Raw genomic sequence first — 69739 nt, 5'->3', positions numbered from 1 at the left:
AGAAATTCTTTTACTCATCCTGTCGTGTTAAGTATCCACCTGTCTTGTGTGACTCAGAGACTTTGGGTAAAATAAGAGTCAGGCTATCTTTGTATTTAAAGAAAAAAATGAGGCAGCTGCAACTTCTTTTTGTGAGACCCACCATCAGCAGCGCATGAATGAGTGGGAAATGAAGAGACCTTTCTGGCTGCAGCAGCCTGGGGCAGGCCGCTCTGTCACCGGGGCAGCAGGAGCTGCCTGAGGATCCCCAGGGCCAGGGCTCTTGTACTGGCCTGGGGAGAGGGGGTGGCCCAGAGGGGCTGCCGACCTCTCCGAATAGCCTGGAGAGGAGGACACAGGGTGCCACTGACTGCCTTGTCCTTGTGCCACAGATGCCCCCCATCTCTGGGGCTGGCCCTGCTCTGCCCCCCAGCAGCTGCTGTGCCCTCCCGAGGGGCTGGGGCTCTGGAGTGAGTTCCCAGAGCTCTGCAGCACCCTGGGGCAGGCACTGCTGTGGGGCCATCTCTGGGATGGAGAGAGGCCAGGGGAGCTGGGAGAGAGCTGGGATGGAGCCGGGCTGGGCTGGAAAGTGCCCAGGAGTAAAAATCCTCAGTGTCTGGCTTGTCCTGTGTGACCACGCAGGGTGAGGAGTCACACCAGAGCGATTGTGGTGCAGAGCCAGGGCTTGGGGAAGGGCTCAAAGCCGTGGAGGTGCAGGAGAGAGAAGGCTGGTCTGTGCCCTTGGTGGCATGGACACACTGGGAAGATGGCCCAGGGCCTTTTCTTACCCCCCAGTCTGGCTCACCGACCATGTCCAGTGCCTGTATCAGGGGAATGTCCAGCCTTTCCCCAGCTCTCTCCTGGCCCAGACCCCAGCAGACTCTCGAGCAGGGGTGTCTGTGAATCCCTGTGTGGGATGTGGCTGGGACTGGGCAAGAATTGGGTACTGAGGAGCTTCAAAATATGATGATGTTGTAGTAACACTGACGTAAACCAGGAAAACGGAATATAAAATGTAATTGAAGCAACCAAGGAAACCTGCTGCTGCTCAAATCCTCTGTACTGCCCCAACCCTATTTCATTATTTACCTAAGATTAAAAAGAGGAATAGTAATTAGACGTGATTTATTTACAATTCAATTAAGGAACATACCAGCAGACAATGTAGTATTGTTGATAAGCAGGGTATTCCTGTCAAGAGAGCGATGAACTGTAGGCCTGGTCAGCAAACCCAGAAAACCACTTGGAACTGCCAAGATCAGAGGAGAAGTGGATAAAAGGTAATTCCGGCAGGGGGAGATCACGACCACTGACTCATTGACCACCTAGGTGGTTTCAAAACCAAAAGTACAAGTTAACCAATGTTCAGAACAAGATACCAGAGTGAAACACAACTGTCTTGTCTATACTATTGATGAGCAGCCAACTACTTCACTCCATCAATATTACCATCAGGATGGGCTCAGTGTGAGCTCTCCCTGGATTGCAGGCGGACAGCACGGCAGGTGACTCTCCCCTTGAGCAGTGACGCCTCTCAAGGTTAGAGATTCCTTATCTGAGACTGAGAGATCCTTCCTTACTCAAGGCGGAGAGATCCCTTAACCACGATGGATCCTCAGTAAGTGACTGATAGCATGCTGAATTAATACTCTGACACACTGCGAATCCATATAGCTACCCACATATTATTCATGTTGTAAGAATAATTCCATTAGACATGAACCAGCCACCAAATCTGAGACTAAGATCGGACCCAGCCAGACCTAGGCTTCAAAAAGGAGTTTAGAAAGCAAGGAGGTCCACACTGAACCTTGTTACTCAACGGAAATATCATAGAACCATAAAATCATAGAATTGTCTAGGTTGGAAGGGACCTTTAAGATCATTGAGTCCAACATTCAAACTAACACTGCCAAAACCACCACTAAACCACTAAACTATATCCCTAAGCACAATGTCTACCTGTCTTTTAAATACCTGCAGGGACGGTGATTCCACCACTTCCCTGGGCATCGTGTTCCACAGAATGACAACCCTTTCTGTGAAGACATTTTTCCTAATATCCAAACTAAACCTCCTCTGTCATAACTTGCAGCCATTTCCTCTTGTCTTCTCGCTTATTACTTGGGAGAAGAGTTTGACTCCCCCTTGCTACAACCTCCTGTGGGAAAATAATGGAAGACTGGCGAGGAGGATTGTAAACATGATCAAGTGACTCCCATCTGGGCTGCTGGACAACACATACATCACACTAATTGTTGTTCAGCCTTGAGTGCTCACAAGTAGAACATCCACACTTAGATAACGTAAGCCTGGGATGGACTCAGGGACACCTTATCTGGCATACCTGAGATCACTGCCTTGTTGTTGAAGCAGCTCAAAGCACAGTGGAAAACTACCACTACTTGAACCCTTGAAAAGCAGGTGAGAACAGCAAGTCGGAGCTCACACGCTCCTGCTAACAAGGACTTTCTCCTGCTCTGCGGTGCCTGCATGCCCTGCTCTCGTCCCTCTGCCCGGGTGTTACTTCGGAGATTCCCCGATTTGCGTGGTATTGAGATTAAATTGGTTCTTTGTCTTTCACACGTGGTTTTGTGGTTGTTCCTGTGTCCAGCCCAAGTCGTCTCACACACCTCCTTTCAGGTAGTTTTAGAGACTGATTATGTCTCCCCTCAGCCACCTTTTCTCCAGGCTAAACAACCCCAGTTCCTTCAGACACTCCTCATAACACTTGTTCTCCAGACCCCTCACCAGCTTCGTTGCCCTTCTCTGGACACGCCTCAGCACCTCGATGTCTTTCTTGTAGCAAGGGGCCCAAAACTGAACAAAGTACTTGAGATGGGGCCTCACCAGTGCCGAATACAGGGGCACAATCACTGCCCTCATCCTGTTGGCCACACTATTCCTGATACAGGCCAGGATGCTTTTGGCCCTCCTGGCCACCTGGGCACACTGCTGGCTCATATTCAGCCGGCTGTCAACCAACACCCCCTGCACCCCCCAGGTCCTTTTCTGCTGGGCAGCTTTCCAGCCACTCGTCCCCAAGCCTGTAGTGCTGCATGAGGTTGTTGTGACCCAAGGGCAGGACCCGGCACTTGGTCTTGTTGAACCTCATACCATTGGCCTCAGCCCATGGATCCAGCCTGTCCAGATCCCACTTTAGAGCCATCCTACCCTCAGGCAGACCAATACTCCCGCCTAACTTCCTGTCGTCTGCAAACTCACTGAGGGTGCTTCCATCATTTTCATTCAGAGTAGACCTTGGGAGGTCTGTAGTCACACTTCCTACACAAAGCAGCGTCAGGTATTCAGCCAGACCTGCTGGCTCAGGGCTTGATCCAGTTGAGTATTGAAAACCCCCAAGAATGGAGGACTGCATGACTTCTCAGGGTGACCAGCGCTTGTTCCAATGCTTGGGTGGCCGCATGGTGAAGAGGATGAGCCCCCCCTGCTGTGGTTCCCTTCAGCCTCCTCCATGCTGAACAAACCCAGCTTCCTCAGACTTCCCTCACAAGGAAAGTGATCCAGCCCCACCCATCCCCAAGCATTTTTAGGGCCCTTCCCCAGACCTGCTCCACTTGCCCACACCTTTTCAGTACTGGGGGTGCCAAAGCTAGACAAGGTATTCTGGATGTGGCCTAACGAATGCCATGTAGAGGGGGAGAGTCCCTTCCCTCAATCTCCTGGCCGTGCTCCTGCTCCTACAGACCAAGGTGCTCTTGGCCTTCCTGGCTGCCAGGGCATATGGCTGCCTCCTGTCCAGCCTGCTGCCCAACGAGACCTTTCCCACAGGGCTGCTCCCCAGCCAGGCAGCCCTCAGCCTTTGCCTTTGCCACGGTTTGTCCACTGATGGGGCAGAAGCTGGCATCTGTCCTTGTGGGATTTCATGATGTTCCTGTCAATATGTGCTCCTCCTTGTGTTTGCTCTTGACTTCCCTTGCAACCAACAACTCCAGGTTTTGAGGTTTGCCTTCTCAAAAAACACACCCGTGACACAAAGGCAATAAATATCAATCCCTTTTCTGTGGCCTGTCCCTGCTTTCACCTCCTTTTGGCTGCTTTGTGTCCCCTGTCAGTGCCCTGTCCCTTCGCTGGCCCAGCCCTGCTGCCCTAAATGTGGTCCCATGTCCCCCCTGCACAGAAACCCCATGGGGCAGTTGTGTTCGGGGTGGGGAGATGTCCCCTGACACAGTTGTGGTGTCAGCCTTCAATGCTCTCTGATGTGCCCATCAGCTTTGGCTGCCTCGCCCAGTGCCTGGTCCCTGTGCGGCCCCGCTGGTGCCCCATGCAGGGATTCGCACTCAGCCCTGCTCAGGGATCTGCTGGGTTCTGGGCAAGAAGAGAGGTTGGCCAGGGCCAGCCAGCACTGGAAATGGCCCATGTGAGAGGATGGGGCTGACAAGCGCTCTTGGGCCCCTTCCCAGCCTGTCTATGCCACCAGGAGCACGGACCAGCTCCTCTCTCCTGCGCTGACATGTCTTGACTCCCTTCTTGAGACCTGGCTCTGTAGCACACACCCACAGGTGGGAGTCCTCACCCTGCATGGTCACACAGCTTTGCTGACCACCAGCGCGTTCCTCTCCTGGGCACTTTCCAGCCCAGCCCCTCCCCACCACTCCCCATCTCCCCTGCCCTCTCCCCAGCCCAGCAGAGCAGCCCAGTCTGGGCTGGCCAGGGGCTATGAAGGAAGACTCATCAACTCCATTACACCTCTTTATTGCAGGTACTCAAACTGAATGCTGCCCAAGGTTTGCTAATCACAGCAAATCTCTTCTTTGCACACATTTGACATTTCTGCCTGTGGTTGATTGACCCCAGGTGGTGACTAAACATGCACCAGACATTCTATCACTCCCCCATAGCTGGATGGGAGAGACAATCAGATGAACAAAGGTAACAAAATTTGGGTTGAGATCCAGGCAGTTTAAAAAGTGAAGGAAAAACCAGGACAAAAACTCCAACACAAGTGGTGTAAAGGCGATCACCGGCCACCTCTCACCTCCCACTGACTGATGCCCAGCCAGGCTCCCCTTGGAAAGACACCCTCTCCCCCGTCTTATCTCTGAGCATGACGTCATGTCTTGTGGAATACCCCTTTGGTCAGTTGGGGTCAGCTGTCCCGGCTGTGTCCCCTCCCTGCCCCTTGCCCAAGCCCAGCCCACTGCGAGAGGCAGCGTGAGAAACAGAAAAGGCCTTGGTGTTGTGCAAGCCCTGCTCAGTAACAGCTAAATCATCCGCATGTTATCAAGGCAGTTTAGGTCACAAATCTAAAGCACAGCACCGTACAGGCTGCTGGGAAGAAAATTAGCTGCATCCCAACCCCAGCCAGTACAAAGATGTTTCTAATGGTCTGAGGGAAGATGAAAGAGTGATTTCTCATAGTGTTTCCGGAGCACGACAAATCGAAGGGAGCAGATGCTACATCAGAGGGCAGGGCTGCCATCCAGAGGGACCTAGCTAGGCTGGAGCGATGGGCTGATAGGGACATTACGACAGCCAACAAGGACAAATCCAAGGTCCTGCCCCTCGATTTGGGTAGCCCGCTGCAATGACAGAGGCTACGGACTGCCTGGCTGGCTTTCAGCTCTGATACAAGGCCCTGGATTGTAGGTATCCTGGGCTGTATAAGCAGGAGCACGGCCAGGGGAAATCTTTATCCCTCTCTGCTCAGCACTTGTCAGACCACATTCAGAATGTTTCCCAGGTTTTAACTTCTTACGATTCAAGAGAGGCATCGATAAACTGGAATCAGTTTATCTGGAACCAGGAAGATTTACAGAAAGCCTCTGGGTGAGACAGACAGGCTTTCTGTCCCTGGAGAAGAGGGATGACTGCAATAACTCATGCATGACCATGATTATCAAGGAAAAAACACCCAAAGCATACCACCTGTCTAAGATACACTGGAGATGACTTGTGCATTTCACTGCTTCTGAAGTACCACCAGTAGGATGAGTTTATTCAACGAGTCTTTCAGCTCCTTGTTCCTCATGCTGTAGATGAGGGGGTTCACTGCTGGAGACACTACTGAGTATGCAACAGTAACCACCACATCCAGAGTTGGGGAGGAGATGGAGGGGGGCTTCAGGTAGGCAAGCATTAAAGTGCTGATGAACAGGAAGACCACAGCCAGGTGAGGGAGGCACGTGGAAAAGGCTTTGTGCCATCCCTGCTCCGAGGGGATCCTCAGCACCACCCTGAAGATCTGCACGTAGGACAGCATGATGAAAACAAAACAAGCAAAGATTAAAAACGCACTAACAGCAATTAGACCAGCTTCCCTGAGGTTTAAGTCTGAGCAGGAGAGCTTGAGGAGCAGGGGAATCTCACAGAAGAACTGGTCCACAGCATTACCTCGGCAGAGAGGTATGGAAAATGTGGTAACAGTGTGCAGAACAGAATTGAGAAAGCCACTGCCCCAGGCAGCTGCTGCCATGTGGACACAAGCTGTGCTGCCCAGGAGGGTCTCGTAGTGCAGAGGTTTGCAGATGGCAACATAGCGGTCATAGGCCATGATGGTGAGAAGGGAATATTCTGCTCCAATCAAGAAGACCAGCAGAAAGACTTGTGCAGCACATCCTGAGTAGGAAATGTCCCTGGTGTCCCAGAGGGAATTGGCCATGGCTTTGGGGACAGTGACAGAGATGGAGCCCAGGTCGAGGAGGGAGAGGTTGAGGAGGAAGAAGTACATGGGGGTGCGGAGGCGGTGGTCGCAGGCAATGGCAGTGATGATGAGGCCGTTGCCCAGGAGGGCAGCCAGGTAGATGCCCAGGAAGAGCCAGAAGTGCAAGAGCTGCAGCTCCCGTGTGTCTGCGAATGCCAGGAGGAGGAACTGGGTGATGGAGCTGCTGTTGGACATTTTCTCCAGATGGACTCAGGGGCCTGTGCAAGGAGGAAAAGACAGTGACAAGTGAGGACAGACTTGTCTGAGCAAAAGCAAAGACATTTCTCATAGGCTCTTCCCCTGCCACACCCCCCCCCCCCCCCCCCCCCCGTTTCCTGCCTGGCAGGACCGTTGTGCAGCTCCCTGGATGCAGTTGTGGTTTGTGCTGGCTGACCGTGCTGAGAAGAGCCTGTGGGCTCCCAAGGAGTCCATCATTCTCTAATTTAGGGTCTACCTGGGAGCAGTGTGGGTGCAGGGGCCAGATACGATAGTCAGAATTCCTCAGACAAAATCCCTTGAAATATTGAAGGGCTCGTCAGCACCTGCACCCCCAGTACTAAAGGAAGTTGGTTGCACACAAAGGTTTAGGCTTTTGTTTGTTGTTTTGGACAGCCCTTCCCCATCCCCTCCTTTCTTCCCTGGGGAATATCCTCTATGTCAGCAATCCTGAGCATCTCTGCTGCACTCAGGCTAAGCAGCAGAAGGATTTGCTGGGGCTTAATGCAGAGGAAGGCAAGCGGGTCTGTCCATTTGCCTTGCTCCCAGCTGCCCTGTGCTTGCTCCTTCTTGAGCTGGAGAGGCATTGCCCTCCGATGTTACCCTGAGAAGAAATCGGGCCCTGCTGACAGCAGAGGGATCCGCTGCAGATCACTAAGGGTCTCACCATGCACAAGCTCCTTCCCTTGCAGGTGAAGACTCCCCTGTTTTTTCCATCTTGCAAGATTCCCCTCCAGAGATGTCTAGGCTGTGCTCCGGAGCTGTGAGCATCCCTGATCCCCACAGCACCCTTCTGACAGGCAGAAGGACCCTTCCCTGCCAGGGATCACTCCTTCTACCTGCAGCTTCTCCCTGCAGTGCCGTGGGGAGCTGCCTGGGCAGGCCGAGTGCTGACCTGACAAGCGACAGAGTCCCTGACCCATCCCATCCCCCTGGGGTGCAGGGACCCTGCTCAGAAGGACAGCCCTGAGCACCCCAGGAGCGCACCCAGCTTCACACCTCTTGTGGTCTGAAATGAATGACAGATGCTCTCTGACCTCTCTCCCTTCAGAGAAGGGAGAGCGTCTTCCTTCAGGCAGAGGAGGAAGAGAGAGAAAGGAACTTGTGAGTTTGAAAGAAAACTAAATGACTTTAATGAAAATAAATATAAAATAATAAGAAGAAAATAATGAAATAGATAGAATATATACAAATACATATCAGACTCCCAGGATGATGATCATGTCACAGGTAGGCACTAGGAATGTCCCAGACCGGACTCAGTGATCGACGGGAGCTGGATTCTGGATCTGGATGCAGGAACGCACAGAGCGGAAACAAAAGCAGACAAACAAACAGAGTCCTCCTCGGATGTCGGCCATTGAAGAAAGAGACTGACTTCTTTGATCCCTCAGCTTTTACCCTAAACACGAGGCAGATGGGATGGAACACCCTGTTGGTCAGTTTGGGGTCACCTGTCCTGTCCACTCCTCCCCACAGGTGGGACCCCTCTATGCTCTTCTGCTTCCGACCCTCCAATGGGGCAAATACCAAAGTGAGCCGCCCTTGGGTGTTATAGCAATAGGTATAAGCAGGAGCCTCTCCGCATGCCATGCCCGGGCATCAGCTATAACCACAGGTCTTATCACTCTAAGAGCAAATAGTGTCTGCACAACATGCTGTTAATTTCAGAGAGTTCAGTTAGTTAAAGATGCTTAGCTGCAAAGTCAAATTACTGAACAGAAAATTGGGTCTGTTCTACCTCAGACCAGGACAACACCCCTGCAGCTGTTCCTGGGAGAAGGGAGACATGATGCCCTGTTGCTCTGATGGTGTGGCACTGAATCAGTGACCTGGGGCAGGTTCTCCTCCTGCGCACTGGTGAAGCTGTGAGAGTCCTGAAAAAACCCATAGGCTGTGAGATGTGCCTGTTTAGGAGATCCCCCCGGCAACTGCGTCTGCATTGCCCTCAGCTACAGACTTACCCTGTTAAGGGCTCTGAAGACTTCTCTCACAATGAACTGTGTGTTGTCTCCCCCCTTCACAGAGCTCTCTCGTCTCCTCGTGGTGTCTGCAGGCAGTGCCCCCAGCCCTGCTGCGCTTTGCAGAGGAGCTGCTCCTGGGCAGAGCTGTCTCTCTGCAGTGCCACCCGGTTGCCACGAGCTCTCTCCATCCCAGGAGCCCGGCCCAGCTCAGCAGCAGAGGCCCAGCCCAAGGGAGAGCTGGAGAGTTCCCTGGGGCTCCCCAGGAACCTACTTTGAAAGAGACTGAAGGAATCACTGCATTCCTGCTAATCTGCCAGCTCTGCAGAGATGCTTCTTGCCAGTGGTGTCTTTCCTCCTCTCGGAGTCAGAGTTAGCTATGAGAATGCTTGCTCCTCGTCCCACCGTTAGACAGGACACACGGACAGGGAAGAACCCATGCTTAGGGAAGGGATTGAACTGAGTCAATGGAGGCATCTCATCCTGGCATTGTAGCCCTGGGGGTCAAAGAGGAGTCATCTCCCTCCCATACATTGCACAAACCCACAGGAGGAGGGATTCATCTTGCCTCAGTTTAGGTGTGCACAAAACAGGCACCCGCATGCGAGCTGCTTGTCTCAGCATCCATGCAAATGAGATGGAGAGCAGGAATCCATGCACAAAGGCCTGGTGACACTGGAGGTGCCCGAGCTGGTAAACAATATGTGCGGGTCACTTCCAGCTCTCGTGGAGCAATGTTTAGAGACAGGACAGCATGCGGGGGCATCCTCTTGGGGCCTTGTGCCAAATTCCTTTGGCCAATTGAATTGGCATGAGATGTCCGTATTTAGGACCACAAAACCTGACTCCACTCGCAATCTTCAGTGCTGCCAGTGGAGGCCATCAGCTGTCCAAATGGAGTCACGCGCCATAAGGGGACCAAAGCCTCTCTCTTTTTGTTGTCTCCATCAGCTGCATTTACTACATCCCCAGCGATTGTAAAGTTGTCTCATATACATCTCTACACATCACAAAGCTCCTGTCAGCACCAACGTGCAGTGTCATGGTGCCTTTGAACAGCAACCCAGCCCTCCACAGGGTCAAGCAGTAGAGAGCAGAGACCAGAGCTCTCAGGTCACTGGAGGATGGGCATGGAAGAAATCTTCCCCGCGTACCCTCACAGAGGGTCAGCCGGAACTCTGCAGCTGATCACAAAGAGACAAAATTCTCTGGGGTCTCCTGGCAAAAGCACACTCCCTGTGGAGTCGTGGAGGGGATTTGGGACTGTGTAGAACCTGTTCTGGGCTGGTTCACAAGGACCATGCACATTATCCGGGAGGCTGAGAAGGAGACAGACAGCTGGTTACAAGCACAGTCTGAAGAGGACCTACAGCCCACGGCCAAACAGCCAAAACCTCCCTCTCTGGCACACACAGAAGGGAGGGGCACCAGTGACACAGGGGAATGGAAGCTTGTTACTGCAAAGACCAGCAGGAGGAAGAGACTTCCCCCAAAACTTGAGGTGCTTCACTGCTCTGCAGAGTGAAAAGGAAAAACCCACTGCATCAGGAGAGGCGCTGGAGCTGAGTAAGGCCACCCGATCTGCTCCCCGTGTAACAACCAGTGCAACTCAGAAAAGGCGACGGGTGATAGCAGTAGGTGACTCTCTTCTGAGAGGCACGGAGGCACCCATTCGCTGACCTGAGGCACTCTCTGGAGAGGTGTGCTGCTTAGCGGGGGCTCGTATCAGGGATGGCGCCGAGAGCAGTCCTCTGGCTGTTATCTGCTGCTGCTGTTTCACGTGGGCACCAGTGATGCATCCGGGAGCAGCCTGAAGATGATGAAGAAAGACTATAGAGCTGTGTGAGCAGCGGTCAGGGACTCTGGGGCACAGGTGGTTGTTTCATCCATCCTCCCAGTCAAAGAGAAGGGTTTGAAAGGTCCAGTCAAAGCTGGCCAGTCAATAAATGGCTACAGGACTGGTGCCACAGCCAGGGGTTTGGCTGCTGGAAGCAATTGTACACCAGGGTAATTACGATGTAGTTGCCATCACAGAAACATGGTGGGATGACTCGCACAGCTATAGTGCTGCCGTGGATGGCTATAGACTCTTCAGGAAGGATAGGCAAGCGAGGAGAGGCTGGGGGGTGGCCCTGTATGTCAGGGAGTGTTATGAATGTCTTGAACTAAATGATGGTGATAATGCGATTGAGTGTTTACGGGTAAGGATCAGGGGGAGGGCTAACAAGGCAGATATTGTAGTAGGAGTCTCTTATAGACCGCCCAACCAGGATGAGGAGGCAGATGAAATATTCTATAAATGGCTGGGAGAAGTCTCAAGATCGCGAGCTCTAGTCCTCGTGGGAGACTTCAATTTGCCGGACATCTGCTGGGAATACAATACAGCAGGGAGGGAAGAGTCTAGAAAGTTCCTGGAAGGTACTGGGCATAACTTCTTAACACAACTAGTGAAAGAGCCAACTAGGGAAGGTGCCCTGCTGGATCTGTTGTTTGTAAACAGGGAATGTCTTGTGGGGGATGTGATGGTCGGAGGCCGTCTTGGCAACAGCGACCACGAAATGATAGAGTTCTCAATTCTGGGAGAAGCAAGGAAGGGGGTCAGCAGAACTGCCACCTTGGACTTCCGGAAAGCGGACTTTGGGCTCTTCAGGAGCCTGGTTGACAAAGTCCCCTGGGAGGCAGTCCCCCAGGGCAAAGGAGCCCAGGAAGCCTGGATGTCTTTCAAGACGGAAGTCCTAAAGGCGCAGGAGCAGGCTGTCCCCGTGTGCCGGAAGACAAGCCGTCGGGGAAAAAGACCAGCCTGGCTAAGCAGGGAGCAAGTGTTGCAGCTTAGGGAAAAAAAGAGGATATACGGCCTTTGGAAGGAAGGGCAGGCCACTCAGGAGGACTACAAAGAGGTAGTGAAGCAATGTAGGGAAAAAATCAGAAGGGCCAAAGCTCAGCTAGAACTAAACCTGGCTTCTGTTGTCAAGGACAACAAAAAAAGTTTCTATAAATATATTAGCAATAAAAAGAGGACCAAGGATAATATCTGTCCTCTAGTAGATGGGGCCGGTAACGTAGTAACCAAGGATGAGGAAAAGGCTGAGGTACTTAATGCCGTCTTTGCCTCAGTCTTCAGCAGTAGGACTAGTTGTTCCTTGAGTTCCCCGACCCCTGAGCTAGAATACAGGGATGGGGAGCAGAATGAAGCCCCTGTAATCCAAAGAGAAATGGTGAGGGACCTGCTTCAGCACCTGGAGGTGCACAAATCTATGGGGCCGGATGGGATCCATCCAAGGGTACTGAAGGAGCTGGCGGAAGTGCTCACCGGCCCACTGTGCATCATTTATGAACAGTCCTGGATAACCGGGGAGGTCCCAGCTGACTGGAGGTTGGCAAATGTGACACCCATCCATAAGAAGGGCCGGAAGGAGGATCCAGGGAACTACAGGCCAGTCAGTCTGACATCGGTGCCTGGGAAGGTCATGGAGCAGATCATCCTCGGTGCCATCACACGGCACATGCAAGAGAACAGAGTGATCAGGCCCAGTCAGCATGGGTTTGTGAAAGGCAGGTCATGCCTGTCAAACCTGATCTCCTTCTATGACAAGGTGACCCACTTAGTGGACGAGGGAAAAGCTGTGGATGTTATCTACCTGGATTTTTGCAAGGCTTTTGACACCGTTTCCCATAGCATTCTCCTGGAGAAACTGGCTGCTCATGGCCTGGACAGGTGTACTCTTCGCTGGGTAAAAAACTGGCTGGATGGCCAAACCCAGAGAGTGGTGGTAAATGGAGTTAAATCCAGTTGGTGTCCAGTCACGAGTGGTGTCCCCCAGGGATCGGTGCTGGGGCCCGTTCTCTTTAATATCTTTATCAATGATCTGGATGAGGGGATCGAATGCACCCTCAGTAAGTTCGCAGACGACACTAAACTAGGGGGGCGTGTTGATCTGCTTGAGGGTAGATTGGCTCTGCAGAGGGATCTGGACAGGCTGGACAGATGGGCTGAGGCCAATGGTATGAGGTTCAACAAGGCCAAGTGTCGGGTCCTGCACTTGGGTCACAACAACCCCATGCAGCGCTACAGACTGGGGGCGGAGTGGCTCGAAAGCTGCCTGGCAGAAAAGGACCTGGGGGTGCTGGTGGACAGCCGGCTGAGTATGAGCCAGCAGTGTGCCCAGGCAGCCAAGAAGGCCAACACCATCCTGGCCTGCATCAGGAATAGTGTGGTGAGCCGGACTAGGGAAGTAATCACCCCCCTGTACTCGGCACTGGTGAGGCCTCACCTCGAGTACTGTGTTCAGTTTTGGGCCCCTCACTACAAGAAGGACATTGAGGTGTTGGAGCGTGTCCAGAGAAGGGCTACAAAGCTGGTGAAGGGTCTGGAGGACAAACCTTATGAGGAACGACTGAGGGATCTGGGGTTGTTTAGCCTGGAGAAGAGGAGGCTGAGGGGAGACCTTATCACCCTCTACAACTACCTGAAAGGAGGTTTTAGAGAGATGGGAGATGACCTCTTCTCCCTGGTGACAAGTGATAGGACAAGAGGAAACGGGTTCAAGTTATGTCAGGGCAGATTTAGATTGGATATTAGGAAGCATTTTTTCACTGAAAGGTTTACTAAAGATTGGAATAGGCTGCCCAGAGAGGTGGTGGATTCACCATCCCTGGAGGTGTTTAAGAAAAGGGTAGATGAGGTGCTTAGGGACATGGTTTAGAAGGGGTGGTGTTTTTATCAGGGTAGGTTAACGGTTGGACTTGATGATCTTAAAGGTCCCTTCCAACCTCACTAATTCTATGATTCTATGATTCTATGATTCATTGCCCTTCTCTAGACACCCTCCAGTACCTCAATGTCCCTCCTGTAGTGAGGGGACAGAAACTGAACACACTACTCAAGGTGAGGCCTCAGCAGTGCCGAGAACAGGGGAACAATCACTTCCCCAGTGCTGCTGGCCACACTATTTATGATACAAGCCTGGATGCTGTTGGCCTTCTTGGCTACCTGAGCACGCTGCTGGCTCATACACAGCCGGCTGTAGATCCATACCCCCAAGTCCTTTTCGGCCAGGCAGCTTTCCAACCACACTTTGCAAGAACTGTAGCGTTGCATGGGGTTGTTGTGACCTAAGTGCAGGACCCAGCACTTCTCCAGCATCTGATTCCCATGACCTGCCTTCCTGGCCTGTGATGGGGGGTTCCCAGGAGAAGAATGCGGGCTGGGGCTTGAGGAAGGCACATAGGCCCATCACGGGACTCTGAAATCACCTGTGAAGGTAGGAGTGCTGAGTCCATGGGGCAGGGAACCACCCCCCTCCCACAGCAGGGAGAAGACCCAGGGTCCCAGGCTGCCTGTCCCCGTGCTCCTCTCCTGCCCCAATACCAAATGGTGCCATTTGGTGCTCACTACATCCCAGGTAAGAACCACTTTCCCGTTGTGCCTCCAAAGCACCGTCTGCCCCGAGGGCTGGCACCGTCTGCCCTTCGCCTCTCCCAGCCTCATGGGGGGCCACACCAGTTTGCCCTAATCTGCCCTTCTCGGGGGTTACACAATGGGTGGGAATAGGGATCTCCTTTACAGAGACACCCCAGGTGTCCACACTCCCTCAGTCACTCTGCTCACTGCCGTGGTACAGCCAGAGAGGACTCAGGCGTCTGGGCACTGGCAGGCGAGAGGGGACACGGACACGGACACACACACATGCAGAGCATAGTTTTGCTGAAGGGGTTTATTGATCATTAGAAGGGAATGGCCCGGGGCTCCCAGGGGATCAGGTTGGGTCATCCAGGATGATCATCTCCTCATGCTGCTGGAGGGGAACAGGGCAAGGGTGTCACCACCAGTTCCAGTCCTGAAAGACAGAGCCCCAAATGAGACCCCCAGTGTCAACTGGGACATGAGAGTGTCCTTGTCTGCCACTGTCTCTCTCTGCACAGCCCTGGGGAAGGAGGTGAGAACTGGAGCCCTCAACAGACCAAGGACTGGACTTGGCTCTCCTGAGACCATATGGCACCCAGAGTCCCTCGCCCAGTGTGTCTCTACCCTGCAATGCCCCTAAATCTCCCAGAACCCTGCACAGCCCTCATGGTGATCCTTGGGGTGTGTATGGCACCAGAGACCCTGCCTGGCCTGCATGGTGACCCTCTGGGTCTGTAGAGCCCCACTGCGTTCAAGGAAAGGTATGGAGGCAGCTCTGTCCCAGTCACCCTGGGACATGGATCATGGACAGACCCCTCTCTTTCCCTCTCCCATACCCAAGTTCTGCCCAACCCAGAGGGCTCAGGGATCCCACGGGGCTCAGCATCCTTTGTGGGGCTGGAGACACCCTGATGCTGCTCACCTAGACATCAACACCGACAGCCACACGTTTCTGGCGCGCAAGGTCCACCGCCAGCTCAGCCACAGGAGGCTGGGGAGAAAGGGAGAGTTAGGGACACCCTTGGGTGCACTGGGGTGTACTGGGAGACAGGGGAAAGTGATGGGGTCCTTGGGGGAGGTGCTTTTGGGGAGGAATGGGGTACATGAGTTTGTAAGGTGGTGCACAGAGAGCAGTGGGGGTCCTGGGGAAGGGGCCCTCTTGGGTGCCTGTGCATGTACTGGAGTATCCTGGGGTATCCTGGGGTGTAATGGGTTGTAATGGGAGGGACGGGAATGCAATGGGGACCCTGGGGAAGGGGGCTTCCCTGGGAAAAGATTGGGGTGCAGAGGCATTTTCTGGGGTGTCAGTGGGGTGTACAGGGGTATACTGGGATGCCCTGGATCATCGTGGTCATGGGAGGGGAGGGTTAGGGGCCAGTAGAATTTGTGGTACCCACCTCAGACCTCTTTCCTATCTGGGATTTGAGTACCTTCTCCTGTAGAGAGACCATGAGACCTCACTGGTCACTGAGATGTTCTCGGTCCCAGCAAGGGATGGGAGGACCAAATTGCCCTCCCATTACCAAAGTCCATCCCACCACTTACATCCAGGCTAACACTTCCACTTCCTTCCAAGCGTGCCTAGGGAAAGAGAGAAAAGGGGTGGTCTGGATTGGACCTTGGTGGGGCTGTGGGTGGGACAGTGGTTTCCCCACTCCCCCCAGGCCCATAGCTTCCCCCTGCTCTGAGAGGGGAAATCCTTTCTGCTCCTTCCAGTTCCATTTCTCCCAAGTTTCACCTGGGATAGCTGTTCACAGAGGGACCAGGGGTAGGGATGGAAATAAGGATAGTGTGGAGAATTCAGGGCCTCCCAAGGAGATGGGGATGGGGAGGACCCAAAGATGGGGCACTGGGGTGAATTAGTGGACCCCAAGGGACTGGGCTGGGGGTGTTGAATGGACAGGACCGTGTGGGATGTGAGTGAGGGGTAAAGGACCTGAAATGGAGGGGATATGCAGACTTCAAGCGAGGTGGTTGGTGGGGGCAGAAGGAGAGGACTGCTGAGGACCAAAACAAGGGGATTGGGATGGTATTTGGGAGTGGGGTTTGAAGGAAGGTGATTGGGGGACACTACCACAGTGGACAGGATTAAAGGCAAAAGACTGAGGGGAAAGACTGAAAGCAAGGCATTGGGAATGATAAATGAAAGAGTATTTGGGGACTCTAGAAAGTACACTGAGGAGATCTAAGGAGGTGATGTCTGAGGGTCACAAAAGGATGGGATGCGGAGGCCCAAAAGGGGGAGATGTGGGGGCACCAAGATGAGAAAGTGGCAGGTGCCATTAGAGTAGTTTGCAGTGGACTGTCCCAGGGAGGGGACAGGTCCGACCACTCATTGAGGAACTCAGGCTCTGGGCACCAGAAGGTTAATTGCAGGGGAAGCGGAGACAACAGACGGAATTATGGGAGGCAGAAAGCTGCATTGCTTTGGGCTGGAGGTGCATGGGAGCCTGGAGGAGCTCCTTGCGTGGGAAAGGGAGAGGCCAAGCTCACCACTACAAGGTCATTCTGCAGGACAGCAGATGTCCTGCCGCCAGGACCCATCCTCAGCCTCGAGCCCCTCCCTGTGGCATTGGGGACTCACCTCAGCATCGTCCGGGGTGCACAGCAGGATGGTGAAGAGGAGGGCAACGCTGAGCACTGCAACCTTCATCTTCCTCTGCGGAGTGGTGAGTGCTGGGTGAAGCTGGAGAAGGTGAGGGGCAGATTTATCCCTGCCCAGACTCCTCCTTGCCCCTCCCAGCCCCGAGAGCCCCCAGGGCAAAGCCAGGCTTGGCAGAGACACCAGCCCTGGCAACAAGCGCAGCCCTGGTACAGAGTGACCCCCACCTCCGGCACCGATCCAGCCACCTTCCCCGGCATCACTCCAGCTTCCCGCTTGGGGCAGCTGCAGAAGGAACTGCTCAGGCATCAGCGGGTGGTGAGGGCAGTGCGCCCCTGACAGCTGCACACCCTACGGAGGACAACTGGGGGCATGGGCAATGGGGACAGCTGGGTGACTGGCATCTTCAGTCCCTGGAGGCAATGGGGAGCACTGGTGAATGCTGGGCCCCCGGAGACGAGGGTTGAGCTTGGGGGAAGTGCTGAGGTGGTGTCAGTGCCCGGCTCCAGCCCACTCCATTCCTCTTGCACCGCAGGCCCCAAACTTGTACGGTTCCCAGCCGCGACCTCCCCAGAGCACAGAACAGAGGGGTAAATCCCGTGTCCTCCAGACAGCATGGGTCTCACTCTGCAGAGCAGCCCCCACACAGTGGGTCCCAGTGGCCCTGTCCCAAACAAGGCTCTGGCTACAGCCCTGTCCCTGGCTGGGACTTGGCCACAGCTCTTGGCCCTTTTCCTCCCAGAGTGTCCCTTCCATGCCCTCGTCCTTGGCCCAGGCCTTTGCCATCACTGAGCAGGATGTGGCTTTTCTGAGGCACACGATGAAGGAGGCCCTTGTGCCTGGGCAGCCACCCGTAGCTAATTGTGGGGACAGAGCTCTCCTGGCAAGAGGAGGGATGTTTTTCCCCACAGCATCACTGATAAGGTCTGTTTGCCCAGCGCCCATGGCACCAGGAGCCCCTTCAGCAAGCTTGGTGCTTCACAAGAGGGCCCAACTGGGGGGAGTCAGGGGGGGATAAAGCATCCTGGATGCCGGGGCTCCCTCCAGCCCTGGCAGTGGGCAGAGCCCGCAGAGGAGGGCAGTGCCAGGGGCACCGGGGAGAAGCACATCCTGGGAACCCCCACATGCCTGGGGCTCCCTCGCTGCCCTGGGGACAGGCTGGAGCCCAGAGGTGGGGGCAGTCCCGGGGGAGCAGCCTGACACCCGGGGTGTCGCTGTCCTTCGGGAAAGCCTGGCGGCAGGGGAGTCCTGCAGGAGTGGGGCTTAGAGCAGCCTGGGGGCTGGAGCTGTCTCCCCAGGGGCACTGCGTCCCTTTCCCTCTCCCCCCTGCCTGCCCTGCAGCTTTCCCCAGCTTTCCAGGGGGGTTTCCTTCACAGCACCCCTGGCCCACACATCACCATCCCGGGGGCCCTGCACAGCACCCTCTGGCCAGTGTGGGGCAGGGGCAGTGTGCGGTTGTACACAAGTGGTTCAGCTCTCCCCTCTCAGTGGGGAGGGCCGCTGGGTGAAGCTGCTGGCCTGGCTCGCATAAGCCAAGCAAGACCTTCTCCAGCAGTGCAGTGTCTATGCACCGTTCTTTCCAGTTGTGACCCGCACGGGATCGGCCATCACTGCTCCCTTCAAGGATGCAACTGCCCAAACAGCAGAGGGAATAGCTGGTGCCTCTGTCAGCAGGGACATCCTCCTAATGAAGATGGGCGTATTTTGGATCAACAAGTTCAGGCACCCCTGCTGTGCCTCCTGTAGATACACACAACTGGAAGGAGAGAGAGACAAAAGGACAGATATTTATGGATTTCTGCATCCCAAGAAGACCGGCATTTTTACTGATTCTTCCATGACTTTCTATGTCATTTTTTAGGCTTATGGGTACGGTTCTATCTTTACGGGACAGTAAGTATCAATAAGAGATCCATTGTGGATCAGCTGTGAAAAGATTTCAGGGAACTGACTTCAATATTTGCTTTGGAAATTGCCCAAAGAGCAGGCAGTCACCTGGAAGGTTTTCATTTTGACTGCTTCTGCTTTGTGTGTTACTTATTAGATAGCCAAGTGACTGAGTGTTGATTTATTTATCATCTTTAAATATGCTGTGATGTTCTTTCTGTTTTGAAGTTATGTTGAAAAGAAGTGCTGAACTGTGCGCACTGTCATAATTGAGGAATATTGACTTAGGAGAGGTCAGGGCTGCCTTTGAGGTCAATGCAAATGAGGGGCAAACGCATTTGATGGGCACTTAACCTTAAAGGTGCTGTTCAGGAAGATCCCATCTGCTGGTTTAAGGACATCTCAAAGGACGCACATCAGTGGGGCAGACAGAGGGTGAAGCCCCTGTTTCCCACACAGTTAGGTTTTGCTTCCCATCCCCCCATATCCTCCAGTTCCCAGTGTCCCTTAGTGCCTGGGGAGGGTGGGGGGAAGGACAGGACTCAGCAGGGGGTCTCTGTCCTGCTGTCCTGCTTTGGGCTGGGATGGAATTAACAAGAGATATGACCCCAGCGTGTTAGAGGGAGCTTTTAATTGTTATATCTGTGTAACGGCTGCTGGTCACGATATTGACCTATCTGTACTCGACGTTCGTTTATCTGCTCTGTGCCATGATCCCTTTTGTGTTGTGGATGTTAAAGGCTGGTTTTGGCTTTTGCCCTTTGCTGTGCTCTGTAGCGCTTGGTGGTGTTTTCTCTGGGAGATTTACTGTAAAAGGACTGTCCTGAAGTTTAATGTGGTATGTGAGCTCTGCACTGATGCCATTTCTCTACTTTGGGAACCATCTCATGGAGACAATTAACAATTACACTTTCACCTTTGTCCTCCAAGAGGTTTTTGGGGGAGGACACACAGCATGGCACCCTCACCATCTTCTGCGTGGCAGATGTTTTCTCCCTCATTACAATAGGTGTCTTCAATATCTTGAACACCCTTGGGTAGCCAAAATGCTGCTGGTGGTACTTCTCAAGCATACTCTCTCCCCTTTTTCTAAGGTTAACCAAGTACTTAGGAATATCCCGCAGGCCTCGAGGCAGTGTGGTTATGGGTGGCAAGAATGGTGGTCACCTTTGATGGTCTGGGACTTCAACCCAAAACAAAGGGTGCCCTGGCCCTGGCTGTGCCCAAGAGCCACAGCTTGTCGCGCCGTGCTGGGGCCTGGCCTGCGCCTACTGAGCTCTATTCAGCACTGCTCAGCACCTCAAGGGGAAGAGAGGTGCTCTGGATCTCAAGATGTGCAAGCAGACACTGTGGCTGAACCAGAGACGCAGCCCTCAGCCAGATCAGTCTCCCCTCTAGCCGAGAAGGAACAACGGAAGCCGAGGCCAACTTGCGAGGTGTGCAAATGGATTTCAGCCATCATCCAGGAGAGCAAATTGTCAGCTGGTTGCTCCGATGCTGGGACACTGGGGCCACTAGTCAGAATGAGAAGGTAAGGATGCCCGGCAGCTCGGAGTGTCCTTGCCAGGGATAAGGCCATTGTGCACATGCCAGCAACTTGTCTATAGTGAGCTGGACAGACGCGGAGGCACCAGCTGTGGAGGGACTGCCCAGCCAGCTGCAGGAATCGAAAGAGACTCTCGCTTGCTCCCTACAGGCCTGCGTCTCAGCTGTGGAGAAACTGTCCCAACAATTGCCCCAGCACTGAAAAAAGGATGTCTTCCTCTCTCATACCGACCGACATCTCAGCTATTAAGAGTCAGCCTTTTTCTGCTCAAGGGAGAGGGTACTGGTGGCACACACCCTGTGCCACCCTGTGGTTCTATCTGCGTGACCAGGGGAAGGACATGAGGAAGTGGGATGGTGAACCTACACAGAGACTGGAAGTTTTTGTAGAAGAAGTGAAAAAAAAAAAACAAAAACAAAAAAGCCAAAAGGCAATCCATTTGCTATTTATTTATTTATTTTTATTGGCAATAGCCACATGCCATGACAGTCCACAGGCGACAATATTGCACCAGCTGAAACTCCCTGGTCCCCTCTGTAAGCTGATTCAGCAAATGGAGAGCCAAGGAGTGATCAGCAAGACTTGCTCACCCTTTAATAGTCCCAAATGGCCACTGCAAAGATCTAACCAAGAGTGGAGGCTAACCATGGACTTTTGTGGCCTGAACAAAGTCACACCACCACTGAGTGCTGCCACACCAGACATGATAGAATTCCAGTAGGAACTGGAGTCAAAGGCAGCCAAGGGGTATGCAACAATTGATACCACTGAGTTTCTTTCTTGGTCTCTTTGGCAGCAGAGTGCAGGCCAGAGTTTGCTTTCACCTGGAGGAGTACCCCGTACGCCTGGAATCGACTGCCCCAGGGGTGGAAACACAGCCCCACCATCTGCCATGGACTGATCCAGACTGCACTACTGCGCTCCCCAGAGGAGCAGGGGCTGGAGCCCCTTCTCAGGACAGACTGCTTGCCAAGAAGCTACAGCCATGCGGGAAGCTCAGGAGGCTTTTTCTGGCACTTCACTCGGCATTTGTTTTGACATATGCGGTGATTTTCTGTGACTATTCTTTCTGCACAGAATATCCTAAAAAGACAACCATTTCATAAAAGATGGTCGTAAAGTCCCTGTTAAAGGACAGGAAAGATCCCCATGAGCTGTGGAGGAAGACAGGGAGATTGTAATAAGCACCAGGAAGATCCAGAAAGCTCAAGATCCTGTCTGAAGAGTGAGTGGCTCTGAGCAGCAGTGATTGGCCTTGTGTAGGACTTGACTGGCTGCCAGGTGCCCACCGAGCTGTTCTGTCACTCCCCCTCCTCAGTAGGACAGGGGGAGAAAATAAAATGAAAAGCTCATGGGTTGAGATAAGGACAGGGAGATCGCTCACCAGTTACCATCACAGGCAAAACAGACTTGTAATTTATTGCCAATCAAACAGAGGAGGATAATGAGACCAAAGAACAACATCTGGATATATAATATCTGTCCTCTAGTAGATGGGGTAGGTTACGTAGTAACCAAGGATGAGGAAAAGGCTGAGGTACTTAATGCCGTCTTTGCCTCAGTCTTCAGCAGTAGGACCAGTTGTTCCTTGAATTCTCCGACCCCTGAGCTAGAATACAGGGATGGGGAGCAGAGTGAAGCCCCTGTAGTCCAAAGGGAAATGGTGAGGGACCTGCTTCAGCACCTGGAGGTGCACAAATCTATGGGGCCGGATGGGATCCATCCAAGGGTGCTGAGGGAGCTGGCGGAAGTGCTCACCGGCCCACTGTGCATCATTTATGAACAGTCCTGGATAACTGGGGAGGTCCCAGCTGACTGGAGGTTGGCAAATGTGACACCCATCCATAAGAAGGGCCGGAAGGAGGATCCAGGGAACTACAGGCCAGTCAGTCTGACATCGGTGCCTGGGAAGGTCATGGAGCAGATCATCCTCAGTGCCATCACACGGCACATGCAAGAGAACAGGGTGATCAGGCCCAGTCAGCATGGGTTTGTGAAAGGCAGGTCATGCCTGTCAAACCTGATCTCCTTCTATGACAAGGTGACCCACTTAGTGGACGAGGGAAAAGCTGTGGATGTTATCTACCTGGATTTTTGCAAGGCTTTTGACACCGTTTCCCATAGCATTCTCCTGGAGAAACTGGCTGCTCATGGCCTTGACAGGTATACTCTTCGTTGGGTAAGAAACTGTCTGGATGGCCGTGTCCAGAGAGTGGTGGTAAATGGAGTTAAATCCAGTTGGTGTCCAGTGACGAGTGGTGCCCCCAGGGATCGGTGCTGGGGCCCGTTCTCTTTAATATCTTTATCAACGATCTGGATGAGGGGATCGAGTGCACCCTCAGTAAGTTCGCAGACGACACTAAACTGGGGGGGCGTGTTGATCTGCTTGAGGGTAGATTGGCTCTGCAGAGGGATCTGGACAGGCTGGACAGATGGGCTGAGGCCAATGGTATGAGGTTCAACAAGGCCAAGTGTCGGGTCCTGCACTTGGGTCACAACAACCCCATGCAGCGCTACAGACTGGGGGCGGAGTGGCTCGAAAGCTGCCTGGCAGAAAAGGACCTGGGGGTGTTGGTGGACAACCGGCTGAGCATGAGCCAGCAGTGTGCCCAGGCAGCCAAGAAGGCCAACACCATCCTGGCCTGCATCAGGAATAGTGTGGTGAGCCGGACTAGGGAAGTAATCACCCCCCTGTACTCGGCACTGGTGAGGCCTCACCTCGAGTACTGTGTTCAGTTTTGGGCCCCTCACTACAAGAAGGACATTGAGGTGTTGGAGCGTGTCCAGAGAAGGGCTACAAAGCTGGTGAAGGGTCTGGAGGACAAACCTTATGAGGAACGACTGAGGAATCTGGGGTTGTTTAGCCGGGAGAAGAGGAGGCTGAGGGGAGACCTTATCACCCTCTACAACTACCTGAAAGGAGGTTTTAGAGAGATGGGAGCTGACCTCTTCTCCCTGGCGACAAGTGATAGGACAAGAGGAAATGGGTTCAAGTTATGTCAGGGCAGGTTTAGATTAGATGTTAGGAAGCATTTTTTCACTGAAAGGGTTATTAAACATTGGAATAAGCTGCCCAGAGAGGTGGTGGATTCACCATCCCTGGAGGTGTTTAAGAAAAGGGTAGATGAGCTGCTTAGGGAAATGGTTTAGGAGTGGTGGTGTTTTTATCAGGGTAGGTTAATGGTTGGACTTGATGATCTTAAAGGTCCCTTCCAACCTCACTGATTCTATGATTCTATGATTCTATGATCTAAAAAGACATTCCCTCCATTCCTCCCTTCTTCCCAGCATCAGCCTTGCTCCTGACTGCTCTACGTCCTCTCCCAGAGTGATGCAGGAGGGTGGGGAATGGGGATTGTGTTCCTTTTGTATCGCTTGTTTGTGCCACTCGTTCCTCCTCATGCTCTTCCTCTGGTTCCTTCCAGAAGCCTCCTGCAGTGTGGGCTCTCCACAGCGCTGCAGCTTCCTTCAGGGCACATCCACCTGCTCTGCTATGCCATCCTCAACAGGCTGTAGGCGGATACGTGCTCCACTCTGGATATCCACAGCCTCCATGGGCTGCAGGGGTCAGCCTGCCTCACCATGGTCTTCCCCACGGGCTGCAGAGGAATCTCTGCTCTGGCACCTGGAGCACCTCCTCCTCCTCCTTCTTCACTGACCTTGGTGATTGCAGAGTTCTTTCTCTCACATATTCTCACTCCCCTCTCAGCTGCTGTTGCGCAGCCATTTTTTACTCCTTTTTAAATGTATTATCACAGAGGCACTGCCACTGTCGCTGATTTGCTCAGCTTTGGCCAGCAGTGGGTCTGTCTCATAGCTGCCTGGAACTGGCTCTGCCCAACGTGGGGGCAGCTTCTGGCATCTGCTCACAGACGCCACCCTGGAGTGCCCCCCTACCAAACCTCTGCCACGTAAAGCCAATGCAGTGTGTCTGGGAAGGTGGGTCAGGGGATGTCAGTGAGTAACAAGGTGATGGCCGATGGCTTTAGCAAATCCTCACAAGCAAGCTTAAAGATCATCAACCAGGATTGGGCATCCCGCTTGGTGAAACACATCAAGGTCTTTCAGAGCCACTTCAGCATTTAATTTTCCACCTGTAACCAGTGCCTCTGACTGCCTGTTTCACCAGCCCCCAGGGACCATCTCCTGGTCAGGTCAGGCCCTCCATGCTCTTTTCAGTGATGGCCCTCAGTGGGGCCTGCTGACATGCTCAGAAACTTGAAGGTTTGCTGCTGACTCTTTACTTCCATAGAAGCTTGTTCCACCTTTCAATAACTGCAGTTCAAACATTTGACACCAGAGGGCTCATAAACACCCAAAAAGCCCTAACAAGCCAAGTCTTGGGGCAGAGTTTTCCTCAAGTCCTCAGTTCTCATGTGGTTGATTAGAGAGATTTCAAGAGCCCACTCAAAGTGAAAAGAGTTGAATAATAAATAACAATAACAAAGCATTTGTTCTTTTTCTCATACTCCTTTTTTTTCTGCTTACAGATTTAGTGAGGTCAGCAATCCATTGGGGATGCTGTTCCTGAGCGCCTCCAAATGGACAGCCTTAGACCAATGGAAAAAAATGTTTTTCTGTCAAGCACAGATCCCAAGGCCCACCACAACACTCCCTGCTCGGACTCTCTCAGTCTTCCCTTTTTTTGCCAACTATGAGTCACATGGTGAATTCACGAACTCCCTCAATTCACAGAAGGAAGCAAAGAGACACAGTTAATGAAGTGCTCTACTTTGAATAGCCAAACCTGCACTCATCCCAATGCATCAGGGATAAAGGATCCATTTCAAGTAGACTCTGCAGCACCTACACCAACTCCTGTTTAATTCCCTGCAGGGTAGAGTACAGGTGGCTCCTTTGCGGGTGGAGGCAGGGATGAGAGCGATCTCCTCTAATGTTGGAGAGCTGGGGTGCCATTGCCCAGGCTTCCTTTCCTACCCAAGGAAGAGAAACCAGTTGTCTCAACTGTGATGCTTTGACACAGCCTGTCTGGTGACCAGCTCCTGCTCCAGAAGTGCTCCTGTAGATCATGGGTCACCAGGGGGTCCCAGTCCTATGTTGGGACTTCAGAGCTGCAGCTCTTGCCCTTCTGGCTCTTCCTGGGCATCTACCTGGCTGCCCTCCTGGGCAACGGCCTCATCATCACTGCCATCGCCTGCGACCACTGTCTCCACACCCCCATGTACTTCTTCCTCCTCAACCTCTCCCTCCTCGACCTGGGCTCCATCTCCACTACTGTCCTAAAATCAATGGCCAATTCCCTCTGGGACACCAGGCCCATCTCCTATTTCGGATGTGCTGCTCACATATTTTAGATTCTCTTTCTAGTTGTAGAAGACTATTTCATTCTCACTGTCATGGCCTGTGACCGCTACGTGGCCATCTGCAAACCCCTGCACTATGGGACCCTCCTGGGCAGCAGAGCTTGTGTCCACATGGCAGCAGCTGCCTGGGGCGGTGGGTTTCTCTGTGCTCTGCTGCACACTGCACATACATTTTCAATACCTCTCTGCCACGGCAATGCTGTGGACCAGTACTTCTGTGAAATCCCCCAGATCCTCAAACTCTCCTGCTCAGACTCCTGCCTCAGGGAAGCTGGGGTTTTGTTGGGTAGTGCTTTTCTTTGGTTTATCTTAGTGCATCCGGGAGGCTGAGAAGGAGATAGCTCGTTACAAGCACAGCCTGAAGTGGACCCACAGCACACGGCCAAACAGCCAAAAATTCCCACTCTGTCACACAGAAGGGAGGGGCACCAGTGACACAGGGGAATGGAAGCTTGTTACTGCAAAGACCAGCAGGAGGAAGAGACTTCCCCCAAAACCTGAGGTGCCCTTGCAGAACCGCTTCACTGCTCTGCAGAGTGAAGAGGAAAAACCCACTGCATCAGGAGAGGCGCTGGAGCTGAGTAAGGCCACCCGATCTGCCCCCCGTGTAACAACCAGTGCAACTCAGAAAAGGCGACGGGTGATAGCAGTAGGCGACGCTCTTCTGAGAGGCACGGAGGCACCCATTCGCTGACCTGACGCACCCTCTGGAGAGGTGTGCTGCTTAGCGGGGGCTCGTATCAGGGATGGCGCTGAGAGCAGTCCTCTGGCTGTTATCTGCTGCTGCTGTTTCACGTGGGCACCAGTGATGCATCCGGGAGCAGCCTGAAGACTACCAAGAAAGACTATAGAGCCATGGGAGCAGCGGTCAGGGACTCTGGGGCGCAGGTGGTTGATTCATCCATCCTCCCAGTCAAAGAGAAGGGTTTGAAAGGTCCAGTCAAAGCTGGCCAGTCAATAAATGGCTACAGGACTGGTGCCACAGCCAGGGGTTTGGCTGCTTAGACCATGAGACTCACTTTGAGAAACCGGGTCCCCTGGGGCCTGATGGGGTCCATCTGTCAGAGAAGGGGAAGACCAGCTGGAGGGCATGGAGCTCCACCTGGGGATGGATAAGGAGCAGATCAAGAGCTTGTGGGTCAGGATTAAAGGGAGGGCAGGGACAGGTGACATTACAGTGGGGGTCTGACACAGGCCACCCCACCAGGAAGACTGTACTGATGAGGCCCTCTATAGGCAGATTGGAGCAGCCTCACATTCACAAGCCCTGGTCCTCATGGGGGACTTCAGTCACCCTGATATCTGTGGGAGGGAGAACACAGCAGGGCATAAGCAATCCAGAAGGTTCCTGCAATGCGTCGATGACAACTTCCTTCTCCAAGTGACAGAGGAGCCAATGAGGATAGGGACCATGCTGGACCTTGTTCTCACCAACATGGAGGGGCTGGTGGGGAATGTGAAGCTCAAGGGCAGCCTTGGCTGCAGTGATCATGAGATGGTGGAGTTGAAGAGCCTTAGGGCAGCGAGGAGGGTGCACAGTAAGCTCACTACCCCGGACTTAATGAGGGCAGACTTGTGCCTCTTCAGGGATCTGCTTGGCAGAGTAGCATGGGATAAAGCCCCGGAGGGAAGAGGAGCCCAAGGCAGCTGGCTAATATTCAAGGATCACCTCCTCCAAGCTCAGGAGCGATGCATCCCAACAAAGAGGAAGTTGGGCAAAAATGCCAGGAGGCCGGCATGGGTGAACAAGGAGCTCCTGGGCAATCTCAAAGAGAAAAAGGAAGCCTACAGAGGGTGGAAGCAAGGGCAGGTAGCCTGGGAGGAATACAGAGAAATTGTCCGAGCAGCCAGGGATCAGGTTAGGAAAGCTAAAAGACAGATAGAGTTATATATGGCCAGGGGCATCAAGGGCAACAAGAAAAGCTTCTATTGATATGTCAGTGACAAAAGGAAGATGACGGAAATTGTGGGCCCTCTCAGGAAGGAAATGGGAGACCTGGTAACCTGGGACATGGAGGAGGCTGAGGTACCCAATGACATTTTTTCCTCAGTATTCACTGGCAGGGGCTCCAGCCACACCACCCAAGTCACAGAAGGCAAAGGCAGAGACTGGGAGAGTGAGGAACTGGCCACTGTAGAAGACCAGGTTCAAGACCATCTGAGGAACGTGAAGCTGCACAAATACATGGGCCCTAATGAGATTCATCTGTGGGTCCTGAGGGAACTGGCAGATGCTCTTCTACCTGCCCTACACTTTTTCGACCCTCAACCTTTGCAGTGGCACAAGCCTGGTCTGCCAAACACCTTCACTCCTGTCAGGTTTGTACAAGGCCCACACACATCTGGGCATGCCCAGTGTAAGCTGGCCTCCACCCAAACCTGGAGCCCCCTGGCCTTGGAGGCTGTGAGGGGCCAGGTCCCCTCTGTCCGGGGCTGGGCACAGCTTCTCCCTGGGAACTTCCCTGAGGAGCACTCCTCGTGTGTGTCAGCCTGGCCCAGGTGGCAGAGTGGCTGCTGGGGCAGGGCTGAAGTAGCTCAGCTGGGAGAGCGTTAGACTGAAGATCTAAAGGTCCCTGGCTCAACCCCGGGCTTCAGCAATGATTTTCTCCCTTTCATTTTTGCAGAGCCCCTCTGCCTTCTTCCAGCCTGCCCCAGCCATGCTTGTTCCATCACCTCTTGCCAGAGCACTGGCACTGCCCTGGAGCTGTGAATCTGTGGCTTAGAAGGAGCCTTCCTCCAGGGCCACAAGTCCCCATCCTCCCCCTGGGCAGGAGTCTCCATTCAGTGCTGCTTTGTGGGGGATGTCCAGCTGTCCCCCCTTCCCTGCTCCACAGAGATGGGGATGTCTCCTCTGTAGGGTCTCGGCAAAGACCCTGTTCCTCTCCTCTTTGTCACACTTGATGGTGCACACTCTGCTCCCCTCCTCGTGCACCTCCTTCACTTTGTCTTCAGTTCCCAGACCAGAGGCCACCGTACCCCCAGTCCCAGGGACAGGCACTCCCTGGAGCCGAGCCCTGGATGGCAGCATCCTTCCCGCGGGGGGGTGTTACAGCCACACCTCTGATGTGCCCAGGACAGTTGGCAAAGCCATGCTGAGGGTCACCCACTGCCCTGCATGGGTGCCAGGGTTGTTTAGTCCCACTCTGTCCTGAGCAGAGTTTCTTGCCCCCCTTTGCTCCCCTGCTGCAGTGATTGATAAAACACCTACGTGCCCCTCTCTGGGCATCAGCCCCATGGAGATGGAAGCCTGCCCTTCACCCCACCTCCAGGGATGCTGCGGGGCGAGGGGTGCAGGAGGAGGCCCAGTACCTGGAGAGACTTTGTGAGATTTCTGCCCCCATGTTCCCCCCACCACACACCCTGGGGTGTCATAAGAGCCTGGGGGCACCTCACCCCAAGGAGGCCATGTCCCTCACCCTGTTGTACTGCTCCTCCTGTGGAGCTGGGGGCAGTTGTGGCACAGAGTTGTGTTGTCCTGGGTGGCAGAGGAGGCTCAGGGGAAGAGGTTTGTTCCTCTCCATCCAAACACCCCAGGGTGAACCAGAGCATGGGAGCAGTGCCTGCAGCAAGAGCCTCCTTCTGCCCCATCACCCTGCAGAGATGCTGAAGCGGCAGTGCTCTGCAGTGAAGCCCTGTGCCAGGATCAGGCCCCAGTGGAGAGGCAGTCCGGCCTTCCCCCATCGCAGGAGGATCCAAGTGCTGTTTTGTGCAGAGGGTCCCCGGGCACCCAGGGGACAACAGAGCTGCTGTGTCATAGACATGTCGTGGGAGCAGAATGTCTCTTCTACTGGCAAGTGTCAAGGGGATGTTGCTCAGTGGTCAAGCGCCCACTGTGCATGTGGGAGGTCCCTGGTTTGATCCCCGGCATCTCCAAGGGTGTTCTTCTCTGAATCCCCAGCCTCAGGCGGGCACAGGTTGGAGCTGGAGCCTCTGGTCCTCTCCAGGCACTGTGGGCCTGCCCTGCCCACCCAGGGCCTGGCTGTGGGGTGAGGAGGGCTCTGCCTCTTTTGAGCCCCCTCTCAGAAGAGAGGCAGGCGGCTGTGCTGGACCTGAGCTCAGGTCATTGCCTGCACCACAGACCCACCCCACCCAACACCCAGGGACAAGGTTGGGCAGCAGAGTGCCTGTGAGGAGATCTCAGGGAGGGGGGAGACATCAGCAGCACACAAGGAATCCTTTCTGGCTGCACTGAGAGATGTGGTGTGAGGGTGCTGCTCCAGCTCGGGTGTCCTGTGGGAACAGAGCCATGCTGCCGTGGTCTGAGTCTGAGATGGTCCTGTCTCCAGGTGGAGATCCCACACCACGTGGGAAGCACCCCTCTGTGCCAGCAGGTAGGGGTGTCTGATCTGGATGAACCTGGACAGGCCTGTGGGAATCCCAGCTTGAGGGATGACACCTCTTACCCCGACCCTGTCTCCAGGTCCTCTTCCCTCTGCCATCACCACTGGCTTGAGCAGAGCCTCAGCTCAGGGCACCCGGAGCTGTTGAGGTCAGGCACAGCCCTGCAGAGGTGGAACTGGGGGGGCCAGAACCCACCTCTTGTTCTGGGGGGTTTTGGGGGTCTCTGTTCACCCACGTGCCAGTGGGAACAGGGAGGCACAGGCCTGTCCACAGCTGTGCAGAAGAGAGGAGGACACGGAGATGGTAGATGGTTCCTCAACTTTTCCCCCCCCAAAACTACCTGCAACCAAAATGGGGTGTGAGACAGCCTTTCACTGCAGGGTTTCCAGTCCCCAGCAACAGTGGGACCAAATTCAAAGAAATGAGGTATAAAAGTGAAGCAAAGAAGAAGAGAGGTTGGGAAATCTTCTCAACGTGAGATGATGGGTGCCAGGATGGACACTGACCTGTAAACTCAATCTGCCCCAGTTGGTGACCATGGAGAAGAGCCCAGTGTCCTTCTCAGGCCACGTCCCCACCAGCCCTTCCCTCCCACAGCTGTGACAGTTCTCCCTGACTCTGGCAACTGGCAGAGCTTTGCCTCCTCCTCCTCCTAATAGAGATGTGTGAGGGGGCAGAACACCTGAGCAGAAAGAGCCCGTTTCATGGCATTTTGGGGCCTGAACAGTCTGGCCCTGCAGGCTGGGTCCGGTCAATGTGGCAAAGCGGGATTGTCACTGTGCCCTGGGTCTGTGCCTGCTCCTGCAGCTCCCACGGACCTGCCTGAGAGATGGGAGGGTGAGACCCCAACCCTCTGCACTGCTACCCCACGCTGGGCAGAGAGCGGCTGTGGAAAGCCCATGGGAGAGCAGCATTCCCAGGGTCCATCTTGGACCACTCTCCACCATCTTTACCAAGTCTTGGGAAACGGGCGAGGTGCCTGAGGACTGGAGGAAAGCAAATGTCACTCCAGTCTTCAAAAAGGTCAAGAAGGAGGACCCGGGTAACTATAGACCGGTCAGCCTCACCTCCATCCCTGGGAAACTGATGGAGCAGCTTATCCTTGGTGCCCTCTCAAGGCATATCAAGGATAAGAGGGTTATTAGGGGCAGTCAGCATGGCTTTTCCAAGGGGAAGTCATGCTTGACCAACCTCATAGCCTTTTATGAGGAAATAACGAGGTGGATGGATGATGGCAGAGCGGTGGATGTGGTCTACCTTGACTTCAGTAAAGCATTTGACACGGTCTCCCACAGCATCCTCATGGCTAAACTGAGGAAGTGTGGACTGGATGACCAGATAATTAGGTGGACTGCGAACTGGCTGAAGGAGAGAAGCCAGAGAGTCGTAGTCAATGGGGCAGAGTCCAGTTGGAGGCCGGTAACCAGCGGAGTGCCTCAAGGGTCGGTACTGGGGCCCATATTATTCAATATATTCATTAATGATTTAGATGAGGGAATTGAGTGTACTATCAGCAAGTTTGCTGATGACACTAAGCTAGGAGGAGTGGCTGACACGCCAGAGGGCTGTGCTGCCATCCAGAGAGACTTGGACAGGCTGGAGATTTGGGCAGGGAATAACTTCATGAAATACAACAAGGGAAAGTGTAGGGTCCTACATCTGGGCAGAAACAACCCCAGGTTCCAGTATAGGATGGGGAGCTACCTGTTAGAGAGCAGTGTAGAGGAAAGGGACCTGGGGGTCCTGGTGGACAGCAGGATGACCATGAGCCAGCACTGTGCCCTTGTGGCCAAGAAGGCCAATGGCATCCTGGGCTGTATTAGAAGGGGGGTGGTTAGCAGATCGAGAGAGGTCCTCCTTCCCCTCTACTCTGCCCTGGTGAGACCGCATCTGGAATATTGTGTCCAGTTTTGGGCCCCTCAGTTCAAGAAGGACAGAGAGCTGCTGGAGAGAGTCCAGCGTAGGGCAACTAAGATGATTAAGGGAGTGGAGCATCTCCCTTATGAGGAAAGACTGAGGGAGCTGGGTCTCTTTAGTATGGAGAAGAGGAGACTGAGGGGTGATCTTATTAGCGTTTATAAATATATAAAGGGGGAATGTCATGAGGATGGAGCCAGGCTCTTCTCAGTAGCGACCAGTGATAGGACAAGGGGTAACGGATTCAAGCTGGAACACAAGAGGTTCCACTTAAATTTGAGAAGAAACTTCTTCTCAGTGAGGGTGACAGAGCACTGGAACAGGCTGCCCAGGGAGGTTGTGGAGTCTCCTTCTCTGGAGACATTCAAAACTCGCCTGGACGCCTTCCTGTGCAACCTCATCTAGGTGTTCCTGCTCCGACAGGGGGATTGGACTAGATGATCTTTTGAAGTCCCTTCCAATCCCTAGCATACTGTGATACTGTGATACTGTGAGTGTAGTCCAGTGTTGCCTTCTCCCCAAGGGCTGAGGAGTGAACTGGCTCTGCTCACATCGCTACAGTTTTAAAACATCCAGGAGTTTCCTTGAGGTTTTCCTGCAGGAATATGCTGAGCAGCTCCACTTCATTCCAAGTGGATGACACATGAGGTAAAGACTGAATTTCAGAAGCTGTCACGCCCTTTTCCAAATCCCGGCTGCTGTGGAGCAGGGATGACACCTTGGGAGCCCACAAGAAGCTCCCAAGCCCACAACTCGGACAGCATAAACCAGAGCTCCAACACGGGAGATTCAAAAAGTCCCTAGAAAAAAGGAGAGAGGTGATGTGTGTTTTCAGGGGTTGAGGATTTGAAGGGCAGGGAATGGGAAGAGATTTGCTCAGAGCTGTCCTGAGTTGTGAGTGTGCTTTCTCAGTCAGCAGTACCTCGTGAATCAAGGGATCAGATGTCCAACGGCAGCTCCATCACTGAGTTCCTCCTCCTGGCATTCGCAGACACACGGGAGCTGCAGCTCTTGCACTTCTGGCTCTTCCTGGGCATCTACCTGGCTGCCCTCCTGGGCAACGGCCTCATCATCACTGCCATCGCCTACGACCACCGCCTCCACACCCCCATGTACTTCTTCCTCTTCAACCTTTCCCTTCTTGACCTGGGCTGCATCTCCACCACTGTCCCCAAAGCCATGGCTAATTCCCTCTGGGACACCAGGGCCATCTCCTATGGGGGATGTGCTGCACAGGTATTTGTATTTCTATTTTTCATCTCAGCAGAATATTATCTTCTGACCCTCATGGCCTATGACCGCTATGTGGCCATCTGCAAACCCCTGCACTATGGGACCCTCCTGGGCAGCAGAGCTTGTGTCCACATGGCCGCAGCTGCCTGGGGCAGTGGGTTTCTCAATGCTCTGCTGCACACTGCACATACATTTTCAATACCACTATGCCATGGCAATGTTGTGGACCAGTTCTTCTGTGACGTCCCACAAATCCTGAAACTCTCCTGCACTGATTCAGACTATCTCAAGGAACTAAGGCTTCTTGTGTTTAGTACCTCTTTTACTTTTGTGTTTTTTGTTTTCATTGTGGTGTCCTATGTGCAGATCTTCAGGGCTGTGCTGAGGATGCCCTCAGAGCAGGGACGGCACAAAGCCTTTTCCACGTGCCTCCCTCACTTGGCTGTGGTCTCCCTGTTTATCAGCACTGGAACTGTTGCTTACCTGAACCCGTCCTCCATCTCCTCCTCATCCCTGGATTTAGTGGTGTCATTTCTGTACTCAGTGGTGCCTCCAGCAGTGAATCCCCTCATCTACAGCATGAGGAACCAGGAGCTCAAGGATGCCCTGAGGAAACTATTGCAATATACAATTTCAGCATCAATGAGATAACTGTCTGTCTCCTATGACTCCCAGCATATTCACAGCATACAGCAGGATGTTCATGAGCTTCTCTTTTTCTTTCTTTCTTTCTTTCTTTCTTTCTTTCTTTCTTTCTTTCTTTCTTTCTTTCTTTCTTTCTTTCTTTCTTTCTTTCTTTCTTTCTTTCTTTCTTTCTTTCTTTCTTTCTTTCTTTCTTTCTTTCTTTCTTTCTTTCTTTCTTTCTTTCTTTCTTTCTTTCTTTCTTTCTTTCTTTTTTCTTTCTTTCTTTTTTCTTTCTTTCTTTCTTTTTTCTTTCCCTTTCTTTCTTTCTCCTTCTCTTTTTCTTTCTTTATATTCTTTCTTCTTTTCCTTTCTTTTTCTTCCTTCTTTTCTTTCTTTCCCTTTATTGCCTCCATCCTTCCTCTGTTTTGCTCTTTTTCTCTTGATTCCTTTCTTTTTCTTTCTCTCCTTTGTTCCTTCATTTCCTTGTTCATTCCCTCATTCCCTTATTCATTCATTGGTTCGTTTTTTCCTTCTTTCCTTTTTCTTCCTTCTTCTCATATTTTCTCTCTTTCTCTCTTTCTTCTCTTTCTCTCTTTCTTCTCTCTATCTCTGTTTCTCTCTTTGTTAGACCTGTGGTAATATTATTCCTAATCTCACTTCTTAAGCATTTAGGTGTATTTTCTTGCCCAGTGACCTGGTGTACATGAGAAGCCAGATTCCCCCTGTAGTTGAAACAAAACAGAGGCGGCAGCAGAAAATCAAGTTTTAAACCCCCTGTTTCTGAAAACTTTCCTGGAGCTGAGGGTGAATCTCCTCGGACTCTGCAGTCCCAGCATGGGCTGTAAGCAAGCAGAAGGACAGGGGATTTTCCACTGGAGAGGGATTCATGATACCCTGTTGTACTGGCTTTTGATGGGATAATTTTTTTTATAGTGGCTAGTATGGGGATATGTTTTGGATTTGTAGTGAAAACAGTGCTGATAATATGGGGACAGTTTAGCTATTGCTGAGCAGGGTAACACAGCGTCAAGGCTTTATCTGGTCCTCTTAGTTCCCTGAGAGCGAGTAGGCTGGGGGTGCACAAGAAGTTGGGAGGGGACACAGCTGGACAGCTGACCCCAACTGACCCGAGGGATATCCCATACCATATGACGTCGTGACCAGCAATACAACCTGGGGAAAGAAGAAGGAAGTGCGGGATGTTTGGAATTATGGTGTTTGTCTTCCCAAGTAACCATTACGCTTTCCTGGAGTTGGCTGAACACCTGCCTGATGTTTGGAAGTACTGAAAGAGTTCTTGATTATGCTTTGCATACACACACAGCTTTTGCTTTACCTATTAAACTGCCTTTCTCTCCACCCTTGATTTTTCTCAGGTTTGTCCTTCCGATTCTCTCCGCCATCCCACCCAGCGGGGAGGGAGCCAGGGGCTGTGTGGTTCTTCGCTGCCTACTGGGGTTAAACCATGACACCTCTTTGAAACACCACACGCCAGATTTAGCGCAGCACTCAAACGCAGAGGCACTGGAAATACCCCACGGTCCTACCAAGCCCCTTCCTTGGCCATACGCCCATCAGGAAGTGGAAGCTGGAAGGGGGCTCATCGGCAGTGATCCCTGTCCGTCTGAGTCTGCTTCCCACCCTGACCATCACAGCCAGTGCAGGGGCACCCCGTAGCCCCAGGGCACCACAGTCCTCGCCCGCTAAAGAGCAGCACTTTCAGCTCAGGGCCCTGTGGGGAGCATGGGCAGGAGTGCAAAAAGAGCCGGCCAAGCCAGCACGGACACACTCACATGGGAAAAGGCTCTCTGTGATCAGGGGTGTCCCAGGAGAGGAGCAGGAGACCATGTGTGTGGAGGGGATGAAGAAAAAGAGCAACCCATTCCCATGTGTCCAACTGGGGCAGGCTGCTGTGCCGCTGGCAGAGCAGGAGCTGCAAAAGGAGCCCCAGGGCAAGGACCCTCCTGCTGTCCTGGGGAGCGGGGCTAGCACAGGGGGGCTGCAGGCTGCTGGTGAAGGGCACCTCCTGGGCCTGACAGCAGGAGAGGCACTGAAACAGACCTCTCTTTCATCCTTCCACGTCCAGCCTGCAGCCCTGGGGCTGATGGGGAAGCTGAGACCCCTCTCTGTCCCCAGCAGCTGCTGTGCCCTTCCGTGGGGCTGTGGGCTGAGTGCCCAGCGCTCTGCAGCACCTTGCGGCAGGCACTGCTGTGAGTTCAGCCCAGACTGGGCTGCTCTGCTGGGCTGGGAAGATGGCAGGGGAGGTGGGGAGAGCAGGGGAGGGCCTGGGCTGAGCTGGAAAGTGCCTGGGAGAGGAAAATGCCAGTGCAGAGCTCAGCTGTGTGTGAAGAGTGGGTGCACACCGCAGTGTTCTCACACAACCAGGCCTTCTGGCAGAGACATGAAGGACCAGGAGAACAGGACCTGGTCTTTGTCATGGTCCCTGGACATACCAGGGAAGCTGCCCCAGGGTACTCATCACCAACCAACCCCTCACGGCTGCCACTGCCAGCAATAGCCACTCACCTCAGCTCAGAAAGGTTTTTTTCCCTCCACCGAGGGACACTGAGTGACTACATCAGAAGTTTATTTCTGCATTACAGATATTGGAATACATATTGCGTCTGTGTGAAGAAACAAACATGAGTGAACACAAGTGCCATCAGCCCCTCCTGGGAGTGTCCTCTTGTGGGAAACTGAGTTTCTTGAGATCACTTCAGTGTTTGAGTAACAACCCCTGGTAACCACCAGTGGGATGTGTGTCCTTGAATGTAGGTCATAAGGACATAGAGCTGTATCACCAAAGATCACCAAATGGTTCAGGTTAAAAGGACCTTTAAAGATCATCTCATCCGATCCCCTTGCCACCAGCAGGGACAGCTTCCACTAGATCAGGCTGCCAAAAGCAATTTCCAACATGAGTCTGAACACTTCCAATGATGGGGCATCCACAGCCTCTCTTGGCAACCTATTCCCCTGTCTCACCACAATCATCATAAAATATTTCTTCCTCATGTCCTGTGTTATCCTTCCTTCTTTCTGTTTAAACCCCTCGCCCCTTGCCCTGTCACTCTCGGCCCTGGTAAAACATCTGTCTTTCTATAAGCCCCCTTCATATCCTGAAAGGCCACAAGAAATTGTCCGTGGAGCCTTCCCTTCTCCAGGATGAACAATCCACACTCTCTGCAGCCTTTCTTCATGGGAGAGGTCTTCTCGGCCTTGCATCATTTTTGTGGACTGTGCTAACATGTCTACATCTTTCTTGTGCTGGGGACACCAGAGCTGGACACAGTATTCCAGGGGGGGTCTTACAAGAGCAGAGTGCATGGGGAGAATCACCTCCCGCGACCTACTGGCCACACTTCTTTTGATGCAGCCCAGGATACGGTTGGCTTTACGGGTTGCAAGTTCATATTGGAAGGTCATGTTCAAGTTTTCCCTCACCAGTATCGCCAGGTCCTTCTCCGCAGGGCTGCTCTATATAACCCAGCCTCTCTTGATGTTGGGGATTGCCCCGACCTAGGTGCAGGGCCTTGCCTTTGGCCTGGCTGAACTTCATGAGGCTCACACGGGCCCACTCCTGCAGTCGCTCAAAGTCCCTCTGGATGGCATCCCTTCCCTCTAGCGTTATCAACTGCACCACTCATCTTGCTGTCATCTGACCACCTGCTGAGGCTGCACTCAATCCCACGCTGTGTCGTTGATGAAAATATTCAATAGTACTGGTCCCCTTGAGGGACACCACTTGTTACTGGTTTCCACTTTGCACATTGAGACACTGACTGTATTGGACACCACCATCCAGCACACTCCTTATCTATCTACCAGTCTATCCATCAGATCCATTTCTCTCCAATTTACTGTCAAGAATGTTGTGGGGCACCATGTCTAAGGCCTTACAGAAGTCCATGTAGATGACATCTGTTGCTCTTTCCCACGGATGCAGTCACTCCATTCTAGAAGGCCACTAGATTACTCAGGCACGATTTGCCCTTGGTGAAGCTTTGGGGGCTGTTTCTAGTCAACTCCCTGTCTTCCGCAGGTTACAACGTATTTTCCAGGAGGATCTGTTCCCTGATTTTACCAAGTACGGAGGTGAGGCTGACTGGTCAGCAGTTCCCAGGTTCCTCATTTTTATCCTTTCTAAAAATGGGCCTGATGCTTCCAGTTTTCCAGTCACTGGGGTCTCCAGCTGACTCCATGACGTTTGAAATATGGTGGAAAGTGGCTTGAAAACTGAATCAGTCAACGCCCTCAGCACTCTAAGATTTATCTGGTTGGGTCCCATGGACTTATGTACATTCAGGTTCCTTAGGTGACCTCAGACCTGATCTTCTGCTATGATTTGAGGGACTTCATTCTCCCAGTCCCTGCCTTGAAGTTCAGGGACTTGGTAGACAGGGGAGGAGTGACTGCCAGGGAAAATGGAAGCAAAGAAATGGTTGAGTACTTCTGCCTTCTCCTTGTCAGCTGTTACTAGATTTCCTGTCTCATTTATTAGGGCAGGTACATTGACTTTAAACTTCCTTTTCTGGAAAACATACCCATAAAAGCCATTCCTATTTTTATTTGCATCTGTTGCCAGTCTGAATAGTCTCTTGCCCCACTTGGCCAGTTGAGTCCCATCAGCCCCCCAAAAGATCCACCTACTCAAATCTCACTCCATGATCACAGAAGCCCAAACCTTGAGTGTGACACCAGCAGCCACAAAGCCAGGCATTCACCTGTTGGGTTTGTCTCCCCCTTCTGAAACCCCTTCCTCTGACTGGGAGGAGAGAGGAGAACACCACCTGTGCCCCTGATCCTTTTAGCATTGCTCCGTGGGACATATAGTGTCTTCTGGTGGTTCTCAGTTTCCTTGTGACAATAGGAAATTCCTATGTGTCTCTCTCCAGAGAAACTGTCTGGAAGGCAAATGGTTGCTTCGGTGCTTCTCCATAAGGAATCTCCAATTACTAATACTTTATGTGCTTTCTGGTGGCACTGGTTCTAAAGCGGGTGGGTGGGTGGATCAGCTTTGCACAGTCGGCTTTTCCTGAATCCTGACCATTACTCACCTGCTCTTCATTCTCCATCCCCAGAGCATCACATCTGCTACACAGGGGCACTTCAGGGAAGAGGGAGGGTTCCTCCTGCCCTGACCAGAGACAAGGGACCAATCTCCTTCCTCTCAGGACTTACTTGTGTCAGTCAGCCTGAGGTGGAATTCAGGCTTACCCTCCCCTTGGGCAGCATTAAGGCAGGGCTGGTGCTCAGCGTGGCACAGCGCACAGGACCACACATCCATCTCTCCCTCACGTTCCCGGATACTGCACTGCCTGTTGAGCTCCTCTGGTAACACAACTACTGGTTTGAGGAGTTCTTCCAGCTGGGCACACTTGCAGCTATGATGGCCATTGCTTACTAGGGGGACTTCCAGGTGCTGGAGCTCCATGCAACCTGAGGTCTGGACAGCTATTTCAGTCCCTGGGAGTTCTGTTTGGGTGGAGGTGACAGCATAGGCAGGCTGTAGAGCTTCTGCTTGCATTTCAGCCTCCACCTTGCACTTGACTGCACACAGGACGCAGTCTCTTTGAAGTTCCCAGGAAAAATGGCTCCTTTACATCTAAGATGGTAATTCATTTGAAATATGTTGTTCTTCTAATTCTAATTCCCTGGAGACCTCAAGCTTCTGGGTGGGCTTGCACAGCCACCAGCGTGCTGGGGTTACCATCAGGGCTGCAGCCTACGCCTGCCCGGGGAGCAGAGGAGGCAGCAGCCCGACAATGGGCAGAGTGCGCTGCCCTTCTTGTGCAAAGTGCCGGGCAAAGTGTCGCACTGCTCCCAGCTGACACCACTCCCTGTTTGCACGCCCTCGTCGTGCTGCTCCTCAGGGACCAGTTATATGTGGCGTCCTGTGGTTTGAACTGGCCACGGGGACCAATGCACTGCACAACTCTCGGCTGACCCCTCTTGCCAGACCTGTTGCCTGCCGGCTGGTCCCTCCACACACACAGCCCACAGGTGCCAGGGGCCCGGAGACACCCTCCGGCACCTCTGGCACCTCACAAGCCCTGACGTCCTCTCAGCATGCCGCAACAACTGCTGCTCCACTGCCGCCACTGCCCAACGTTTAAACTCTGGCAGGAGCCATTACTTTCAGGTTGGTGTGGCTATTTAATTCCCAAAGTGCTGCAAATGAAAGTGTCACTGACGGTGAAATAAGTTTCAGTAGCTCCAAAGTGGCTGGAGATGGTTTTTTTTAATAAAACTTTCATTCTGGCTGGGAGCACAAGTGCCGTGGTTTAACCCCAGACAGCAGCGAAGCACCACACAGCCACGCGCTCACTCCTCCCAGTTGGATGGGGGAGAGAATCACAAGAGCAAAAGTCAGGAAATTCGTGAGTTGAGACAGGAACAGGTGCATAAGTAAAGCAAAAGCCGCGCACGCAGGCAAAGCAAATCAAGGAATTCCCTCACGACTTCCCACGGGCAGGCAGATGTTCAGCCATCTCCAGGAAAGCAGGGCTCCATCACGCGGAACGGTTACTCGGGAAGACAAAACGCCGTAACTCCAGAAGTCCCCCTTTCCTTCTTCTTCCCCCAGTTTATATGCTGAGCACGACGTCATGCGGTGTGGAACATCCCGTTTGTCAGTGGGGGGCAGCTCTCCCGGCTGTGTCTCCTCCCAACCCTTTGTGCATTCCAGCCTACGCGCTGGCGGGGTGGTGTGAGGAGCACAAAAGGCTTCGACTGCGGAGCAACAACCACAAACCTGAGGGTGTTATCAACCACCCGGCAGGAAAACAAATAGTCCCACCGCCTCCCAGCAGCCACAGGGGCCATTGGCCCCAGAGGACTCTCTCTCTTCTGGTCATGTGCTCTGTTGTGATTGGCTGGCAGGACCGGCCGCTCCCTCCAGCTCATCCGGAAATACATCAGACCCGGAAGGCCCTTCCCCTACATGTACAGGGGCCGCCATTTTGGTTTGACCACCATTTTAGGTCAGGGTGCCGCTATTCATGGCAGTGAGCGGCCATTTTGTTAAACATCATTGTGTTCTGGGATTGGCTAATGGCCATCTTGTGACATCGCAACACCCGCGTGTTCTCAGGCAGCCCCTGTGTTTGGCTGCCTCCTTTCTTTGGCCTAGGAAGTGCTTGGATATAAAATAAATACATTAATATTCAATATATACACATATGGAAATAGATCTGCAAAAGGAAGTATATAATTCTATTAGTGAAATATTTTCTATATATAAATATTTACAGTATTTTCATATATATTCTTCTATATATGTATATACGTATACACATTTTTCACAAATAAACATTTTTTAAAGGTACAGAAATTAATATACACACAAAAGTAGATGTGTGAAACCTTATGTAATGACGATTAATTTACTGAAGAATTAAAGTTTAAGTGTGAGCAGAAACAAAAGGAAAAGTCCGGGTCAGGGTCCCCCACTTTACCAGGTGGCAGAACACGCCCTGGCAGCTCTGGGCTGGGGGGGATTCAAGAGGGTGAAGGGGTACCCGAAAGGTGCTGAGGCACGGACAAGCTGCGACATGCCCAGGTACTGTTGCCCCCTCTCTGGAGACCTCCATGGGGCCCCCAGAACAAATCCTGTCAGGTGCAAAGAAGGGCCCATTCCTGTGAGCAGCACTGGGAGGCCCCCACAGCCCAGCCCAGCGCTGCAGGGCGGCCGTGCGGGCTGACTGGGGCAGTCTGGGTTTTGAGCGGTGCTGCAAGGCACAGGCCATGCTGGCTATGAGAATGGAAAACCAGGACAAAATGCCACCTGCAGAAGAACGTGCGCATGGGGTCAAAGCAGAAAAGATGCAAAGGGCCTCCCCAAAAGTACCACGTGCTTGAGAGAAAAAAGCCAATGGGCCAGTGAACTGCAAACTTCATTTTGAGGTGTCCCACCAAGAAGCTGGTCGTGGTTGGGAGCTCCCTTTCCCCATGGTTCTAGAGGAGATTACAGACCCCTGACAGACCACCGTGGGGTGCAGGGCAGTGCTACATGTTCTGCCTTGTCCTTAAGTTGATGACCTGATGGAAATTTAAAAAAAACCTCCAACTAACCGAGTGAGGGGAGAAGTCAGCAGTGGGCTGGGACTTGTCCACGTCCACCTGAGCCACACCAGCCAAATCCAGTACGCTGTGTGTATGTCATGTCAAAGGATGGGGCAGGGGGTGCTGGTGGTTGCTGCAAATGCATTGAACACTGCAGGACCTGCGCAGGATGCAAACGGTATGGAATAAGGGGTGGAGATGGTCCTGAGTCTGGCTGGGATGGAGTTGATTTCCCTGATAGCAGATGAGATGGTGCTGTGCTTTGTGCTGGTGGCTAATCCAGTGCTGAGAACACGCTGATGTAGCAATTGCTGATGAGTGCTGGCATAGCATCAAGGCCTTCACTGTTTCTCACTCTGCGCCCACAGTTGGGAGGCTGAGGGTGGACAAGAGTCTTGGAGGAGACAAAGTCAAGACAGATGATCTAAATGGACCAGAGAGATGATCCATGCCAAACTATTCCTGTTCAGCGCTAAACCTGTGAGGGGAATTTCTTCAAAGCAGCCAATGCCTGAAGACTGACTGGGCTTTTGTCTGCTGGTGAGAGTGATTGCTTTTCCGTCACTTGTTTATTTTTCTTTTTTTTTCCCTCCACTTCTTAAACTGTCTTTATCTCAGCCCTATTTTTTTTGTTTCTTTTTTTTTTTTCTTTTTTTCCTTTTGCCCTTCCAGTTTTCTCCCACATCTTGCTGTGGAGGAGTGAGCAAGTGACTGGGAGGGGTTTTAGCTACTGGCTTGGGTCACCCCTAAAGGACGAGCACAGAGCAAACAGGTTGATATGTGCCTCTGAGGTCACGGCTGCCACAGTGACCAGGCCAAGAGGAGGCTTATGGTTTGTGTAGGAGCTTGTGAGGTCACTTGTTCCCTCCTATCTCATAGGTGAGCAGATAGCAAATAGGTAGATGTGTGATGGTCAGGTCTCTGGTGCCAGAGTAGCTGATATAGCAGGAGCAAGGCCAGGGCTCTTGTATGAGCCTGTGAGGTCACTGGTGCTTGTGTAGCTGATAGGCAAGAGGGAAACACATGGCTTGCATATGTACTTGTGATGTCACTCTCAGCTGAGTAGTTGATAAGCCAGGACCAGGTACACAGCTTGTATAGGTGCTTGTGAGGTCACTGGAGCCCGAGTACCTCACCAGCACGTGCACTGAAGATGGGCAGATACATACTTATGAGGTCACTCTCAGCTGACAGGCCATGAGCTGACCAATGGCTTGTGTAGGTTTTGTGAGATGGTCCATGTCTCAGTACCTGACAGGCCAGGAGCAGACCCATGGTATGTGTCTGTGCTTATGAGGTCACTCATGCCTGAGTAGCTAGTAGGCCAGGAACAGGCCTATGGATTGTGTAGGTGCTTGTGAGGTCACTGGTGCCTGAGCATGCCAGGAGAAACGTGTGTTGAGTTGGATATTTTGAGGTACAGGTGCCTGAGAATCTGGTAGGCCAGGAGTAAGCACCTGTCTTGTGTAGGTGTTTGCAAGGTCATTTGTGACCAATTAGCTGATTGGCCAGGAAGAGGCCCAGGGGTTATTTAGGTGCCGGTGAGGTCACTGCTGCCCTAGTGTCTGATAGGACAGGAGTAGACCCCTGGGTTGTGTCGATTGTTGTGGTGTCACTGGTGCCTGAGTTTCTGATAGGTTAAGAGCCAAACAATAGCTTGTGTACGTGTTTGTGAGGTCACTGTTGGCCGAACACCTGATAGGCCAGGAGCAGGCCCATGCAGATTTAGATGCTCTGACATCACCTGGAGAAGGCCCATGTCAGGCTTAGATGCTCTGACATCATCAGAGGCTGAGTGGCAGATAGGCCAGGAGTATGTAAGTGGCTTTGGAATGATCTTGTGATCTCACGGGTGCCAGAGTAGCTTTTATGCAAGGTGTAGGCATATGGTTGTGTGGGTGCTTCTGATGTCATTAAAAGAATATTTAGACCCCACCCAAATAAGGATTTTTGGAAAAACCATCCTCAGCAGAAGCCCATAGTGAGGTCACCATCAGTATAGGCCCTGAGCACACAGCAGCAGAAGTAGGAGAGTGTGAGGTCACCGTCAGTATAACCCATGAGCCCACATCTTTGGCAGGAGGAGGGATGTGAGGTCACGTCACCGATGGAACCCCGTGGCGTCGGTGCAGAGCGGCCACATGCATCACAGGGGCCTCACGGGGGACGGGAGCTGCCCGGCGGCGTGCCTGCGAGGCCGAAGGAGCAGCCCCTGCAGCCCTGGCTGGAGCAGTCGGGGTGAGGGTGTCTCGGGGCCACGGCAGGGATGTGCCTGGGCATGGCGCCAGGAGGAAACCACAGACTTCCTGCCCGGGCGCTGCGGGGGGAGCGCGGGGAACGCTGCGAGGCCACGTGGGCTGTGGGTTGTGCACCTGCAGGCTCCAGCTCCCGATCCGCCCGCGGGGAATAACAGCCCCTCGGTGACACGCTGAGAGTCAGGGACACGTCTGAGCCTCTGGGCTGCATGTCTGCTGCCAGGGCAGGGACGTGTCCCAGCTCCAGCTGCTGCGAGGGACCGACCATGGGCTCTGTGGGGAGGCCTGGACAAGCCAGCACTGCTGGGATGGAGCTCTTGCCCTGGCCAAGGCCTTTTCCCGGCTGCTGCTCCCAGCACAGAGGGGTCTGTAGCAGGGGCAGGGGTGATTTCCTGCCCATCCTGACACAGACCCCTGTGCAGTCCCAGCTCCATGGCTCCCACGGCTCGGGGACAGCTGGACTTTGCCTCTTGGGTTCATGGATGAGGCCAGCGGAAGAGATGCTCAGTGCTCCCAGTCCCCACAGCGAGGTGCAAGGAGTGACCGACTCATATTCCCTCCACATCCAGCTTGTCCCACAACAATCCACCACCACCACAGCGACCGTGATACACGCAGTGGGACATGTATGTCCTTCATATATGGTCATGAACAGCGCTGGAGAAGTTCATTGGAGGGCTGGGCTGTGTCGGAGGGGAGATAGCTCCCGATAACGTCTAAAAAGGTGCTGCTGCTTCGATTGGCTCCTCCTGCAGCTGGGTCGGCATCTGCAGAGATATATTACCCTCCCATCATCATTGTCCCCATGAGTCCCCAGGAGCCGTGACAGGGAACAGGGTGCAGCAAAGCCGTGCCAGGAGAGCAGGAGTCTAAGGATGGGAATAGAGGGATCCATCTCCCGTCTGGTGCTGGGGCTGCTCCTCTGGGTGCAGCTCTGCAGAGGTAAGTGCTGGCTCCCTTTTAGTGAGCACCAGTGGGGTCATCGGGATATCTCTGGGAATGGGATTTCATTGTAGCTGCCACTGAGGTGAGGGTCAGAGGGCGCTCAGGTATATGGACCCCTTGCCTTTTCCTGCATCCATCTGGGTGGGAGAGGGTATCTCCACTTCCAGGGCTCCAGTATTTAGGTCAGATCATTTCTGGCTGCATTTATAGACACCCTATCCCGGGGTACCTTTTTGGGATCGCCTGTTCCCCAGTGCTGTTCCTCTGGAGTTGTTGGTGGCTCAGCTGATGACAACAGCACTCAGCAGTCCCCAGGGCTTAGCAAACCTGTAGAGCGCCCCAGAGGGTTTGTGTACTGCTCACTGCCACCATGTTCTGAGGGACCCTAATGCCAGGAGGGCAGTTGTGCCCCACACAGAGAAGGGGACTGGGGCATCTGCACATGGAAATGTCCTTCTTGGGGCCCCAGCAGTGATGCCAGTAGCTGGAAGGGGACATGGGTTGGGCGCTGCTCAGGACTGTGTCGGCACTCCCTTGGGACATGGAAAGCCCTGGGGTGGTAGGTTTTTGTGGTGCCAGGGCAGGTGGTGTGCTATCGGAGCTTCAGGCCTGGGGACACGGTGCTGTTAAGGGGTGCTGGTCTGGGGAGGAGCAGGTGCCCTGTGCAGGGCCTGGGGGTACAGTTTTTGGGTGGGCATGGGCAGGGGGTCTTTGGGGTGGGAGGAGGTGCTGAGGGCTGTGGGGCAACAAATGGCCCCGTGGGTCTGGAGTTAGCACCCCCAGCCTGCACAGCCCACGGGGAGTGCAGGGACACTCACACTCCCCTAGGGAAAGCCCAGAGGGGAGAGGGCTCCCACCCTGGTGGCCGTGGCTTGGCCCAGGCAGGGGGGACCCCAGACCTGCAGTCTGGGGCTCAGTGTTCTCCTGACCAGTCCCATGTTTGTGTTTGAAGGGGCTGCAGAGGTGAGGCTGGAGGATGGTGGCAAGTACTGTGCTGGGAGAGTGGAGGTGAAACACCAGGGCCAATGGGGGACCGTGTGTGGTTACTACTGGGACCTGGATGATGCTGAGGTGGTTTGTAAGCAGCTGGGCTGTGGGCCCGCTCTTGAAGCTCTTGAGTACGGACACTTTGGGGCTGGATCTGGCCCCATTTGGATGGATGATGTTGAGTGTCACGGCAACGAGTCTGCCCTGTCTGACTGTACACACCCTGGATGGGGTAACCACAACTGTGATCATTCTGAGGATGCTGGAGTGATATGTTCAGGTAAGGAGCCAACCCGTTCCACATCTTTGGGACCGGGACAGGGGAAGGGACCTGTCTGTGCCCTCTGGGAGCCATGAACGGATGCCAGAGCAGGGTGCGGTGTGACTGGTGCACTGCCAAGCTGGGGCTGTCATTGCTGGTGTCCCTGGTGCCTGAGGAAAGACCAGTGGGATCCCACCCTGGGTGTCCACCCACTGCCAGGCCCCAGGATGGCCCAGCCAACCCTCAGTCAAAGCCTGGGTCTGGGAGATGAATCCCCCTCCATGACCTGCAGTTTTTGTTGGTTCCAGTCTTTTTTTTTTAATGCTTACAAATACTTAGAGGGGGGGTGCCAGGGGGATGGGACCAGACTTTTTTTCAGTGATGCCCAGTGAGAGGAGAAGAAGTAACGGGCTCAAACGTGAAAATAGTAAGTTCCATCTTAACATGAGGAGGAACTTCTTTACTCTGAGGGTGGCAGAGCACTGGCAGGGGCTGCCCAGAGAGGTGGTGGAGTCTCCCAAACTGGAGACATTCCAAACCCACCTGGACGCCATCCTGTGCAACTGCTGTAGGTGTCCCTGCTCTGGCAGGGGGTGGGACTGGGTGAGCTCCAGAGGGCCCTTCCAGCCCTGACCAGTCTGGGATTCTGTGATTCTCCTCCAATTCAGCCAGGACCTTTCTGGCATTGAGGAGGGCCAGGTTCCCCTGTGCCAGGTGCACCAAGAGTTGCTCAGACGGCCACCACAGAGTGGCCAGGGGCTTTCGGGTTGTGCCTTCTAGCAGACAGAAGTTCCTCAGCCAAAGCAAAGGGGCTGCTCAAAGGGGAAAAGCGCTGGCCTTGGGCAGAGGAGCAGGGTGGCACACAACACCCCGTTCCTCTCCCAGGGTCACCCTGCAAGAGCCAGCCCATGGGGACATGGCGCTGTGCAGGCAGTGCTGACCCACCTGCCCCAGGGCCGGGGTGCCCTGTGTCACAGGGGCTTTGCCGGCACATTCTGGTGCTGCTCAGTGCCCGTCCTTGCAATGGGAGTTGGTGTCAGCCCAGGGCTGCTCCTCTCCTGCTCTTCTGCCCTCTGCCTGCCCGTTAATGGCCACATTTGTGTTCCTGGCCCTGACTGAGGCAGGTGCCAGAGTCAGAGGCTGGCACGGACTCCGACTGCTGATGTAGCCATGCCACACTTGTACCATGTGACATGTCCCATCCAACAGCAGTGTCCCAACAGCCTGAGACCGCCCTGAGAGAAGGGTGTGTTTCGTGCGATTCCAAGGGATTCCTCAGCCTGGCCCTGATCTCTGTGGGCAGAGCAGGCTGCAGCAGCTGACAGGGTCTGAGCCCATGTCCCTGGGTCCCAACGTGCTCTGGGTGCTGCCTGGGAGCTCAAGGTCTCCAAAATGGCAGGAGTTTGTCTGAGCAGTGCCTACAGCTGGGGGTTGGGAGAGAAGCAAGACTGCAAGTGCTGTGCTGATGTCTGAGGAGCGGCAGGGTGTCCCTGGGGTATTTGTGCCAGCAGAACCCACTGGGAGCTGCTGTGAGGCTTGTGGGGCTGTTTGCCTGTGGCCACCTCAGAAACCAGGTGGGACATGGGCCCATGACTCCAGAGGGCTCTGGGAACTCGCAGGAGTCTTTGATTTCTGCAGGATTTCTCCAGCTAGTTGGAGGGGACAACCCCTGCTCAGGACGAGTGGAGATCCGTCACAGGGATGAGTGGAAAACTGTCTGTGACTCAGACTTTGGTCCCAAAGCTGCCGACGTGGTCTGCAGGGATCTACAGTGTGGCACAGCCCTATCTGTCCATGGGGCAGCTCACTTTGGAGAAGGGGTTGGTCCCATGTGGGACAGGGAGCTCCAGTGTGTGGGGAATGAATCCTCCCTCATGTTCTGCCCCAAGGGGTCCCCCAGAGACCAGCCCTGCACCCACATGAACGCCGCTGGTGTCACCTGCACACGTAAGGACTCACGTTGGAGTGTTAAACACCAAGGGGCGTGCTGGGGATGGGGGAGAAGGGCAGCGACCGTGCTGTGCTGGGCATGAGGAGAGAAGGGGTGATGTGGTTGTCTGCAGCCAAAAAATCATGCAGAGGGAGGAGAATGACGAGCTCCTCTCCATTTGGCCTCTCCTCCAGCTCCTGAGAGTGAGAACACAAGTCCACCCTCTCTCATCCTTCTCTGTCCCCAGAGTACACAGGGCTCAGGCTGGTGAACGGCAGCACGGCGTGTGAGGGGAGGGTGGAGGTCCAGGTGCTGGGGACCTGGGGCACCCTCTGTGCCTCCCACTGGGATCTCTTGGATGCCCACGTTCTCTGTCGTCACCTCGACTGTGGATTCGCTGAGTCTGTTCCCAGAGGAGGGCATTTTGGGAGAGGCACTGGCCCCATCTGGAGAGACTCATTCCACTGTGACGGGACTGAATCCCACCTGGGCCAGTGCCCAGTGACTGCACTGGGGATGTCACCGTGCTCCCATGGGTACGCTGCTGCTGTCATATGCTCAGGTGAGTGCTGGGAAAACACTCAATTAACTCCGTTTTCTCCCTATGTGCTACACGGTCTCCCAAAACAGGGGGCCCTGTGGCAGTGCAAGGCTTCAGGAGGGGAGATCTGGAGCACTTTGCCTGCTCAGACTGCTCAGACACACTACGCTGTGAAGGAGCAGAGGACTGAATGGGGGTCGGTGTCTTTCCCCCTCGGGGCAGCAGCTCCAGCCCTGGGGCCACCGCCAGACCCAGGCTCCTTTACCTTCCCACAGTGGGATGGGCTAGGGACGTGGCTGTGGGGCTTTTCTCCATCCCTCTGCCTGCAGGCAGCCCTGTCCCACCCCACAGAGAGTCCCACAGAGCCCAATCCCACAGCAGAGGTGCTGCCTGGGGGCCACCAGCAGCAGCATCAGACCTGAGGGTGAGCTGCAGAGTGGGGCTGATTTCTGGTCAGCACAGGACCCAAACTTTTCCCATTTGATGGCAAAGGCCCACCTTGCTCTGGCTCCCAGTCCCCCATCCCAAGGGATGCAGGATGGCAGGGACACATCTGTCCCGTGTCTCAGTAGTGGCCACTTCTGGCTGCTGCTCCCTCCTGCGGGAACTGCCCCACCTGCCTTGGCAGGGACGTGCTCTGTGGCTCTGCCCCACCAAGAGCAAAGCTGTTGTCTCACTCGGGAATGCTCAGGGACTGGGAAAGCACCCCATGGAGCCCTGGACAAGGAGGTCCCTGCTGAGGGCTGGAGGCAGGCAGTCGAGATCCCAGGCACTTCTGCAAGGGTGTCAGAGCCGGAGACGTGCTGCAGGCTGCCAGGCTCCCTGATGCAACCAAGGACTGGGGCATGGCTGTTCTCCCCAGGCCCTATTCACTTTGCATCCCTGAGGCTGGTGGGTGGAGGAAGCCGGTGTGATGGGCGAGTGGAGATCTTCCAGTACGGGACGTGGGGCAGAGTCCTGGATGACCAGTGGGATCTGAAGGAGGCCAGCGTGGTGTGCCGGCAGCTGCAGTGCGGAGAGGCAGAGACAGCCTACAACCCCCCGAAGCCTCAGCGAGGGACGGGTCCCATGGGGCTTCGAGGGGTCCGGTGCGCAGGGCATGAGGCCAACCTGACCCTCTGCAACACCTCCCTGCCTGAGAGTGCACTGGACGCAGGGATTGCCGAGGACGTGGGGGTCGTTTGCTGGGGTGAGTGGCACTGCAGGGCCCCCCAGGCTCTGGGCTGGGTGGGCAGCCAGCCCGTGACGGCAGCTGGGGTTTCCTCCTGCTGCAGGGAGCCGGCGGGTGCGGCTGGTGAACGGGCCTGGGCGCTGCGCTGGGAGAGTGGTCTACTACCAGGGACGCTGGGGGACCGTCTGCGATGACGACTGGGACCTGTCCGACGCTGCCATTGTTTGCCGCCAGCTGGGCTGTGGAGGGGCGGTGGAGGCAGTTGGCTCTGCTCGGTTCGGAAAAGGCTCCGGTCAGATCTGGCTGGATGGAGTGAACTGCTCCGGGGCCGAAGCTGCTCTCTGGGACTGCCCGGCAGAGTCCTGGGGGCAGCACGACTGCGGGCACAAAGAGGACGCAGGAGTCGTCTGCTCAGGTCTGTGCCAGGGGCTGCGGTGGGAGCCCAGTGCCCAGGCAGGCTGGGACGAGGGGAGGGCCGGCAATGGCCGAGGCTGTTACTGGCCACCTCTGAGCCCCTGACAAAGCCCATCCTGGGGACACACACCCACAGGTCCCCTCAGTCCCTTCGGGGGTCCCTGGGGAGCTCAGCTGTCCCTGATGGTTTGCAGGGAGGGCAGGGTTGTCTGTCCATCAGGGACATTTCTCTGCCCGTGGGTGCAAGAGGGACTTGCTGGCTGTTCCTTTGCCTGGCTGAAGGTGTGGGTTGTGCAGGGGTGTCCCTGCTGCCACAGCCCCACACCAGCCTGTTCCCCCTCGGTGCCTTTCCTCCCAGAGTTCGTGGCCCTGAGGCTGGAGAACAGCAACAACTGCTCCGGGCGCCTGCAGGTTTTCTACAATGGGACGTGGGGGAGCGTTTGCTCCAACTCAATGACTTACAAAACGATGTCACTGGCATGCAAGGAGCTGGGCTGCGGGGACATACAGACCCTGGAAACACAACTGTCCCCCGGCAGGCTGTCTGGCCCTGCCTGGCTGGATCATGTGGAGTGTGGGGAGAGAAACAGCTCCTTCTGGCAGTGTCTGTCCGATCCCTGGAACCCACAGTCATGTGATGACCTGCAAGATGAGACCCACATCACCTGCAATGGTAATTCTGAGCTACCCGGGCACCAGCTTCTCCCCAGCTCCTGCTCCCTGCTGGGCACAGTAAAACACAGAGACAGGCTCTGCCGAGGCTCTTCCTTTCCATGCCAGATACTTCTGCTGCTGGTAGCAAAAATGGGACTTCAGCCCTCAGAGCCCCACACATTCACCAGCAGGGGAATTGCCAGCCGGGCTCCCATCTTCGCCTGGGCAGTGAAGAGGTTTTTGGAGGCAAAGTCTCAGAAGGGAACAGCCAGGGCTCCCAGCAGTGTCCCTTCCATGGGCACCCTGCTGCTGCTGTGAGGTCCAGGGTCCCTTTGGGGCTGAGCAGTCAGGGTCCCTCACACTGCGTGTCCCCTGAGTGACCGGGGTTCAGGTGCTGCCGTGAGTGAAGTGGCACGAGCAGAGCGCAGCCCCGCTCTCTGCTGCACCATGCCCTGCAACAGCCCCTTCACCGCAGCATTTCCTTCTGCAGGGCGTCAGCCAGAATTGCCCCCGGCCCCAACGGCTGCATGCCCCAGCACCACGAGCTGCACAGGTAGCTGCTCCTCCGCGTGCTCCTCTCGCGTGGCAGGGCTCTGCCTGCTGTCCCGCTGCACTGGGAGCTCTCTGCCTTCTCCAGACAGGGAGAAGATTCGTGCCGTGGGAGGCGAGAACGGGTGCTCTGGCAGAGTGGAGATCTGGCACTGTGGCTCCTGGGGGACGGTGTGTGACGACTGGTGGGACATGCGGGATGCCGAGGTGGCATGCAGGCAGCTGGGCTGTGGCCCTGCAGTGTCTGCCCTGCGCGAGGCTGCATTTGGGGAGGGGACCGGCCCCATCTGGCTGGAGCAGGTGGAGTGCCGGGGGACAGAGCTATCTCTGCAGGACTGCTGGGCCCGGCATGGGGACAGCGGTGCCTGCCGCCATAAGGAGGACGCTGCTGTGCGCTGCTCAGGTGAGCGGCAGGGCTGATGCTCCTCACAAGAGTATCAGCAAGGATCCTGTTCCCCATTGGGTCCCATCATGGCTCCAGAGGTCCTGAGAGCAAGGCCATCGCTGCAGAGCACGGGAGCCTTTTGCCAAGTGGGCAGCAGCTTGTGTGGGGCTGGATGTCCTCCAGCTTCTGCCCGCAGGGCCCTGCAGCCCCCAGGGGCATCTCCCAGGCTGCCTGCTCTGTCCTGCCCTGCGGCCAGAGTAGGGCCCTGGGCTCCTTTCTGGCCACCCTCACCAGCCGTGCAGGAGGGGCAGTTTGGGTGGGATGTATCAGGGATGTCTGCACATGCACACGTGTGCACACACACACACTATGTGACAGAGAGGAGGCTCCCTGGTACCTGCACACCCACCCATCAGCCCTATTCTCCTTCTCCTTCCTTGCAGATGCACCCAGGACGGCAGCACCAACCCCTCGAGCAGGTAACCTGTCCTCCCCACTGGCGATGGGTCTTCTTGGGGCCATGCTGTGACCCACAGCCGGATGGAAGGGGCTCATTGCTGGGGTGTGAATCTCCCAGGAGGAGGCACCAGGGTAGCGGTGGGCGGACAGTTTGGGAGGGCTGTCATTTACCCAGTTAGGATGGAGCGTCCCCATCCCTCATCCCCTGGAGTCCCCTAGTCAAGATGCAGTGGGGATCAGGACTGGGCTGTCCCGGCCCCTCACCTCTCCCAGGCCTGGTACTGCCCTTTTTGTTTTCCTGCCATGCAGATCCCACCCGGGGCCGTCTGAGTGGCAGCAGGAGATTCTCATTGCCCGTCATCATCTGCATCATCCTGGGAGCCCTTCTCTGCTTGCTCCTGGCCCTCCTGGCCGGGCAAGTGCAACGCGCCAGGGCTGGGCGAAGAGGTGGGTCCCTTCCAGGGGAAGATGCCTCCTGGCAAGGCCAAGGCTGGTGTGGGCTGTCAGTGAGTGGTAGAGGCAGAGCTGGGGGAATTGGTGTTTCCTACCTGCGGAATGCCATCCTCTCTCTGACCACCCCTGGGCCAGCTCTGCCTCTGTCCGCAGGCTCTGAGAGAGCTCAGGAGCCCTTCCCTGAGGCTGTGTACGAGGAGATCGGTTACAGCCCAGCATGGGAGAAGCAGGCAAGGTTCAGCGGCTCAGGTTGGTGCGCGTCCCTCATTGAGGACACATCTACAGTGCCTTCCCCCTGGTCCCCACCCAGGGTTGACACCCCCTGCAGCCCCCTGGCCCATGGTCCCTGCAGCTCTGGGGCTGTGGGGTGTGTGGGGAGAGCAGACAGGTCCTGGTCCCAGGAGAGAAGCTTTCTCCCCACCAGCTCTGCCCGCCCCAGCTGGGGATGGCCCCTCTTTGCCTGCCCCGGCACCCTGGGGGACACATGAGGGGTGAGGGAAGGGGCTGTCCCAGGGCAGCTCTGGGAGGCCCTTTGAGAAGGGGTTTGTCCCAGGAGAGCAGGGTGAGTCCTGAGCCCTCGTCCCCATGCAGCCGTGGCTCTGTGGGTCCCCCATCCCCAGCAGCACTGGCCACAAGCCGTGTCAGCAGAGCGCACTCCTGGAACACCCATTGTGCCTCTCTCCAGGCGCCTCTTCAGAGGGGTCCCTGACCAAGCTGCAGTCCTACCCCGGGGACAGCAAGGAGGAGGATGGTCCGGGGCCAGCCCCAGGTAATGTGGAGCAGGAAGGGGTGGATCTCTCCTCCCTGAAGACATGTGATGGACAGCAGTGTCACTGGGTGTCAGCGTCAGAGTTGGAGAGGACATGGGGGGGTCTGCTGTGGGGCTGCCAACAGCAATGTCTGAGCCCCATGTCCCTGCGTATCCTCCCATCCTCTGCTCTGCAGATGTATCTTCTCTCTGTCACCAGCTCCCCTCTCCTTTCAGACGTCCCTGTCCTGGCCGGAGGTGACCCAGCGGATGGCTATGATGATGCCAGGGAGGTTTCTGACCCGGGGGAAGATCCTGCCCCTGGGCAGGAAGACTGGGAAATGCCCAGGGTGCCAGAGGAAGGAGCAGGGCCCAAGGATGCACCCGGAGGTGAGAGGGAGAGATAGCGCTGCCGGTTCCTGGGGTGCCATCCCTGGTGCTGGATGAATCGCTGCCATACTGAGAGCACGACCTGCTGGGACGGGGCCACCTGCCCCAGGAGTTTTCCTTGGGGGAAGTAACGGTGAGAGAGGGAGCTGAACATCTCCGGACTGGTGAGAAGGGAGGAAGGAGATGTAGAGTCCAGGAGGAGCACCCTATGGGATGAACATGCAGTGGCATGCCTTGCTGCTTGCAGGGGCAACCCTGCGCTCCCAGAGAAGTGCTGGGGCCCCTGGAGCTAAGGGGGATGTCTGTTCCCTGTCCCCAGAGAGCACGGGCTACGATGATGCTGAAGAGGTGTCTCTGGCGCATCTCCCTGAGGACACAGAGGCTGTGAGACCGGATCTCAGTGCACAGCAGTCCCTGAGCCCCGGGCCAGGAGAGCACATCCCTGCCATGCAGCGGGGTGCAGCCAGGAGAGAGGAGAGGTCTGTGCAGCTGGGAGAGCCGTGAGCACCAGGGAACTGTCTCCCTTTTCCATGGGCAACAGAAACTGCTGGGCGGTTGCTCTATTTTTAATCCCCTGTTTTTATACTGTGCCCGTGTATTTGGTCTTATTAAAAGCCTTTGAGTCTTCGAGCCAGAGCTCTTCTTGCCTGCCCAGGAGTTGTAGTGTCTCCCTGAGGCCAACTAGGGGGAACAGAGAAGGAAAACATGGGAGTGGGGAAGAGACATGTCTTGGGGACAGCAGGCTGTGAGAGCCCATGGTCCCTCGGAAATGTTTCTGCTGACAGAGACATTTCCACCCTGCCAGTCACACTTTCCAGCAAAAAGGATTCTCTGCAAAGTCCTGTGATTCACCCAGTGCGAGCGCCCATCTCCTCACCCCGGGGTTCCCCAGTTGTCCTTTCCTGCAGCTTTGCCTGGGCCACGCTGGTCCCATGTATGCAGTGACCATATGTGTCAGCCATCGCCGAGGGGGTCTCGCCCTGGGAACGCTGCTCTCCCATGGGCTTTCCACAGCCGCGCTCTGCCCAGCGTGGGGTACCAGTGCAGAGGGTTGGGGTCTCACCCTCCCATCTCTCAGGCAGGTCCGTGGGAGCTGCAGGAGCAGGCACAGAGTCAGGGCACAGTGACAATCCCGCTTTGCCACAAAGACCGGACCCAGCCTGCAGGGCCAGACTGTTCAGGCCCCAAAATACCATGAAACGGGCTCTTTCTGCTCAGGTGTTCTGCCCCCTCACACATCTCCCTGAGGAGGAGGAGGCAAAGCTCTGCCAGGTGCCAGAGTCAGGGAGAACTGTCACAGCTGTGGGAGGGAAGGGCTGGTGGGGAGGTGGCCTGGGAAGGACAATGGGCTCTTCTCTATGGTTGCCATCTGGGGCAGCTTGAGTTTACAGGTCAGTGTCCATCCTGGCACCCATCATCTCGTGTTCAGAAGATTTTCCCACCTCTCTTCTTCTTTGCTTCACTTTTATACCTCATTTGTCTGAATTTGGGCCCACTGTTCCTGGGGACTGGGCACCCTGCAGTGAAAGGCCATTTCTCACATGGTTTGGTTGCAGGTAGTTTTGGTGGGGAAACAGTGGGGACACCATCTCCTGGTCCTCCCTGCCTGTGCACAGCTGTGGACAGGCCTGTGTCTTGCTCTTCCCACTTGCATGGGGTGGATGGGGACCCCAAACACCCCCTAGAACAAGAGGTGGGTTCTGGCCCCCCAGTTCCACCTCTGCAGGGCTGTGCCTGACCTCAACAGCTCCGGGTGCCCTGAGCTGAGGCTCTGCTCAAGCCAGTGGTGATGGCAGAGGGAAGAGGACCTGGAGACAGGGTCAGGGTAAGAGGTGTCATCCCTCCAGATGGGAGTCCCACAGGTCTGTCCAAGTTCATCCAGCTCAAACACGCCTACCTGCTGGCACAGAAGGGTGCTTCCCACGTGCTCTGGGATCTTCACCTGGAGACAGGGCAATCTCAGACCCTGGGAAGCCACCAGGGCAGCGTGGCTCTGCTTCCAAAGGACACCCGGGCTGGAGCAGCACCCTCACACCACATCTCTCAGTGCAGCCAGAAAGGATTCCTCGTGTGCTGCTGCTGATGTCTACCTCCTCCCTGAGGTCTCCTCACAGGCACTCTTCTGCCCAACCTTGTCCCTGGGTGGTGGGTGGGGTGGGTCTGTGGTGCAGGCAGTGACCTGAGCTCAGGCCCAGCACAGCCACCTGCCTCTCTTCTGAGAGGGGGCTCAAAAGAGGCAGAGCCCTCCTCACCCCACAGCCAGGCCCTGGGTGGGCAGGGCAGCCCCACAGTGCCTGGAGAGGACCAGAGGCTCCAGCTCCAGCCTGTGCCCGCCTGAGGCTGGGGATTCAGAGAAGAACACCCTTGGAGATGCCGGGGATCAAACTCAGGACCTCCCACATGCACAGTGGGCGCTTGACCACTGAGCAACATCCCCTTCACACTTGTCAGTAGAAGAGACATTCTGCTCCCATGACGTGTCTATGACAAGGCAGCCCTGTTGTCCCCTGGGTGCCCGGGGACCCTCTGCACAAAACAGCACTTGGATCCTCCTGCGATGGGGGAAGGCCGGGCTGCCTCTCCACTGGGGCCTGATCCTGGCACAGGGCTGCACTGCAGAGCACTGCCCCTTCAGCGTCTCTGCAGGGTGATGGGGCAGAAGGAGGCTCTTGCTGCAGGCACTGCTCCCGTGCTCTGGCCCACCCTGGGGTGTTTGGATGGAGAGGAACAAACCTCTTCCCTTGAGCCTCCTCTGCCACCCAGGACAACACAAGTCTGTGCTACATCTGTCCCCAGCTCCACAGGAGGAGCAGTACAACAGGGTGAGGGACATGGCCTCCCTGGGGTGAAATGCCCTCAGGCTCTTATTGACACCCCAGGGTGTGTTGTGGGGGAGACACGGGCAGAAATCTCACAGACCCTCATCCAGGTACTGGGCCTCCTCCTGCACTTCCTCTGCCCCACAGAATCCCTGGAGGTGGGGTGAAGGGCAGGCTTCCATCTCCATGGGGCTGATGCCCAGAGAGGGGCACAGAGGTGTTTTATCAATCACTGCAGCAGGGGGGCAAATGGGACCAAGAAACTCCACTCAGGACAGAGTGGGACTAAACATCACTGACGCCCGTGCACTGCAGTGGGTGACTCTCAGCATGGCTTTGCCAACTGTCCTGGGCACATCAGAGGTGTGGCTGCAACACCCCCCCGCAGGAAGGATGCTGCCATCCAGGCCTCGGTTCCAGGGAGTGCCCTTCCCTGGGACTGGGGGGACGGTGGCCTCTGGTCTGGGAACTGAAGACAAGGTGAAGGAGGTGCACGAGGAGGGGAGCAGAGTGTGCACCATCAAGCGTGACAAAGAGGAGAGGAACAGAGATCTACAGAGGAGAGATCCCCATCTCTGTGGAGCAGGGAAGGGGGGACAGCTGGATACCCCCCACAAAGCAGCACTGAATAGAGAGTCCTGCCCAGGGGGAGGATGGGGACTTGTGGCACTGGAGGAAGGCTCCTTCTGAGCCGCAGATGTACAGCTCCAGGGCAGCGCCAGTGCTCTGGCAAGAAGTGAGGGAGCAAGCATGGCTGGGGCAGGCTGGAAGAAGGCAGAGGGAAAAATGTAAGGGGGAAAGTCCTTGCTGAAGCCCGGGGTTGAACCAGGGACCTTTAGATCTTCAGTCTAACGCTCTCCCAGCTGAGCTACTTCAGCCCTGCCCCAGCAGCCACTGTGCCACCTGGGCCAGGCTGACACACACGAGGAGTGCTCCTCAGGGAAGTTCCCAGGGAGAAGCTGTGCCCAGCCCCGGACAGAGGGGACCTGGCCCCTCCCTGCCTCCAAGGCCAGGGGGGCTCCAGGTTTGGGTGGAGGCCAGCTTACACTGGGCATGCCCAGATGTGTGTGGGCCTTGTACAAGCCTGACAGGAGTGAAGGTGTTTGGCAGACCAGGCTTGTGCCACTGCAAAGGTTGAGGGTCGAAAAAGCATAGGGCAGGTAGAAGACCATCTGTCAGTTCCCTCAGGACCTACAGGTGAATCTCATCTTGTCCCATGGCCTTGAGCAGTTTCAGGTTCCTCAGATGGTCTCGAACCTGGTCTTCTCCTACAGAGGCCAGTTCCTCACTCTCCCAGTCTCTGCCTTTGCCTTCTGTGACTTGGGTGGTGTGGCTGGAGCCCCTGCCAGTGAATACCGAGGAAAAAATGTCTTTGGGTACCTCAGCTTCCTCCATGTCCCAGGTTACCTGGTCTCCCATTTCCTTCCTGAGAGGGCCCACAATTTCCGTCATCTTCCTTTTGTCACTGACATACCTATAGAAGCTTTTCTTGTTGTCCGTGACACCCCTGGCCAGATTTAGCTTTAGCTTTCCTAACCTGATCCCTGGCTGCTCGGACAATTTCTCTGTATTCCTCCCAGGCTACCTGCCCTTGCTTTCACCCTCTGTAGGCTTCCTTTTTCTCTTTGAGATTGCCCAGGAGGTCCTTGTTCACCCATGCAGATCTCCTGGCATTTTTGCCCAAATTCCTCTTTGTTGGGATGCATCGCTCCTGATCTTGGAGGAGGTGATCCTTGAATATTAGCCAGCTTTCTTGGGCTCCTCTTCCCTCCGGGGCTTTATCCCATGCTACTCTGCCAAGCAGATCCCTGAAGAGGCACAAGTCTGCCCTCATTAAGTCCGGGGTAGTGAGCTTACTGTGCGCCCTCCTCGCTGCCCTAAGGCTCTTGAACTCCACCATCTCATGATCATTGCAGCCACGGCTGCCCTTGAGCTTCACATTCCCCACCAGCCCCTCCATGTTGGTGAGAACAAGGTCCAGCATGGTCCCTATCCTCATTGGCTCCTCTGTCACTTGGAGAAGGAAGTTGTCATCAACGCATTGCAGGAACCTTCTGGATTGCTTATGCCCTGCTGTGTTCTCCCTCCCACAGATATCAGGGTGACTGAAGTCCCCCATGAGGACCAGGGCTTGTGAATGTGAGGCTGCTCCAATCTGCCTATAGAGGGCCTCATCTGCACAGTCTTCCTGGTGGGGTGGCTTGTGTCAGACACCCACTGTAATGTCACCTGTCCCTGCCCTCCCTTTGATCCTGACCCATAAGCTCTTGATCCGCTCCTTATCCATCCCCAGGTGGAGCTCCATGCCCTCCAGCTGGTCTTCCCCTTCTCTGACAGGTGGACCCCATCAGGCCCCAGGGGACCCTGTTTCTCAAAGTGAGTCTCATGGTCTAAGCAGCCAAACCCCTGGCTGTGGCACCAGTCCTGTAGCCATTTATTGACTGGCCAGCTTTGACTGGACCTTTCAAACCCTTCTCTTTGACAGGGAGGATGGGTGAAACAGCCACCTGGGATGCTCCAGATTCCCTGAACGCTGCTCCCATGGCTCTATAGTCTTTCTTCATCGTCTTCAGGCTGCTCCCGGATGCATCACTGGTGCCCACGTGAAACAGCAGCAGCAGATAACAGCCAGAGGACTGCTCTCGGCGCCATCCCTGATACGAGCCCCCGCTAAGCAGCACACCTCTCCAGAGGGTGCGTCAGGTCAGCGAATGGGTGCCTCCGTGCCTCTCAGAAGAGCGTCGCCTACTGCTATCACCCGTCGCCTTTTCTGAGTTGCACTGGTTGTTACACGGGGGGCAGATCGGGTGGCCTTACTCAGCTCCAGCGCCTCTCCTGATGCAGTGGGTTTTTCCTCTTCACTCTGCAGAGCAGTGAAGCGGTTCTGCAAGGGCACCTCAGGTTTTGGGGGAAGTCTCTTCCTCCTGCTGGTCTTTGCAGTAACAAGCTTCCATTCCCCTGTGTCACTGGTGCCCCTCCCTTCTGTGTGTGCCAGAGTGGGAGGTTTTGGCTGTTTGGCCGTGGGCTGTGGGTCCATTTCAGGCTGTGCTTGTAACGAGCTATCTCCTTTACAGCCGCCCGGATGCACTAAGATGCACTAAAGAAAAGCACTAACCAACAAAACCCCAGCTTCCCTGAGGCAGGAGTCTGAGCAGGAGAGTTTGAGGATCTGGGGGATTTCACAGAAGTACTGGTCCACAGCATTGCCGTGGCAGAGAGGTATTGAAAATGTATATGCAGTGTGCAGCACAGCATTGAGAAACTCACTGCCCCAGGCAGCTGCTGCCGTGTGGACACAAGCTCTGATGCCCCGGAGTGTCCCATAGTGCAGGGGTTTGCAGATGGCCACGTAGCGGTCACAGGCCATGACAGTGAGAATGAAATACTCTGCTACAACTAGAAAGAGAATCTAAAAAAATTTGAGCAGCACATCCCGTGTAGGAGATGGCCCTGGTGTCCCAGAGGGAATTGGCCATTGATTTTAGGACAGTAGTGGAGATGCAGCCCAGGTTGAGGACGGAGAGGTTGAGGAGGAAGAAGTACATGGGGATGTGGAGACAGTGGTCGCAGGCGATGGCAGTGATGATGAGGCCGTTGCCCAGGAGGGCAGCCAGGTAGATGCCCAGGAAGAGCCAGAAGGGCAAGAGCTGCAGCACTGAAGCCCCCACATAGGACTGGGACCCCCCGGTGATCCATGATCTACAGGAGCACTTCTGGAGCAGGAGCTGGTCACCAGACAGGCTGTGTCAAAGTATCACAGTTGAGACAACTGGTTTCTCTTCCTTGGGTAGAAAAGGAAGCCTGGGCAATGGCACCCCAGCTCTCCAACATTAGAGGAGATCACTCTCATCCCTGCCTCCCCCTGCAAAGGAGCCACCTGTACCCTACCCTGCAGGGAATTAAATAGGAGTTGGTGTAGGTGCTGCAGAGTCTACTTGAAATGGATCCTTTATCCCTGATGCATTGGGATGAGTGCAGGTTTGGCTATTCAAAGTAGAGCACTTCATTAACTGCGTCTCTTTGCTTCCTTCTGTGAATTGAGGGAGTTTGTGAATTCACCATGTGACTCATAGTAGGCAAAAAAAGGGAAGACTGAGAGAGTCCGAGCAGGGAGCGTTGAGGTGGGCCTTGGGATCTGTGCTTGACAGAAAAACATTTTTTCCGTTGGTCTAAGGCTGTCCATTTGGAGGCGCTCAGGAACAGCATCCCCAATGGATTGCTGACCTCACGTAATCTGTAAGCAGAAAAAAAAAAGAACTAGAAAAAGAACAAATGCTCTGTTATTGTTATTTATTATTAAACTCTTTTCACTTTCAGTGGGCTCTTGAAATCTCACTAATCAACCACGTGAGAACTGAGGACTTGAGGAAAACTCTGCCCCAAGACTTGGCTTGTTAGGGCTTTTTGGGTGTTTATGAGCCCTCTGGTGTCAAATGTTTGAACTGCAGTTATTGAAAGGTGGAACAAGCTTCTATGGAAGTAAAGAGTCAGCAGCAAACCTTCAAGTTTCTGAGCATGTCAGCAGGCCCCACTGAGGGCCATCACTGAAAAGAGCATGGAGGGCCTGACCTGACAAGGAGATGGTCCCTGGGGGCTGGTGAAACAGGCATTCATTGGCCCCGGTTACAGGTGGAAAATTAAATGCTGAAGTGGCTCTGAAAGACCTTGATGTGTTTCACCAAATGGGATGCCCAATCCTGGTTGATGATCTTTAAGCCTGCTTGTGAGGATTTGCTAAAGCCATCAGCCATCACCTTGTAACTCACTGATATCCCCTGACCCACCTTCCCAGACACACTGCATTGGCTTTACGTGGCAGAGTTTTGGTAGGGGGGCACTCCAGGGTGGCGTCTGTGAGCAGATGCCAGAAGCTGCCCCCACGTTGGGCAGAGCCAGTTCCAGGCAGCTATGACAGACCCACCACTGGCCGAAGCTGAGCAAATCAGTGACAGTGGTAGTGCCTCTTTGATAACATAGTTAAGAAGGAGTAAGAAATGGCTGCGCAACAGCAGCTGAGAGGGGAGTGAGAATATGTGAGAGAAAGAACTCTGCAGTCACCAAGGTCAGTGAAGAAGGAGGAGGAGGAGGTGCCAGAGCAGAGATTCCTCTGCAGCCCATGGGGAAGACCATGGTGAGGCAGGCCGACCCCTGCAGCCCATGGAGGCTGTGGATATCCAGAGTGGAGCACGTATCCACCTGCAGCCCGTGGAGGATGGCATAGCAGAGCCGGTGGATGTGCCCTGAAGGAAGCTGCAGCGCTGTGGAGAGCCCACACTGCAGGAGGCTTCTGGAAGGAAGCAGAGGAAGAGCATGAGGAGGAACGAGTGGCACAAACAAAGCGATACAAAAGGAACACAACCCCCATTCCCCACCCTCCTGCATCACTCTGGGAGAGGACGTAGAGCAGTCAGGAGCAAGGCTGATGCTGGGAAGAAGGGAGGGGTGGAGGGAATGTGTTTTTAGATGTTATTCTTCTGTCTCATTATCCTCCTCTGTTTGATTGGCAATAAATTACGAGTCTGTTTTGCCTGGGATGGTAACTGGTGAGCGATCTCCCTGTCCTTATCTCAACCTATGAGCTTTGCATTTTATTTTCTCCCTGTCCTGCTGAGGAGGGGCAGTGACAGAACAGCTCGGTGGGCACCTGGCAGCCAGTCAAGTCCTACACAAGGCCAATCACTGCTGATCAGAGCCACACACTCTTCAGACAGGATCTTGAGCTTTCTGGATCTTCCTGGTGCTTATTACAATCCCCCTGGCTTCCTCCACAGCTCATGGGGACCTTTCCTGTCCTTTAACAGGGACTTTACGACCATCTTTTATGAAATGGTTGTCTTTTTACGGTATTCTGTGCAGAAAGAATAGTCACAGAAAAGCACCACATATGTCAAAACAAATGCCGAGTGAAGTGCCAGAAAAAGCCTCCTGAGCTTCCCGCATGGCTGTGGCTTCTTGGCAAGCAGTCTGTCCTGAGAAGGGGCTCCAGCCCCTGCTCCTCTGGGGAGCGCAGTAGTGCAGTCTGGATCAGTCCATGGGAGATGGTGGGGCTGTGTTTCCACCCCTGGGGCAGTCGATTCCAGGCGTATGGGGTACTCCTCCAGGTGAAAGCAAACTCTGGCCTGCACTCTGCTGCCAAAGAGACCAAGAAAGAAACGCAGTGGTATCAATTGTTGCATAGCCCTTGGCTGCCTTTGACTCCAGTTCCTACTGGAATTCTATCCTGTCTGGTGCGGCAGCACTCAGTGGTGGTGTGACTTTGTTCAGGCCACAAAAGTGGCCACAGTTAGCCTCAACTCTTGGTTTGATCTTTGCAGTGGCCATTTGGGACTATTAAAGGGTGAGCAAGTCTTGCTGATCACTCCTTGGCTCTCCAGTCGCTGGATCAGCTTACAGAGCGGACCAGGGAGTTTCAGCTGGTACGATATTGTCGCCTGTGGACTGTCATGGCACGTGGCTATTGCCAATAAAAATAAATAAATCAATAAATAGGAAATGGATTGTCTTTTGTCTTTTTTGGGGTTTTTTGCACTTCTTGTACCAAAACTTCTAGTCTCCCGGTAGGTACACCATCCCCCTTCCTCATGTCCTTTTCCTGGTCACGCAGATAGAACCACAGGGTTGCACAGGGTGTGTGCCACCAGTACCCTCTCTCTTGAGCAGAAAAAGGCTGACTCTTAATAGCTGAGATGTTGGTCAGTATGAGAGAGGAAGACATCCTTTTTTAAGTGCTGGGGCAATTGTTGGGACAGTTTCTCCACAGCTGAGACGCAGGCCTGTAGGGAGCAAGCAAGAGTCTCTTTCGATTCCTGCAGCTGGCTGGGCAGTCCTTCCACAGCTGGTGCCTCCGCGTCTGTCCAGCTCACTATAGACAAGGTGCTGGCATGTGCACACTGGCCTTATCCCTGGCAAGGACACCCCGAGCTGCCGGGCATCCTTACCCTCTCATTCTGACTAGTGGCCCCAGTGTCCCAGCATCGGAGCAACCAGCTGACAATTTGCTCTCCTGGATGATGGCTGAAATCCATTTGCACACCTCGCAAGTTGGCCTCGGCTTCCGTTGTTCCTTCTCGGCTAGAGGGGAGACTGATCTGGCTGAGGGCTGGGCCTGGTTCAGCCTCAGTGTCTGTTTGCACGTCTTGAGATCCAGAGCCCCTCTCTGGTGCTGAGCAGTGCTGAATAGAGCTCATTAGGCACAGGCCAGGCCCCAGCACGGTGCGACAAGCTGTGGCTCTTGGGCACAGCCAGGGCCAGGGCACCCTTTGTTCTGGGTTGAAGTCCCAGACCATCAAAGGTGACCACCATTCTTGCCACCCATAACCACACTGCCTCGAGGCCTGCGGGATATTCCTAAGTACTTGGTTAACCTTAGAAAAAGTGGAGAGAGTATTCTTGAGAAGTACCACCAGCAGCATTTTGGCTACCCAAGGGTGTTCAAGATATTGAAGACACCTATTGTAATGAGGGAGAAAACATCTGCCACGCAGAAGATGGTGAGGGTGCCATGCTGTGTGTCCTCCCCCAAAAACCTCTTGGAGGACAAAGGTGAAAGTGTAATTGTTAATTGTCTCCATGAGATGGTTCCCAAAGTAGAGAAATGGCATCAGTGCAGAGCTCAAATACCATATTAAACTTAAGGACAGTCCTTTTACAGTAAATCTCCCAGAGAAAACACCACCAAGCGCTGCAGAGCACAGCAAAGGGCAAAAGCCAAAACCAGCCTTTAACATCCACAACACAAAAGGGAGCATGGCACAGAGCAGATAAACGAAGGTCGAGTACAGATAGGTCAATATCGTGACAAGCAGCTGTTACACAGATATAACAATTAAAAGTTCCCTCTAACACGTTGGGGTCATATCTCTTGTTAATTCCATCCCAGCCCAAATCAGGACATCAGGACAGAGGCCCCCTGCTGAGTCCTGTCCTTCCCCCCACCCTCCACGGGCACTAAGGGACACTGGGAACTGGAGGATATGGGGGGATGGGAAGCAAAACTTAACTGTGGGGGAAACAGGACCTTCACCCTCTGTCTGCCCCCACTGATGTGCGTCCTTTGAGATGTCCTTAAACCAGCAGATGGGATCTTCCTGAACAGCACCTTAAAGGTTAAGTGCCCATCAAATGCGTTTGCCCCTCATTTGCATTGACCTCAAAGGCAGCCCTGACCTCTCCTAAGTCAATATTCCTCAATTATGACAGTGCGCACAGTTCAGCACTTCTTTTCAACATAAGTTCAGAAAACAGAGAACATCACAGCATATTTAAAGATGATAAATAAGTCAACACTCGGTCACTTCGCTCTCTAATAAGTAACACACAAAGCAGAAGCAGTCAAAATGAAAACCTTCCAGGTGACTGCCTGCTCTTTGGGCAATTTCCAAAGCAAATATTCAAGTCAGTTCCCTGAAATCTTTTCACAGCTGATCCACAACAGATCTCTTATTGATACTTAGTCTCCCGTAAATATAGAACTGTACCCATAAGCCTCAAAAATGACATAGAATGTCATGGAAGAATCTGAGCCATTCACAGTTCTCGTGAACCACTTGTCAGTGCATTTTTGTTTCTTTGAAGCCCTGACAGGAGCCTGTGTCATCACGGGAACAAAACCAGCGACACCTTGGATTCACTGAAACTCAGGCAAACCTCCCACTGATTTCAAAACCTAAACCAGATTTTTACCACCAGCCTTTTATCCCCAGCTTGTGCCTCATAAAAATAAATTAGCCTCACCCCCTCACAGAACGAGGACTCAAATAGAGCACTCTTTTACTTTCAGACCTGTGACATGGACTGCTGGATGGTTTTGGAAGGGCAATTGGGAAGCACAGCACGGTAGCTTGAATTACTGTGGCACATGACAATCAGAGGATGTCAGCTGGTGGGTTTGCTGGTCATTCCATGTGGTTACTTCTGACCATCAGCTACCAAAGAGGCAAGTGAATACATGCTGCATCTCCTGACTGAGACCTTTACTGGCCTCCCAGTGCTAGCTCACACCACGAGGAAAAATGGTGGTCTTCTTAGGATGCAAAAATCCATAAATATCTGTCCTTTTGTCTCTCTCTTCTTCCAGTTGTGTGCATCTACAGGAGGCACAGCAGGGGTGCCTGAGCTTGTTGATCCAAAATACGCCCATCTTCATTAGGAAGATGTCCCTGCTGACAGAGGCACCAGCTATTCCCTCTGCTGTTTGGACAATTGCATCATTGAAGAGAGCAGTGATGGCCAATCCCGTGCGGGTCACAACTGGAAAGAATGGTGCATTGATACCGCATTGCTGGAGAAGGTCTTGCTTGGCTTATGCGAGCCAGGCCAGCAGCTTCACCCAGCGGCCCTCCCCACTGAGAGGGGAGAGCTGAACCACTTGTGTACAACCGCACACTGCCCCTGCCCCACACTGGCCAGAGGGTGCTGTGCAGGGCCCCCAGGATGGTGATGTGTGGGCCAGGGGTGCTGTGAAGGAAATCCCCCTGGAAAGCTGGGGAAAGCTGCAGGGCAGGCAGAGGGGAGAGGGAAAGGGAGGCAGTGCCCCTGGGGAGACAGCTCCAGCCCCCAGGCTGCTCTAAGCCCTGCTCCTGCAGGACTCCCCTACCGCCAGGCTTTCCCGAAGGACAGTGACACCCCTGGTGTCAGGCTGCTCCCCCGGGACTGCCCCCACCTCTAGACTCCAGCCTGTCCCAAGGGCAGCGAGGGAGCCCCAGGCGTGCAGGGTGCCCCAGGACCCGCTTCTCCCCGGTGCCCCCGGCACTGCCCTCCTCTGCGGGCTCTGCCCGCTGCCAGGGCTGGAGGGAGCCCCGGCATCCAGGATGCTTTATCCCCCCCTGACTCCCCCCAGTTGGGCCCTCTTGTGAAGCACCAAGCTTGCTGAAGGGGCTCCTGGTGCCATGGGCGCTGGGCAAACAGACCTTATCAGTGATGCTGTGGGGACAAACATCCCTCCTCTTGCCCGGAGAGCTCTGTCCCCACAATTAGCTGCGGGTGGCTGCCCAGGCACAAGGGCCTCCTTCATTGTGTCCCTCTGAACAGCCACATCCTGCTCAGTGATGGCAAAAGCCTGGGCCAAGGACGAGGGCATGGAAGGGACACTCTGTGGGGACAAGGGCCAAGAGCTGTGGCCAAGTCCCAGCAAGGGAGAGGGCTGTAGCCAGAGCCTTGTTTGGGACGGGGCCACTGGGACCCACTGTGTGAGGGCAGTTCTGCAGAGTGGGACACATGCTGTCTGGAGGGCACGGGATTTCCCCCTCTGTTCTGTGCTCTGGTGAGGTCACAGCTGGGAACTGGACCCGTGTGGGGCCACAGTGCAAGGGGAATGGAGTGGGCTGGAGCTGGGCACTGACACCACCTCAGCACTTCCCCCAAGCTCAACCCTCATCTCCGGGGGCCCAGCATTCACCAGTGCTCCCCATTGCCTCCAGGGACGGAAGATGACAGTCACCCAGCTGTCCCCATTGCCCATGCCCCTAGTTGTCCTCCGTAGGGTGTGCAGCTGTCAGGGGCGCACTGTCCTCACCACCCGCTGATGCCTGAGCAGTTCCCTGTGCAGCTGCCCCAGGCGGGAAGCTGGAGTGATGCCGGGGAAGGTGGCTGGATCTGTGCCGGAGGCGGTGGTCAATATGTACCAGGGCTGCGCTTGTTGCCAGGGCTGGTGTCTCTGCCAAGCCTGGCTTTGCCCTGGGGGCTCTCGGGGCTGGGAGGGGCAAGGAGTAGTTCGGGCAGGGATAAATCTGCCCCTCACCTTCTCCAGCTTCACCCAGGACTCACCACACCACAGAGGAAGATGAAGGTCGCAGTGCTCAGCATGGCCCTCCTCTTCACCATCCTGCTGTGCACCCCGGACAATGCTGAGGTGAGTCCTCAATGCCACAGGGAGGGGCTCGAGGCTGAGGATGGGGCCTGGTGGCAGGACATCTGCTGTCCTGAAGAATGACATTGTAGTGGTGAGCTTGGTCTCTCCCTTTCCCACACAAGGAGCTCCTCCAGGCTCCCATGCACCTCCAGCCCAAAGCAATGCAGCTTTCTGCCTCCCGCAATTCTGTCTGTTGTCTCTGCTTCCCCTGCAATTAACCTTCTGGTGCCCAGAGCCTGAGTTCCTCAATGAGTGGTCAGACCTGTCCCCTCCCTGGGAGAGTCCACTGCAAACTCCTCTAATGGCACCTGCCAATTTCCAATCTTGGTGCCCCACATCTACCCCTTCTGGGCCTCCCCATCCCATCCTTTTGTGACTCTCACACATCACCTCCTTAGATCTCCTCAGGGTCCTTTCTAGAGTCCCCAAATCCTCTTCCTTTTATCATTCCCAATGCCTTGCTTTCAGTCTTTCCCTTCGGTCTTTTGCCTTTCATCCTGTCCACTGTGGTAGTGTCCCCAGATCACCTTCCTTCAAACCCAACTCCCAAACACCATCCCGATCCCCTTGTTTTGGTCCTCAGCAGTCCTCTCCTTCTGCCCCCACCGACCACCTCGCTTGAACTCCCCATATCCCCTCTACTTCAATTCCTTTACCCCTCACTCGCATCCCACACAGTGCTGTCCATTTAACACCTGCAGCCCAGTCCCTTGGGGTCCACTAATTCACCCCAGTTCTCCGTCTTTGGGTCCTCCCCTCCCCCATCCTCTTGGGAGGCCCTGAATTCTCCACACTATCTTTATCTCCATCCCCACCCCTGGGCCTTGTGTGAACAGCTATCCCAGGTGAAACTTGGGAGGAAGGGAGCTGGAAGGAGCAGAAAGGATTTCCCCTCTCAGAGAAGGAGGAAGCTATGGGCCTGGGGGGAGTGGGGAAACCCGTGCCCCACCCACAGCCCCACCAAGGTCCAATCCAGACCACCCCTTTTCTCTCTTTCCCTAGGCAATCTTGGAAGGAAGTGGAAGTCTTAACCTTGATGTAAGTAGTGGGATGGACTGGGGGAATGGGAGGGCAATTTGGTCCTCCCATCCCTTGCTGGGACCGAGGACATCTAGTGACCAGTGAGGTCTCATGGTCTCTCTACAGGAGAAGGTACTCAAATCCCCGATAGGAAAGAGGTCTGAGGTGGGTACCACAAATTCTACTGGCCCCCAACCCTCCCCTCCTATGACCACAACACTCCAGGGCATCCCAGTATACCCCTGTACACCCCACTGACACCCCAGAAAACACCTCTGCACCCCAGTCTTTTCCCAGGGAGGCCCCCTTCCCCAGGGCTCCCATTGCATTCCCATCCATCCCATTACAACCCAGTACACCCCAGGATACCCCAGAACACACAAAGGCACCCAAGTGGGCCCCTTCCCCAGGATCCCCACTGCTTCTGTGCACCAACATACAAACTCATGTACCCCATTCCTTCCCAGAAGCACCTTACCCAAGGACCCCATTGCTTTCCCCTTTCTCCCAGTATACTGCAGTGCACCCAAGTGTGTCCCTAACTCTCCCTTTCTCCCCAGCCTCCTGTGGCTGAGCTGGCAGTGGACCTTGCGCGCCAGAGACGTGTGGCTGTCGACGTTGATGTCTAGGTGAGCAGCATCAGGGTGTCTCCAGCCCCACAAAGGATGCTGAGCCCCGTGGGATCCCTGAGTCCTCTGGGTTGGGCAGAACTTGGCTAAGGGAGAGGGAAAGAGAGGGGACTGTCCATGATCCATGTCCCAGGGTGACTGGGACAGAGCTGCCTCCATGCCTTTCCTTGAACGCAGTGGGGCTCTACAGACCCAGAGGGTCACCATGCAGGCCAGGCAGGGTCTCTGGTGCCATACACACCCCAAGGATCACCGTGAGGGCTGTGCAGGGTTCTGGGAGATTGAGGGGCATTGCAGGGTAGAGACAGACTGGGCGAGGGACTCTGGGTGCCATATTTTCTCAAGAGAGCCAAGTCCATTCCTTGGTCTGTTGAGGGCTCCAATTCCCAGCTCCTTCCCCAGGGCTCTGCAGAGAGAGACAGTAGGAGACAAGGCCACTCTCATGTCCCAGTTGACAGTGGGGGTCTCATTTGGGGCTCTGTCTTTCAGGACTGGAACTGGTGGTGACACCCTTGCC

At 54.6% G+C, this 69739-nt stretch overlaps 3 protein-coding genes across 3 annotated transcripts; 2 read left to right on the top strand and 1 right to left on the bottom strand.

Annotated features, from left to right (window-relative positions):
* Positions 1 to 5902: 5902 nt before the first annotated feature.
* On the bottom strand, positions 5903 to 6838 carry LOC309683969 (olfactory receptor 14A16-like; the record flags this gene model as incomplete). The annotated part of the gene is made up of 1 exon (XM_082499936.1): positions 5903 to 6838. One exon carries the CDS (start codon positions 6836 to 6838, stop codon positions 5903 to 5905), a length of 936 nt encoding a protein of 311 aa, XP_082356062.1.
* A 25945-nt stretch (positions 6839 to 32783) lies between these two features.
* On the top strand, positions 32784 to 33725 carry LOC309683968 (olfactory receptor 14J1-like; the record flags this gene model as incomplete). The annotated part of the gene is made up of 1 exon (XM_082499935.1): positions 32784 to 33725. One exon carries the CDS (start codon positions 32784 to 32786, stop codon positions 33723 to 33725), a length of 942 nt encoding a protein of 313 aa, XP_082356061.1.
* An 11167-nt stretch (positions 33726 to 44892) lies between these two features.
* Positions 44893 to 54409, top strand: LOC309683967 (antigen WC1.1-like; the record flags this gene model as incomplete). The annotated part of the gene is made up of 11 exons (XM_082499934.1): positions 44893 to 44959; positions 45915 to 46229; positions 48389 to 48703; positions 49545 to 49871; positions 49957 to 50268; positions 50626 to 50940; positions 51559 to 51873; positions 52624 to 52761; positions 52921 to 53016; positions 53453 to 53536; positions 54225 to 54409. The coding sequence occupies 11 exons, from the start codon at positions 44893 to 44895 to the stop codon at positions 54407 to 54409; spliced, it is 2469 nt and encodes an 822-aa protein (XP_082356060.1).
* Between the last annotated feature and the right edge of the window lie 15330 nt (positions 54410 to 69739).

This window comes from Vanellus vanellus (genome assembly GCF_965231255.1).
Source record: "Vanellus vanellus genome assembly, contig: HAP1_SCAFFOLD_35, whole genome shotgun sequence".
Lineage (NCBI taxonomy): Eukaryota > Metazoa > Chordata > Aves > Charadriiformes > Charadriidae > Vanellus > Vanellus vanellus.
The sequence above is the reverse complement of the archived record's forward strand: the minus strand, read 5'-3'. Positions and strand labels throughout refer to the sequence as shown.